General features: G+C 35.1%; 1 protein-coding gene across 1 annotated transcript; it reads right to left on the reverse strand.

Annotated features, from left to right (window-relative positions):
- Positions 1 to 24998: 24998 nt before the first annotated feature.
- On the reverse strand, positions 24999 to 59461 carry LOC129753780 (uncharacterized). The gene is made up of 8 exons (XM_055749627.1): positions 59427 to 59461; positions 58634 to 59206; positions 48776 to 49062; positions 48579 to 48690; positions 48336 to 48518; positions 48017 to 48088; positions 43178 to 43264; positions 24999 to 25151 (listed from the first exon to the last, which is right to left on the reverse strand). The coding sequence occupies exons 2-8, from the start codon at positions 59051 to 59053 to the stop codon at positions 25032 to 25034; spliced, it is 1281 nt and encodes a 426-aa protein (XP_055605602.1). The 5' UTR covers positions 59054 to 59206; positions 59427 to 59461; the 3' UTR covers positions 24999 to 25031.
- Between the last annotated feature and the right edge of the window lie 12628 nt (positions 59462 to 72089).

The following is a 72089-nucleotide window of genomic DNA, read 5'->3' on the forward strand; positions in this document are numbered from 1 at the left end:
AATAACGAAGTAAAGAGAAATATTTTTTTTTTATTGAAAAGATTTTTTAAGACACTTACCTACCAGATTTATTAAATCCTTTCCAAAATCAAGAAGTATGAGGTAAAAATCAACTAAAATTTATTTAGTCGAAAATTTTAATCTTGAAAAATTTTGCTCCTGACTACTGGAAGAATTTTAAAAATTCATGAAATCAAGCGAACGAGTCTTCAGAATTTTATGCTTCTGAAAAATTAAAAAATCTCATTCCATGTCATATGTGATTTTTTCGTATAGTGTGTCCAATTCTATGAAAAATACAATTTGATACACTGTATATTATTCATCAATGCTTGTCAAAGCTTAGTTTGATGGAGTAAAGTGTTGATTGACCCGTATAAATTTCTAAAAATGAAATTATGTAGCCTTCATGTAAAAACCGTGACAAATCAAAAAGAAACAGTATACTTGAACTGGCAAAAATCAGTTTTAATCAATATTTTTAAAGTTTAAAAAAAATAATGAAAATAAATCAACGATGATTAACTCTCAATTGCAAATGGAAAAAATATCCGTTACTGCAAATTTGTTCAAAATTTGTGTGCTTTTTGTGCATATTAGCTGCACGCATCACACTAAAAATTTCAAATATTTATGTTCAAAGACTCGAAGGTTTACATTTTTTTTTTTCAATACATACTACCTATTAAATTATTTAAAAAAAACTGTTACAGGGCGAAAATATCAATTCGGTTATTGGAAACAAATATTTAACCTGTGGTGAAATTTTCAAATAGTTTTTCCGAATTGTAATTACTATTTATTCTCAATGATGATTCGAGTTTGAAAAGTTGACAAACTTTAATTTCTTATTCTCAATTCTTAGTTTTGGATTTTTGTATTTCAATTTCATGTAAATATCTATTATCTTTGTTTAATCCGTTATTTATTGAACAGGCTTTCTAGAACTTTTCTGTAAGTATCCAGACCGGGCAAATCCGGGCATTGGGTTTCTAAATTTAAAACTCAAAACTGGTTAATATCCGGGCAAATCCAGCCAAGCCCAACGTATTAATCGAAAAAGACATGAAAAAGCTGAATAATAAACACACGAAAAATGATTTTCTCTATCAAGGCACATAAGAGGCGTTCAAATCTTATTTAACAATTTTAAAAAATTGCATGCGAATTTGTTTTGTAAAATTAGTGGAAAATTTGGAATTTCATTTAAAAAAAATGTGAATAATCCTGGAAAAACCGGGCCTTTTTCCTCGATAAACGGCAACCAGACCGGGCCTGGCATAATCAATTTTTTTCTTTGAAAATCTGGGCCAGCCCCGGATGAAGCGGTAAATTCAAATTTACGGCAAAATTTACGGCTAATATTAGAAACCGTTCTGAGTATTTATTTTGCTTAAAGATTAAAAATTCTTGAACTTAATTCTTATGCTAAATTCAGGTATATCCAGATTCACAAGTCGGATGAAAAAAACAATCTATAATTAAAGATTCATGCTTGAGGGCTCTTGAATATATTTCACATCTTGGTTCATTTTTTTGATTCTGAATTTGAATTAGGATTTAGAAAGCATAGGTATTGAAATTCGGAAACAGATTCAAAATTAAATTTTTGAATGCAGGTTCAAAATTTAGATTTAGAAATAATATTAAAAATTCAATTTCCGATTTAGATAGTAAATTGAGTTTTATAACGTTGATTGGGAACGTAATTTTAAAATTTCAGCTGAAGATCACAAATATAAAGCAAAACTTGATTATATTTGGAAGTGAAAATGAAAATGAATGAAAATAAAAACTGATTTATATTCATGAAAAATCATCCACAAGATTTTTGCTTTGGAATGGATTTGGAAATGAAGAATGTTTGCTGATAAAGAAACATGTAATCTTCACGAGGAAAAATCTGCAGTTTCATATTCCCTCGAAGTTTTGATTCGTTTTTCAAATTTTCAAATAGCTTTTTAGATAGTAAAATTTCGAACTCAAATATTGAATTTAGATTTGTAAGAATCAGACATGAAAAGCAAAGTTTTTATATTTTACTTTAGCTTTAAATTTTTTATATTTTTTTCATCGATAATTAAGTCGAAATGGTTGATACATTCTTATAAAATTCTGGAAATTTCAACTGATCAATTTCCATAGAGAGCCAAAAGTAATAATGAGTGCTTGAAATATAAAAAGAAGATGATGATAATTTAATTCTGTTGTTTTAAAATAACAGTTATTCTTTGCATTTACAGTTAATGGTAAACTTATTCTTGATTTCTATGCTGATGCTTTAAAAACAGTAAAAAGCAAATAAATTGTAAAATTAGGCTTTTAAAAATGCTATTTTGTCATTTGGTCCTTTCCGCTTGTTACTACAGCGGATGCAATTTTAAAATTCTTCTCTGAACCTATGAAAATTCGTGTGCCAGGTCATAAGACTTACGATCAGCACGATCTTATACACATTTTATTCAAAAATATATATAATATAAGCGCAGTAAACTAAAGAGCCGCAGGCTGACTTTGCATTGATCTATACAATGATACATGGATGGATCGAAGCACGTGTTTTTCGTATCCTGATCGTAGTTAAGTTCTTTCGTTGGCACAAATCCGCTTGAAAATGACTTTAAATTTGGTTTTACATTTTGTTCAAAGAAATACATAACTCAAACAAAGAGTAATCATTGAAGCCCAAAACATCCGAATTATTGTTATTGATTCATGATTGGGGGCTCCGAAACTGATTTCAATTCTTGGCTCATATTTCTAAATTCAGAAACCGTTTTTATGTACATTTTAGAAAACGTATTGAATTTCGGAACAGCTTGAAAATTCAATTTTTTAATTCAAGTTTAAAATTCAGATCCACAATCAGCTCGTAAATGGGTTCCACCATCAAAATAAAACTATCAAGATGACTATTTCGATAAGGATTTAAATTGCAAGAAATTGCAGGATGATAATTCTTAGAACTTGAACAAAGTCAGTTCGTTTGCACAATTCAACTTAAAATGACAAAAATTTAGTAGGACTAAAGATCATTTAGCGAACAAAAATCCATCCACGGGAATTGATATTTATTGAATTAATTGATTATTAACACTAAACATACCGACACTTTGTATATACCTATTCATACCGCGAGCGGTCAAATGACGGCAAACACCGTTTTCGCTAAAACTCCCTTGTTTCTCAACCGATTTCTACCAAGTTTATAGTTTTGAAAAGCTTATAACTCGACTCAAATATGTTTCTCAGACAATTTTCAGCTACAATCAATAACTTTAAAGTTATTTACAGTACAAGAAAAATTTTATGAAAAAACATGCTTCAGGACAAAGGTTGTAAATCAGTTATTAAGTGCTCGAAAAAAATTTCACTTAGTGCCTGAGAAAGCTGAAGTTAGAAGCTATATGTTGCACATATGGAAATTTTTTTTGAAAATTTCCTAAGATCATGGCCACAAAAAATGTAAAAAAGTTGTGTGAAACCCATACTTTTCAATCAATCAACTGCCAAAGCTGTTCCTGTAACAGTAGAAAATTTTGAAAAAGTGAATTGAAAAGCAGACGTAATTTGTCACATTTTGGCATCTTTAGATTTTTAAAATACTAAATACATAATTTTTGACGGCTTTTCAAAGGTAGTTGTTTTGCGAACTTTTTATGAATCTGGATTTTCTGAGACAATCCCTACACCCAAATTCAGCTTTGCACTGGATTTTGAGTACGTTAACGTATAGTTTAGGCAATAAAACTATATGCAAAAGAAAGCAAATTTCATGCCGGTTCTAGTGATGTAACTGCATTGGCGGTGCAATGCTTTACAAAAATATAATAAATATATTTCTGAAAGTAAAACCAGAAAATTTGAGCGAATGCTCGTTTGTTTTTTCGTTTCCTTTCACCCGTCTTCGTGTGCAAAATAGCTTTGAGATATTACCACCCACTGCGCCCGTCTGCCAAGCAAGAATTTGTGCTGACTTCTCAAAATTCAGAAACTAGTTCACTGTTTTATTTATCATATTTTTGCCAAGCATTGCACCGCCAATGCAGTTACACCACTAGAACCGGTATGAAATAAGCTTTCTTTTGCATATAGTTTTATTGCCTAAACCTTACGTTAACGTACTCAAAATCCAGTGCAAAGCTGAGCTTAGATGTAGAAATTGTCTCAGAAAATCCAAATTGATAAAAAGTTCGAAAAACAGCTACCTTTGAAAAGTCTTCATAAATTATGTACTTCGTATTTCAAAAAATCTAAAGATGCCAAAATGTGACAAATTACGTCTACTTTTCAATTCACTTTTTCAAAATTTTCTACTGTAACAGGAACAGCTTTGGCGGTTGATTGATTGAAAAGTACGGGTTTTACACAACTTTTTTACATTTTTTGTGGCCATGATCTTAGGAAATTTTCAAAAAAAATTTCCATATGTGCAACATATAGCTTCTAACTTCAGCTTTCTCAGGCACTAAGTAAAATTTTTTTCGAGCACTTAATAACTGATTTACAACCTTTTTCCTGAAGCATGTTTTTTCATAAAATTTTTCTTGTACTGTAAATAACTTTAAAGTTATTGATTGTAGCTGAAAATTGTCTGAGAAACATATTTGAGTCGAGTTATAAGCTTTTCAAAACTATAAACTTGGTAGAAATCGGTTGAGAAACAAGGGAGTTTTAGCGAAAACGGTGTTTGCCGTCATTTGACCGCTCGCGGTATGAATAGGTATACCACATACGTTATTCGAAAACCGTAACACTTAAAAAAAATTTAAAAACGCAAAAATACTTGCATTTCAAAAACAAAAATAGTCCTGTCGTTAAATTTGCGAAAAAACAATTATATAAGGCGTAATCATCGTTTAAAGTTCAAAAACCGTCATTTGACCGCCTCCGGTACGTTTAGTGTTAAGAAAAATGTATCTTTTTTTCAAGAAATTGTAGGAAATTCTATTTGTTTCGACGTATTGTTCAACATTAATCATATTGCAGTATTTTCAAGGATCAACTTTCAAACTAAAATCTTTTACAAAAATCGAGTTTGCATAAATCCGATTTGTACTGCAAAGTTTTAATCTTTAAGTTTTGCCTTTGAAAATGGGATTTATTTCTTAAATTTTCATTCGAAATTGAAGGCTTTCTTAAAAAAAACTTATTTCAAATTCAATTCAAATAAGCAAAATTAAGCTGGTCAGATAACCCAGTTTTACCTGAACTTACCCGGATATTTTATTTTAAAAAAAATAGGGAAAGGTTCAGCCGCCCAAATTTTGTTGAATAAAAAAACCTATTTTTGGGAAACTAAAATACGATACAAAATCTGGTTGTGTTCTTCGACGAATAAAGATAAATTTTTAATTTTTTTTCCTTAATTTTTGTGAAAAGTTCTTGGATTTTTGTCAAATTTACCCAAAAATTGACCCGATTTTGGTTTGAAAATTTTCCTGTTTTTTTTATAAAATAGCCCGGATTTGCCCGTCCGGAGAACTTCTGACAATCTAAAGCTAAGTTTACCCGATTTTGATGCAAACTTTAGATTTCAACCATCGATGAATGTAGGTTTTCGTTTTTGGTGCTAGAGGATTTTTTATACAAATCTTAATCATCATTTCAATGATTTAAGGATGTATTTTCAAAAGTTTCTATTCAACACGAAAAACTAGTTTCCTTTTAACTAGTAAAACCAACTTAAAAATGAAGAATCATATAGATAGTATTTAAAAATTATAGGTATTTTTGATTTTTCTAATTCATGCATTGTTTGAGCCAAAATGTCATGATAAAAATAGGTCACCAAAACCCCTCCCATGAGTCAGCTCTTCCTACAGCCCTGCTTGGAGCACATCACTAAGCACAACGCGGCCTCTAACACAATAGTTTTCGCGAGGGATAAATCATCCTAAAAGGATGAAAATCCTTATAAAAAATAACAAAACAAATAAATAAATAAATAATAGCTTTCTCGCACTTTATTATCCCAAGGCTTTAAAGAAACGCTCAATTCAAACGCGCTGCCGCCCGTGGCGTAGAGGACAGCCTTCAAGTCTTCTAAGCCAGGGGGTGTGAGATCGAAACCCGGTCACGGCATACATAGTGCACTTTCGGTGGGTTGGTGGTTTTAGCATTTGTAAGATGCTAGCCATCATATCCTCGAAAGACGTACGCTTAGAGTTAAAAAAAAAGGAATCTCTTCGAGGAAACATCATGTTTCATTGAGATCGTGTATGTGTTTGTGTTCGATCATGGTTTTGGCCAAGAGAACCTTATTTTAAGTTTTCTTTCAAAAAAATGTTTTCCGCAACTGTCTAGCATTTACGATAAAACTCATATGTCTTGTAATTTCGGAAGCTTATAACGGTTCTCGTTAAAAAATGCTAGTGCTTTTCAATATTACTGCGAAATTTATCTACCAAGATCAATTAATGAATAACTTAATCGAGCGTGATTTGATTCCATAAGTGATGATAACAAAATTTTATTGTAATGTCTATTGTCTCAAAATGATGTACAAAACTGTTTGTCTGGGTAAACTTCCTTAAAACATCCTTTCCCTTTTTCAGTGACATCTACATGATTCTTGTATCGTTATATTTTTTAATTTATTATTACTCTTGGTTTTCTGGTAACTCTAGGCTACCAAAACAAAGCTTCAGTTTTTCTCCATTTGAGATCAATTAATCAGTGAATGATACATCACTTTGGCTCCGATTTAAATCAAAAGGTCCCTTGGTATAAGTATGTATTACTCTTTTGGGTGGTGTATCTCTGGGGAACCATTTCTTCAATCTAAGCGTTGTTTTTATCGAGACAACAATAAAGTTTTATGTCATGATCTGACTTATTTGCTTGATATCGCATGAATTATGTTGAAGGTGATATAAATATATAACAAAGTTTTAAAGTTGATCAAATAAAATTACCTTTTGCCCATTTTCATCCCCTTTCATCTCATTCTAATCATTTATCGGTTTGTAATCATGGAAACTCTTGGAATATTCTTTTTCAATCAAAATATTTAACATTTCTCTTATAAATTCTATAAAATAATTAAAAACAAAAAAAAAAATATCTTTATTGATTAATAATCAGTGATTTACTTTTCGTTTATTTTAATTTTATCTCTAGCAAAGCACAGTAGATAAAATTATTGTGTAGTAGATTAGTACCATTACAAGCCATTAGTACCACTTAGGTGAATTTGATTCTAAATTCTTGATTATTTAACTATCAAATGTTTTATTTTCAAAGACCATTTTAAACCAAATCCTTATCACTAAATATTTGAATATTTTTAAACTGCTATTACCAACAAACCGACATAAGCAATTCCAAATATTTAACTGCTCATTGATGAAGGAATTTGTCAGCTTCGCACAGAATCGTTAATTCACCCCATTCTCATTAATTAGGAACGTGTGCTTCTGATGAGTCTCTTTTGTACCCTGCAAGCTGCAGGAGGCGCGTGGTGGCTCCATTAACAGGTGCTATTTGTGAACTTTCTCTGAAGTAGAAGAACGCGCGAGAAAACGAGAAAGAGCTCAACCACACACGTTAGTTGAATTACAATCAGGTTAGCGGGCGCATTGCATCTTTTGCACTTTTACTGTTCGGGTCCCAGGAAGTTGGTGGAAAACTATATGAGCGTCGTCATGGAAGTAACTTCTGCAGCAGCAGTCCGGAGTTGGAGGCAAGGTTTTCGCTCCACTGCCGCCGTTGGCATTTCCGGTTTCCGGTACAGAGACGTCACACACAAAAATACTGACAGTGTTTACAACTAGTATTTTGTTATTTTTCTATGACTTTTGAGTTCGGAGATATTCCATTTTGAAAATGATGATTTTTTTTAAAATAGTGAAAAAATGAGAGAGGGTTCAGAGACGAGGAGTGGAAGGGTCATTTTTAAAATTTCAGCATTTGTATTGTCTTTAGACCATAGCAAGTCTGTTGGCCAAGTTTAGCTAATTTCGGATAAAAGTTGTTTTTTTCGTTGTTCACACATGACATGGAATGACCCAAGTATACAATATGGACAATAAAAAAAAGCTGAAATCTACTGAAATTATTTTTTGTGTGCGTCAAAACACATCGCAAATTGCATAGGGATTGGAATGTTTGATCAAAGTTTCAAGAAAGTTTGAAAATAGGGGCCTTTTTCATTAATGAATCTTAAACGATACTTAATCAGTATTTGTGATTTTTAAAGAAAATTTAATTTATAACGAAAAAAATTGTCCAGCAGGGTAGGGACATGATAAAAATTACTTCTCAGAACATCAATTCAAACGTCTCCATTGCACTGCATATAATCTTTGCTGTTCGAATGGATGGTCTCATTAACAATATTTTTTTTAATTTTGATATCTTCATAAACTTTTTTATAGCTTATAAATAGCTTAAAATTTGTTCTGTCAATCCTACAGCTTAATTTGGCAGATGAAAGAAATTGCCTTCAAAATAAGATTAAGACTGTACGATTTTTCGAATAATAAAGTTATCTTTTCCATACTTATTCCAGTACAAACTTTGATATTTTTCTGTTATAGCTGATACTGAGTTCTAGATCCAACATTTTAAGCCGGCGGGCCAAATCTAGAAATGAGAAAGGTCTGCAGGCCACAAAATTTCTAAGCCTTTTTTCTATTAATTTTTGTTAATATTTATGTTGGTACCAATTAAAAACCTAAACGAAAAGATCTTTGTTATGAAAACATAAAATTCTGAACCGTTCATTTTGTAGTCACCTTAATAGACCCTACTCACAATAGAATTTGCTTAAAGTAAAGCTCTGAGTAAAACTCTCAAATTGTGTACCTTTGTTCAAGGTACAACAGAAATGTACAAAGTTCAATAAACGAGTCTATAGTAAGAACCTTATTCTGCTCGGTTGCGCGTTTATTTGCCCGCTAAAGACGAATCGTAAAATCCACCCATAGAGGTTTTAAAACCTATTTAATATCGTCGAAACCCATTGATTTATCTGAAAATAATCACATTTTCGTAGGTGATGGAAAGAGTTAGAGAAACATGAGGTATCGAAGAACGAAAGAACATAAGTCGTAAATATCATGAATATTTCGAAAAAGATAGAACGGCTCACCGGCAGGACGAGCAATCGAGCTCTGCCGATGAACTGCTGTACCTTCTATCGAAACACCATGTATATCCCGCATGTGATCTTTCCTACATGGTGTTTCGATAGAAGGTCCAGCACTTGATCGGTAGAGCTCGATTGCTTGTGGTGGCTGATTTCATCATGTTCACCGTGGTGAAATTGGCTAACGTGCCGTTGTACTGAAGCGGAGATTGCAGGTTCAAGTCCTGCCGGTGAGCCGTTGTATCTTTTTCGAATAATCTATATATATAAAAATGAATGTTTGTCTGTCTGTCTGTTCCCTATAGACTCGGAAACTACTGAACCGATCATCGTCAAAACTGGCATCTGAGGGTTTTTGGGGCCGGCGGTGGTTTCTATAATAGTTACAACCCCATCCGACTTAAGGGAGGGGTGGCTCCCATACAAAATTTGTAGTTTTTCGAATCAAATTAAAGTCATGACATCCATTTTCTCGAGTGTTTTTTTCCATTGGGTGGTTTGTTTTTAGTCTCCATGGTCGAGGCGTCGCGCGCCAACGTCGCGAGAGGCATGGCTAACCATGGCATAGCATACTGATCAGTGGGAATATTTTGGCGCGTATTTCTCAACCAAGCATATTTTCAATGCAAGGCGTGGCGATATGAAAACCTTGATGTGATTTTTTTTTTCTACTTGATTCCTAGCTCATTTGTACAGCACATGGTTATGAATGACGCCTAGATGTGACCCAGATTGACATTTTGCCGATCGAATAAAAACATTTACATTTTTTTTGCAAAAACCTGGAATTGAAAGTCATGGCATCCATTTTTGGAGATTTTCTTTTCTTCGAGGGTTTGTTTTTCGTCTCTATGGTCGTGTTAGGGATCCCAGAGGATGAAAATCCCGTATATAAAAATAGTGCCTATGGTCAAGCAAATGTCGTCGCAAGTGGATAGTAACCGAAGCATAGTAGCATACCAAAGCATGTTCATTGATCGCTGGGAAAATTTGACAATTAGGCGTCTGTTTCTCAACCAAGTACCTATATTTCTTATGCACGTGGGGGCGATATGCAACCTAGATGTGTACACAGCACGTGGAAATAAATGACGGCTAGATGTGACACGGATTGGTATTTTATCAATCGAGTCAAAACCAATTGAAAGATTTCCAAAAATTCTTCCATATTTGGTTCGTGTTTATGTAGGTAGCATTCAAGGAACACTAGAGCATGTTCAAACGTTCAACTTTTCTCTGCAACCAAAAAAATTAAAAAATATGTTTTCTTATAGAAATTGTTACTTCGGCCCAAATACACAACTGAAACGAATTTAGAAATGAAAATGGGAGCTTTTTATCTATATATATAAAAATGAATGTTTGTCTGTCTGTCTGTTCCCTATAGACTCGGAAACTACTGAACCGATCATCGTCAAAACTGGTATCTGAGGGTTTTTGGGGCCGGCGGTGGTTTCTATAATAGTTACAACCCCATCCGACTTAAGGGAGGGGTGGCTCCCATACAAAATTTGTAGTTTTTCGAATCAAATTAAAGTCATGACATCCATTTTCTCGAGTGTTTTTTTCCATTGGGTGGTTTGTTTTTAGTCTCCATGGTCGAGGCGTCGCGCGCCAACGTCGCGAGAGGCATGGCTAACCATGGCATAGCATACTGATCAGTGGGAATATTTTGGCGCGTATTTCTCAACCAAGCATATTTTCAATGCAAGGCGTGGCGATATGAAAACCTTGATGTGATTTTTTTTTCTACTTGATTCCTAGCTCATTTGTACAGCACATGGTTATGAATGACGCCTAGATGTGACCCAGATTGACATTTTGCCGATCGAATAAAAACATTTACATTTTTTTTGCCAAAATCTGGAATTGAAAGTCATGGCATCCATTTTTGGAGATTTTCTTTTCTTCGAGGGTTTGTTTTTCGTCTCTATGGTCGTGTTAGGGATCCCAGAGGATGAAAATCCCGTATATAAAAATAGTGCCTATGGTCAAGCAAATGTCGTCGCAAGTGGATAGTAACCGAAGCATAGTAGCATACCAAAGCATGTTCATCGATCGCTGGGAAAATTTGACAATTAGGCGTCTGTTTCTCAACCAAGTACCTATATTTCTTATGCACGTGGGGGCGATATGCAACCTAGATGTGTACACAGCACGTGGAAATAAATGACGGCTAGATGTGACACGGATTGGTATTTTACCAATCGAGTCAAAACCAATTGAAAGATTTCCAAAAATTCTTCCATATTTGGTTCGTGTTTATGTAGGTAGCATTCAAGGAACACTAGAGCATGTTCAAACGTTCAACTTTTCTCTGCAACCAAAAAAATTAAAAAATATGTTTTCTTATAGAAATTGTTACTTCGGCCCAAATACACAACTGAAACGAATTTAGAAATGAAAATGGGAGCTTTTTATTTTAAATAATTCTGAAAACAAAATCGTACTTCTTGCTTACATAACAAATCAAGTACGTACTTAACATGAAAAGTGTTTTTGTGTTACATGGCTGCATAAAAGAGACTTTTGATCCGCTTCTTTTTTAAAAAGTGAGACTTTAGAACTGAAATTCAACTGGAAGCAAAATTTTTATGAGAAATTTTTGTATATCCTTAAAGTGTTAAATACGATATTTTCTCCTGTCAACTTACACGGTGGGGCAAGGGCAAACGTCAAACTTTTAAGAAATTCATCTTCAAAATGGTTCGATATGTTGGAAAGACCAGAAGGGGTATTCCGAATGTTGAAATTGAAGCGGATGTTCAAAATTCTTAAATGTCTTTGAAAATGAAGGTCATTTGCTTTGAACAGCATTCGTTAAAAGTGGAGTAACAAACATAAATTTATACTGCTGGAATACTGCAGATATATCAATGAAACTTGATAAAAAAAAAAACAGAACTACTCTGACGCATCTGAAAATAAGCTTTGCCTTAACACTTGCACCAATATACGGGACAAATATCAACTTAGAAATTTGTTTTTGCCAACATTTTTGAATATTTGACTTTGAAAGGGAAAATAGAAAACGCTGAGAATTTATTTAGTAATGCAACTGATAGTTTTTTTTAAATATTTATATTTTTTGCTTTTATAAATTTATTTTAAAAAAGAAATTTGCACTGTATAAAATCGATAATTTTCATACAATGATGAGTGCTGTTTGGGAAAACTTCAAGCTTTAATGTCTCATTTCCACGAGTTTGGCATGTGGCAAGACATTTTTCAAAATAATTTTGGCGCAAAAAATAGATATTCAAACTGCTTCGAAGGGCGAGGATTGTGAAAAAAGCTGTTTGAAAATGGTTATTAAAAATTCTTTTCATCGTTTTTTTTTTCAAATTTCTATAGCTTATTTTTTCAACTCCAAAAAATACACCATCTAAAGCTTATCAGGAGCTGGAAGTGCTCATAATACAGAATATTAGGAATATACTCAGAAAACTGCCCCGATTCACGCTATTGATCGGTTTTCAAAATTCTATCTCCATAAAGTACTTACTTACTTACTTACTTAATGATCCCGCGCCGATCCTCCGGTGCATAGGGCCGTGGTAAAAGACCTCCACTGTTGACGATCCGGAGCCAGCGACTTCACCTGGTCCCAGTCAAGATTCTCGTCGACAGTTCGGATTTCAGCGGCTAGGCTTCGCCGCCACGAGTTTCTGGGCCTGCCTCTTCTTCGATGACCTTCTGGATTCCAGTCAAGCGCCTCTCTGCAAATCTCGTTTTCATCTTTTCGCAGCGTGTGCCCAATCCATCTCCACTTACGTTCCCGAATCTCGATTTCTAGCGCCCTTTGATGACACCGGCGATGTAGTTCCTCATTCGAGATCCAGTTGCCAGGCCACCAAGCGCGGATGATGTTCCGCAGACAGCGGTTTACAAATACTTGCAGTTTTCGCGTCGTCACCGCATATGTGCACCAAGTTTCGCACCCGTACAGCAATACGGATTTGACGTTTGAGTTGAAGATTCGGATTTTTGTTCGTAGAGAGATCTGGCGTGACCGCCAGATGTTTCGGAGACTCGCAAACGCAAATCGGGCCTTTCTGATCCGGGTTTCGATGTCTTTCCTGGTACCACCATCAGGCGTTATCTGGCTACCAAGATACTGGAAGCACTCCACTTTCTCAACTTGTTGCCCAGCTACCATGAAACTGGAGGGATTTCCTGTGTTGATCTCCATTGACTTGGTCTTTCCGACATTGACTTTGAGACCTGCTGCCTTGGAACTTTCGGTGAGGTCGTCGAGTTTGCTCTGCATGTCCGGTTGTGTTTGGGCGAGCAAAACAATATCGTCAGCCAGGTCAAGGTCGTTCAGTTGCTCCATTGTTAAAGGATTCCACGGCAATCCTCGGTTCGGTGCACAGTCGATCGATCCAGTCAGAATCTCATCCATTACGATGAGGAAAAGTAGCGGTGATAAGATACATCCTTGTCTCACTCCAGCAGTTACCGGGATTGGTTCGGACAAGACACCATCGTGCAAGACCTTGCACGAAAATGCCTCGTATTGTGCTTCGATGAGATGGACTAGTTTCTCTGGGACCCCTCGTCGCCTTAGAGCCGCCCAGATGTTTTCATGATTAAGTCGGTCGAATGCTTTTTCGAAATCAACGAAGACCAGCAGAAGAGAGTCCTGGAATTCGTTGATTTGTTCCAGTATGATTCGTAGCGTTGTGATGTGGTCCACACATGATCGTCCGGATCGGAATCCAGCTTGTTGCCGTCGGAGTGTAGCGTCGATTTTCTCCTGGATCCTGTTCAGGATCACTTTGCAGAGTACTTTGAGGGTTGTACAGATCAACGTTATGCCTCGCCAGTTACCGCACTCTGTCAGGTCTCCTTTCTTCGGGACCTTTACAAGGATACCCTGCATCCAGTCGGCCGGGAATGTTGCAGTATCCCAGATGTCAGCGAAAAGACGGTGCAACATTTGTGCTGACAGGGCAGGGTCGGCTTTCAGCATTTCAGCAGGGATGCAATCGATCCCAGGTGCTTTGTTGGATTTCATGTTTTTGATTGCCGCTTCTATTTCAGCCAGCGAAGGCGCTTCCGAGTTGACGCCATTTATGCGACTTACTGTTGGCGCTTCAAGCTGCGGGTTCTGTTGGCCATCGCTATTCGTGACTCGGAAGAGTTGTTCGAAGTGCTCAGTCCATCGTTTGAGCTGATCTGTTCGATCGGTCAATAACTGACCTGCTCGGTCTTTCAGCGGCATTCTTGCATTAGTCCTTGCACCACTGAGGCGGCGAGAAATGTCATAAAGTAATCGGATATCTCCATTGGCGGCGGCTCTTTCCCCCTCTTCGGCTAGGGAGTTTGTCCAGGCTCTCTTGTCTCGTCTACAAGCTCGTTTAACTGCCTTTTCCAGCTCCGCATATCGTAAGCGGGCGGCTGCTTTGGCTGACCCGGTACATGCCTGCTCAATTCCGACTTTCGCCTTTCTCCGATCATCGACCATCCTCCAAGTTTCATCCGACATCCAGTCACTTCTTCTTCCACAAACTTTACCGAGAGTACCATGGCTCGTCGTGATAAAGGCATTCTTGATTCCATACCACTGTTCTTCGACTGTTCCGTCTGTCGGCAGCTCCGAGGCTCGGGATTCTAGCTGTTCAACGTATGCCCTTTTCACCTCTGGATTCTCCAACCGGCGGACGTCGTATCGACACCCGACTTTCTCCTCACGCCGTTGGACACGCGCAACTCTCAGTCGTATCTCGCCAAGGACGAGGTGATGGTCAGATGCAATGTCTGCGCTTCGCTTGTTGCGGACATCAAGAAGGCTCCTTCTCCATTTTCGGCTGATGCAGATGTGGTCAATTTGATTTTCTGTTCGGCCATCTCGGGATACCCAAGTGACCTTATGTGCTGGTCGATGGGGGAAGAGCGATCCACCGATCACCATGTTGTTGTTGCCACAAAATTCTACAAACAGCTCTCCGTTTTCGCTCATCTGTCCTAGGCCATGGCGCCCCATGATGCGCTCAAGGTCTTGATTGTCGGAGCCAATCTTTGCGTTGAAGTCGCCCAAATGGATTTGAATGTCACCCTTCGGAATTCTCTCTACCACGCTGTTCAGTTGACTGTAAAACTGCTCTTTCTCCTGCAAATCGGCAACGTCAGTTGGCGCATAACACTGGACCATTGTAAGGTTTCTAACCCGTGTTCTAAATCTGGCTACGATTATTCTTTCGTTTATCGGTTCCCATCTAATGAGGGCCGCGTAGGCCTGCGGGCTTAACAGGAAACCAACTCCTCGTTCCCGAGTAGCATGTTCTCCTCGTATGCCAGAGTAAAGCAGGACTTGCCCGGATTGTGTCTTGTGTTCTCCAGTATTAGGCCAACGGACTTCGCTCAGTCCCAGAATTTCAAGCTTGAGGCGGCTAGCCTCTCTAGCAAGTTGTTCCAGTTTGCCTTGTTGGGCAAGGGTTAAAACATTCCAAGTTCCAATTCGTGTCCGTGTTTTCATGCTAAAAGTCGTCGCCAAAGTTCCAGATCGGTCATTTCTTTCGGATTCCGTAACAAGTTATGAATCGGGAGCAGTAGGTTGTTAGCCTAAAGTCCCTATCCCGCGATGGGGCTGCCATCTTGGACTTAGCTGGCGGGAGCCGCATTTCATAAATTCAGCCGCTTGCTGCAAGACAGACGCTGTTTGAGCCGCCCCTGACCTGGAGAACAGACGCTCGGTTGTTGTTGCACGCCGCCCCTGACCTGGGGAACAGACGCGTGCGGCCACCTTCTCAGTCTGCATGCGACCAAAGCATCCACCGGGGTTGGGTACCCGATCTCCGCTTAGGTTACTCGCACCCCAGCCGGCACCGCGGGGAGGTAGAGATAGGAGTTGTGAATAAGAGGTGATATGACCACTATGGGGTCTCGTGTTGCACATTATCCACCGTTTACCAGCCTCCATAAAGTACAATATGCATTAATTCCAATATGCAAATTTTTTTCTTTGAATTAGAAATTTATGTAAACTCGAACCGAGTAGCCTACCTTCTTCAAGCAGTGGGGGACAAAATTGGAAAAGATGGGGGAGCTCCCATGTAAGTTTAACATAAAGAGCTTTTCAAAGAAGGGACCATATTTCAAAAGAGGGTTTTTTGCGTACGGATATTTGGCATAACTCAAAAATTGATGTGACAAATGTTTTTATGGAAGTTCGTAACTTCCCACTTTGGGAAAAAGGGTGGAGTATCCATAAATTTTGACATTTGATTTGAGTCATTATGAAGCTTTAAAAACAGAGTACAAATTTCAGATCTTGAAAACAAGTTTAGAGATCAAGTTTCAGTAAATAATGTATACCATCTTTGAATTGCAATTCGGAACTCCTGCTGCAGCTCTCATTTCAAAGTTGCTGGTTCTGAACTATGATGAGGTTTGATTTAAAAAAATTCTTACAAAATTTTAATTTGAATAAATTTTTACTAATTACATTTATTTTTGGAAGCTGTAGCAAAGCACACCGGGTCAGCTAGTTCATGATATTTGCGGCTTATGTTTTTTCGTTCTTTGATACCTTATGTTTCTCTAACTCTTTCCATCACCTACGAAAACAAATTTTTTTTGACTGATTGTTTGAATTGGAAACTTTGATATAATCTACAGTTTAGCTTGCACTTAAATCTACCAAAGATAACATACCATATCTTATGTCGCCTAACAGGATTACAAGCGATCCGGGAGTAGAACTGGCAAGAATTAATTTTATTTGGAAATCGAAATCCGCAAACGTCTTATTGGAAAGCCACGCAAATTCATTAACGGGTAACCACGTCTGTTCCCGAGGTCAGGGCGGCGAGCAACAACAAACGACCGTCTGTTCTCCAGGTCAGGGGCGGCTAAAACAGCATCTGTCTCGCAGCGACTGGCTGAATTTATGAAATGCGGCTCCCGTCAGCTAAGTCCAAGATGGCAGCCTCATCGCGGGATAGGGACTTAAGGCTAACAACCTACTGTACCCGATTCATAAAATTGTTACGGAATCCGAAAGTAATGATCGACCTGGAACTTTGGCGACGACTTTTAGCATGAAAACACGGACACGAATTGGAACTTGGAATATTTTGACCCTTGCCCAGCCAAGTAAGCTGGCTCAACTTGCTAAAGAAGCTTGCCGCCTCAAGCTAGAGATATTGGGACTGAGTGAAGTCTGTTGGCCTAACACTCGAGAACATACACGCAGCGAAAAGTAGTACCATTGATATAAAAAAAATACATCTTTGATTCAAAAACCTTGTGTACATTGAAACAAAATCCTATTTCCTTGATTTAAGTAAATTTTATATTGAACCGAACTATTTTTCCTTTAATCAAATGTTCCAAGTTTTTAAATCAAAGTATTGAATTTAAATTTAAAGAATTTATTTTTTGACGCAGAATCAATGTAGAAATTCATTGATTTAGATGAATGTTTTTTTTGAATCAAAGTATTTTTTTGTCAAATAGTTGACACATCTTCATTAGCTTCTGTTTGGTGAACGGGTCGGAGAAAAGCTTTTTCGATAACCAGTCAGACTTATTTATATCAGCGGAATCTTCCTGCCGTGCAACCCCAGACAGCATCGGATTCAAGAGATCCGGCGTCGGAAAATTCCGACAGCTATGAGAGGGCAAACGATAGTGGACTCCAAGGTAGGTCTTTTAAAATCAATTCAATTTTAAATAAACTGTCAACATGTCAAAATTTTTTAGGGCCATTCATCCAACCAATTTGAAGAGGTAACTGTACTGACTGTTCCAATCCTCCGACTATAAGCGATTGCAATCGGTTCCGATCCGGTCCAGGGATACAACGGCTGACGCCAAAACCCTTTTGGCAACTGGCTACCAACAAATATCGTTCAGTAAGTACAAGTTCAGTATGTAAAAAAAAAATATGTTAGAATTATTTTGCCTAATGTCGTAATTGTAATAAATTTGTATTATGTGCGCTATGTAAAAATTCATGTGTACATTTTGTTCTACTCTTTATTTACAGATGAACCGCGGTTTAAAAATTCAATATAAGGGAAAATCGATGATGTGAAGTGGTAAAAGATAGAACATCTACTTACAGAGAAATAAAATGTTTCAAACCATGATTTATTTCTTTTTATTTCCAATAGGACGAAAATTAATATGTAGTACTAGAATTTTTAGGAATAAAACATAAAATTGAAGAACAAATGCTTTAAAATTGAAATCCAAATACCGTTGAAATAAAGGAATATTATTTAAAATCAAACGAAAAGGTTTTTGAATCAAAAGCATTTTGTTTTTTGAAACAAAGAAAAAGTTTTGATTCAAAGGAAAGCATTTCTTTGAAACAAAAGAAAATGCAGTTGAATCAAAGGAATTTTTTTTTGTCCCAAAATCAAAGGAAAAAATCCTTTGTTTTTGCGGCACTTTCCTTTGAAACTAAATTTCATTTTTCTGCGTGTAAGACACAGTCCGGGCAAGTACTGCTTTACTCTGGCAGACGAGAAGAACACGCTACTCGGGAACGAGGAGTTGGATTCCCATTAAGCTCGCAGGCCCATGCGACCCTCATAAGATGGGAACCGGTAAACGATAAAATAATCGTAGCCAGATTCAGAACACGGATTAGAAACCTCACAATGGTCCAGTGTTATGCGTCAACTGACGTAGCCGATTTGCAGGAAAATGAGCAGTTTACAGTCAATTGAACAGTGTGATTGATAAAATTCCGAAGGGTGACATTCAAATCCATTTGGGCGACATCAACGCGAAAATTGGCTCCGACAATCAGGACCTTAAGTGAATCATGAGGCGCCGTGGCCTAGGACAGATGAGCGAAAACCAGAGAACTGTTTGAAGAATTGTGTGGCAACAACAACATGGTGATCTTTGGATCGCTCTCCCCTCATCGACCAGCACATTAGGTCACTTGGGTATCCCGAGATGGCCGAACAGAAAATCAAATTGACCACATCTGCATCAGTCGAAAACAGAGAAGGAGCCTTCTTGATGTCCACAACAAACGAAGCGCAGACATTGAATCTGACCATCACCTCGTCCTTGGTGAGATACGACTGAGAGTCACGCGTGTCCAACGGCGAGAGGAGAGCCTCGGAACTGCCGACAGACGGAACAGTCGAATAACAGTGGTGTGGAATCAAGAATGCCTTTATCTCGACGAGCCATGGTACTCTTGGTAAAGTTTGTGGAAGACGAAGTGAATGGATGTCGGATGAAACTTGGAGGATGGTCGATGATTGGAGAAAGGTGAAAGTCGGAATTGAGCAGGCAAAGCAGTCGCGCGCTTACGATATGCGGAGCTGGAAAAGGCAGTTAAACGAGCTTGTAGACGAGACAAGAGAGCCTGGACAAACTTCCTGGCCAAAGAGGGAGAAAGAGCCGCCGCTATTGGAGATATCCGATTACTATATGATATTTCTCGCCGCCTCTATGGTGCAAGGACTAATGCAAGAATGCCGCTGAAAAACCGAACAGGTCAGCTGCTGACAGATCGAACAGATCAGCTCAAGCGGTGGACTGAGCATTTTGAACAACTTTTCCGAGTCACAAATAGCGATGGCCATCAGAACCCGCAGCTCGATGCGCCAGCAGTTATATGTCATATGGAAAGCTCCCTCGCTGGCTGAAATAGAAGCGGGAATCAAAAACATAAAATCCAAAATCGATTTCATTCCTGCTGAAATGCTCAAAGCCGACCCTGCCTTGTCAGCAAAAATGTTGCACCGTCTTTTCGCTGACATCTGGGATACTGCAACATTCCCGGCCAACTGGATGCAGGGTATCCTTGTAAAGGTCCCGAAGAAAAGAGAACTGACCGAATGCAGTAACTGGCGCGGCATAACTTTGATCTAAACAACCCTCAAAGTGATCCTGAACAGGATCCAGGAGAAAATCGACGCTACACTCCGACGGCAATAAACTGGATTCCGATATCATGAGTCGATGGGGTGCTCCGTTTCTTAGCCACATCCCGTGTTGATGCCGAATGATGTCGTTTGTAGTAATTCTTGTTTTTCTTATCCATTGTAGAGTCAGCAGAACCGGGTTTCGTACTGCGTCTCGGGGAATCTACGAAGGTACACTGTTCTTCATACTTTTTCAATGCAGTTTGATCTGCTCCGACACTCACACCAGCCCCATTTGTGCATAATCCGTTTGTTTTTTTTCGGGAGTAAGGCTACGCATTTTCGCTACGCGTCTGTTCTCCATGTCAGGGGCGGCGTGCGGAGTGCAACAACGTCCTGGTGGTGTTCGGGTCCCAAAACAGCAACATCACGACGGTCCTCCTGCGAGATAGTGGGGTTAGCTACGGGCCTTGCGAGCCCGTGACTACAAAAAAAAAACATAAGCAACGGACAACGAATATAATATTTCGGATGGAAATGATGGTCGTGCCATCTACCAGAGCTGCGGCACGAGCTTGGAACAGCTTTTATAGTGATGGGAAAGATGCAAAAGCGCGTGATCGGGTGGTGGCCGATCAACTCACGAATGTGCCGGTTGAGAATCAAGGGCCGGCTCTTCAACATCAGCATCATCAACGTGCACAGCCCTCACCTCGGAAGTACCGGTGACGACAAAGACGAATTTTACGCGCAGCTGGAGCGTGAATACGACCGTTGCCCAAAACATGATATCGTTATCTTATTTTGATCGCCGCTGGGATATATTCTTATCTAAGTTTGTGGCATATCGGCAAATTGAAAATCTAATTAGAGAGCAATTATGATAGACATGAAAATTGATAGGTGGAAAGGTCAAAGCTAGAGCGCTTTGGGTAGAAGAAACGAATAGATGGTGAAACTGTGAGCTTAGGGCATTGTTTTTATCGACAGCATGAAACTACTTGTGTGATTCTTTACCGCGCACCTGCTGGCTGTTTGTAGTAAGTGACGAAGAAGCCACATTGCTACCCACAACCAGCCCAGATGGGTCGAACACATGATATTGCGTCCGACCGGGTCGGACGCAATATCATGTGTTCGACCCATCTGGGCTGGTTGTGGGTAGCAATGTGGCTTCTTCGTCACTTACTACAAACAGCCAGCAGGTGCGCGGTAAAGAATCACACAAGTAGTTTCATGCTGTCGATAAAAACAATGCCCTAAGCTCACAGTTTCACCATCTATTCGTTTCTTCTACCCAAAGCGCTCTAGCTTTGACCTTTCCACCTATCAATTTTCATGTCTATCATAATTGCTCTCTAATTAGATTTTCAATTTGCCGATATGCCACAAACTTAGATAAGAAAACATGATATCAAGATCGTCATCGGGGATTTCAATGCTCAGGTCGGCCAGGAGGAGGAATTCAAACCGACAATTGGAAGGTTCAGTGCGCACCAGCTGACCAACGAAAACGGCCTCAGACTTATCGATTTCGCCGCCTCCAAACGAATGGCCGTACGTAGTACCTTTTTCCAGCACCGCCTCCCACACAAGTACACCTGGAGATCACCGTACCAAACGCAATCACAGATCGACCACGTTTTGATTGACAGCCGGCACTTCTCGGACATCATCGACGTCAGATCCTGTCGAGGCGCCAACATCGAGTCAGACCACTATCTGGTGATGGTGAAGATGCGCCCAAAACTCTCCGTACTGAACAACACACGAAACCGGCGCCCGCCTCGGTTAAATATCGCACGACTGAAGCAACCTGACGTCGCGGGAGACTACGCGCAATCGGTCGAAGCAGCGCTGCCGGCAGAGGACGAGCTTGACGAAGCCCCTCTCGAGGACTGTTGGGATACCATCAAGACAGCCATCAACAGTGCTGCGGAGAACGTCATCGGTTATGTGGAGCGAACTCGACGGAACGACTGGTTCGACGAGGAGTGTAGGAGGGTGATGGACGAAGAGAATGCCGCGCGGGTGGCAGTAGTGCAAAGAGGCACCCGTCAAAATGTGGAAAATCACCTACAGCGGAAGAGGCAGCGAGTCCGAATTTTCTAGGAGAAAAAGCGCCGCCTGGAGGAGAAGGAGCTCGAGGAGCTGTAGCAGCTGCATCGTTTCCAAGAAACACGAAAGTTCTATCAGAAACTCAACGCATCCCGCAAAGGCTTCGTGCCGCAAGCCGAAATATGCCGGGATAAGGACGGAGGCATCCAGACGGACAATCATGAGGTGATCAAAAGGTGGAAGCAGCACTTCGATGAACACCTGAACGGCGCACATGCAGGAGATCAAGACGGTGGGGGAAGGTACATCGCCAGCGTAGAAAACGACGTAGAGGAGCCACTCCCAACGATGAGTGAAGTTAAGGAAGCCATTCGCCTACTGAATAGAAACAAGTCGGCTGGGAAGGATGGTATCGCAGCTGAACTCATCAAAATGAGCCCAAACAAGTTGGTCGATTGCCTACACCGGTTGATAGTCCGGATCTGGGACATAGAACAGCTACCGGAGGAGTGGAAGGACAAGAAGGGCGATAATGGACTGTGAGAACTACCGAGCGATCACTGTCCTCAATGCCGCCTACAAAGGGTTGTCCCGAATCCTACTCCACCGCCAAACGCCACAAGCAAACAGATTCGTGGGAAGTCATCAGGCCGACTTCATGGAGGGACGGTCAACGACGGACCAGATATTCACATTAAGGCAAATCCTTCAAAAATGCCGGAAACACCAAGTCTCTACGCACCATCTATTCATCGACTTCAAAGCCGCATACGACACGATCGACCGTAACGAGCTATGGAAAATCATGGACGAGAACGGCTTTTCCGGGAAGCTGATCAGACTGATCAAGGCGACGATGGTAGGAACGCAGTGCTGTGTGCGGATTTCGGGTAAATTGTCGAGATCTTTCGAATCGCGCAGGGGGCTTCGACAAGGTGATGGTCTATCCTTCATGATGTTCAACGTGGCGCTAGAAGGTGTTATTCGACGAGCGGTGGGCGAAATGCGGGGCACGATTTTCAACAGATCCAGTCAACTTATCTGCTTTGCCGATGACATTGATATAGTCGGCAGATCATCTGCGGCGGTGGATCTGCGGACATCTACCGCAAACTGAAACGCGAAGCAGGAAGGATTGGGTTGATGATTAATACGTCCAAGACGAAGTACATGCTGGCCTGCGGATCCGAGACCGACCGAACCCGCTTGTCCAGTAATAACAAGGTCACGATCGACGGCGACGAGCTGGAGATAGTCGAAGACTTTGTCTATCTCGGCTCACTGGTGACCGCAAACAATGACACCAACAGTGAGATCCGGAGGCGAATTATCAGCGGAAGTCGTACCTACTATGGACTCCACAAGCAACTGCGGTCGAGAAGACTTAGCCCTTGCACGAAGTGTAACCTGTATATGACGCTCATTAGACTGGTTGTTCTCTACGGGCACGAGACATGGATATTGCTCGAGGAGGACCTGCGTACACTCGGAGTATTCGAGCGACAAGTGTTAAGAACCATCTTCGGCGGCGTATAGGAGGACGGAGTGTGGAGGCCACGGATGAACCACGAACTCGCGTAACTCTACGGTGAACTCAGTATCCAGAAGGTGGTGAAGGCTTGCCGGATACACTGGGCGGGACATGTTGCGAGAATGCCGGACGACTGTCTTGCAAAACAGGTGTTCGCTACGAATCCAGTAGGAACAAGACGAACGGGGGCGCAACGAGCGAGGTGGTTAGACCAAGTGGAGCGTGATCTGGCGAACGTGGGGTGCCTGAGAAATTGGAGAACGGTTTCCATGGACCGAGTGAATTTTAGGAATTATGTTCGTCAAGTTATGTCGTGAGACGGAATACTACGTAAATAAAATAATAGCTACGCATTTTCAGATCTCTTCGTGAAAAACGACATACAATGACTACGCTTACTTGACTTGGACGTAAACAACAGTACACAGCCAAAATTTTGTTGAACGCTTTTCAATGTTTGAAATGCCTGTTATTTTATAGTGTATTTAAAATTATCGGAACAGTCTAAATGAGAATACAATTTTGTATATTTTACATCGATTTTGAGATTTTAATAGTACCCTGCTTGTGCCACTGCCGTTCGAAGAATTTTCAAATTTCAAACTAGTGACGCTAAAAATTATCTTCCCCTGGCACCACCGCATATGTAGAAGCATTTGAAAAAAAAAAAAGATACCACCAGCTCGTGTTTCTTCCTTTCATCTAATGATATATATTGTCGATGACGGTGTAATTAAGTATGATGCACTATCACCCACTAACCCTACTTCTCTTTTGGAGGCAACGGTTCAGTCACAGTTGAAGGTAGGTATCGGTTCCAGGAACTACCGGAACAGTTCCAGTCGCCGGATGTCGTCGAAGGTAGTTCCTGTTCTGCCAGCACGCGGCACCGAGGGTGTCACGTAGAATGTTTCCGCGTTCGCTCTTCCCACTCGATGATGATGCTGCAGATGCATCTTGCAAACCACCATGCAAACCTTCGCTTGCTTGCTTGAATTTGTTCGAATTTGTCTTCTTTGTCACACGACGAGTTCGTTGTTAAAATAGTAAGGGCTAGAACAGTAATAGGACTATGGCACAAGCATGACTCAGGCCTGGTTTGGGAGCGATAAAGAACGCACGTGATGAAATTTCATCAACCAACTCTAACTGTAGAATGTTGGTATGGTTGTATGAACGAAAAGGTACAGATACAGGACACCCTCGATTGTCGAGGTGTGAATTTTGAGTTAACCTCTTTTCTGGGGCAAAGGTAAAGTTTTGTGGTGGGATGCTATTTTGAAAGTTGTGGTTAAACTTTCCCAGGCAGGTGTTAAGTTTTGGGGGCAGGACATGTCATCTAGAGTTTGGGAGCTGGCTCTTGTTTTGAAGTTTATTGTTTAATAAATGTTTTTGGCACCTGGTTGCAGTTGCAACAAGCGAACGAAAGTTTCGCATAGAAATTACATCCACAAGCTAAGCATTTTATGTACGCCCTTTTCTCCTGATTAGTGCTGTTTATTGAAAAGTTCTAATCTAAACCGCTCGTATCGTTTCGAAGTTTCTCGACCAAACCACCGATGAAAAATTTGGGCACTGCCAGCTCAAATTGAACCATTATCATTGTATAGGTAGCTGCCGATGATATAACCTGAAAATAAAAATGGAAAAAATGCAAACTTTGGTTTTAGGAACACATGGCTAATTCAACTATATTAATGATTGAGTCCAGAACCGATCAATTAGCATTACAATCTGTTACGAATTGATTGGCAACCATTTTCCCTGTAACCATTAGCTACTAACGCGTCTATCCATAAAATCAAATCCCTCCCGCATTCCCACGCAAGCAACACTATTTGGCTCCCTAAAATGTTTCGATTGCTCACATTTGGGAATGCTGTTAGTTTGTTTTTTCGCCCCCCGATGCAGCACACTTTTCGTTATGTTGCAGCAAGGTTATAAAATAATCGTCCTAAGTGGGTCCTTTATTGGCCATCGTAACGTTGAGTGCTCTGGCTTGGTTTGCGTTGGTTTGGTTTGGTTGGGGAGCACATCGAAATGGCAACAACCAAAAAGAAGCAAAATCAAATAGAAAAAATAACAGCATAAAAATTGGGAATAAAACACACAGCATAAAAGAAAGAGGTTGGTTGCAAAAGCAATTTCCAAAGATGGTAAAGTTTCATTGCACCGAAAAACACACAACTGGCTGGAAACAACTGCTTCAGGGGTAAACTATGTTTGTGTACAAACGATCATCCGATAGTTTTCGCAAGACACAGTTGACTATTGAAGGAAATTTTCAATGTTTGAGAAAAAAAAATTAAGACACAAAAAAATATTCTTAAAATTACCCAGTTTTAAATTGAGAAATAGGCTCATAACTCATTCCTTAAAAAATTCCAACAAAGCTGAGAAAATAAAAAATAAAATTAGAAAAATGACAAAAACGACAAAAATGACAAAAATGACGAAAATGACAAAAATGACAAAAAATGACGAAAATGACAAAAATGACAAAAATGACAAAAATGACAAAAATGACAAAAATGACAAAAATGACAAAAATGACAAAAATGACAAAAATGACAAAAATGACAAAAATGACAAAAATGACAAAAATGACAAAAATGACAAAAATGACAAAAATGACAAAAATGACAAAAATGACAAAAATGACAAAAATGACAAAAATGACAAAAATGACAAAAATGACAAAAATGACAAAAATGACAAAAATGACAAAAATGACAAAAATGACAAAAATGACAAAAATGACAAAAATGACAAAAATGACAAAAATGACAAAAATGACAAAAATGACAAAAATGACAAAAATGACAGAAATGACAAAAATGACAAAAATGACAAAAATGACAAAAATGACAAAAATGACAAAAATGACAAAAATGACAAAAATGACAAAAACGACAAAAATGACAAAAATGACAAAAATGACAAAAATGACAAAAATGACAAAAATGACAAAAATGACAAAAATGACAAAAATGACAAAAATGACAAAAATGACAAAAATGACAAAAATTACAAAAATGACAAAAATGACAAAATTGACAAAAATGACAAAAATGACAAAAATGACAAAAATGACAAAAATGACAAAAATGACAAAAATGACAAAAATGACAAAAATGACAAAAATGACAAAAATGACAAAAATGACAAAAATGACAAAAATTACAAAAATGACAAAAATGACAAAAATGACAAAAATGACAAACATGACAAAAATGACAAAAATGACAAAAATAACAAAAATGACAAAAATGACAAAAATGACAAAAATGACAAAAATGACAAAAATGACAAAAATGACAAAAATGACAAAAATGACAAAAATGACAAAAATGACAAAAATGACAAAAATGACAAAAATGACAAAAATGACAAAAATGACAAAAATGACAAAAATGACAAAAATGACAAAAATGACAAAAATGACAAAAATGACAAAAATGACAAAAATGACAAAAATGACAAAAATGACAAAAATGACAAAAATTACAAAAATGACAAAAATGACAAAATAGACAAAAATGACAAAAATGACAAAAATGACAAAAATGACAAAAATGACAAAAATGACAAAAATGACAAAAATGACAAAAATGACAAAAATGACAAAAATGACAAAAATGACAAAAATGACAAAAATGACAAAAATGACAAAAATGACAAAAATGACAAAAATGACAAAAATGACAAAAATGACAAAAATTACAAAAATGACAAAAATGACAAAAATGACAAAAATGACAAAAATGACAAAAATGACAAAAATAACAAAAATGACAAAAATGACAAAAATGACAAAAATGACAAAAATGACAAAAATGACAAAAATGACAAAAATGACAAAAATGACAAAAATGACAAAAATGACAAAAATGACAAAAATGACAAAAATGACAAAAATGACAAAAATGACAAAAATGACAAAAATGACAAAAATGACAAAAATGACAAAAATGACAAAAATGACAAAAATGACAAAAATGACAAAAATGACAAAAATGACAAAAATGACAAAAATGACAAAAATGACAAAAATGACAAAAATGACAAAAATGACAAAAATGACAAAAATGACAAAAATGACAAAAATGACAAAAATGACAAAAATGACAAAAATGACAAAAATGACAAAAATGACAAAAATGACAAAAATGACAAAAATGACAAAAATGACAAAAATGACAAAAATGACATAAATGACATAAATGACAAAAATGACAAAAATGACAAAAATGACAAAAATGACAAAAACGACAAACATGACAAAAATGACAAATATTACAAAAATGACAAAAATGACAAATATTACAAAAATTAAAAAAATTACAAAAATTACAAAAATTACAAAAATTACAAAAATTACAAAAATTACAAAAATTACAAAAATTACAAAAATTACAAAAATTACAAAAATTACAAAAATTACAAAAATTACAAAAATTACAAAAATTACAAAAATTACAAAAATTACAAAAATTACAAAAATTACAAAAATTACAAAAATTACAAAAATTACAAAAATTACAAAAATTACAAAAATTACAAAAATTACCAAAATTACAAAAATTACAAAAATTACAAAAATTACAAAAATTACAAAAATTACAAAAATTACAAAAATTACAAAAATTACAAAAATTACAAAAATTACAAAATTTACAAAAATTACAAAAATTACAAAAATTACAAAAATTACAAAAATTACAAAAATTACAAAAATGACAAAAATTACAAAAATTACAAAAATTACAAAAATGACAAAAATTACAAAAATTACAAAAATTACAAAAATTACAAAAATTACAAAAATTACAAAAATTACAAAAATTACAAAAATTACAAAAATTACAAAAATTACAAAAATTATAAAAATTACAAAAATTACAAAAATTACAAAAATTACAAAAATTACAGAAATGGCAAAATGATTAAAGTTTTACGCCTTGAAAAATCTGTTAAATCTTAAAAACTTATATAACTTGTAAAATTCAGAAGAAAGAATTGGAAACTTTAATGTCCAAATGATAATTTTTGGTTCTCAATACTTTTTCGATTCAACAATGTTGAAATTTGCTCACTGTCCTCCACAATCACACGATTGAAAAGAGAGCAAAATACCAAAAGTGACACCGAGACGGTTAAAAGCAACACCACTATTTGGAAGCGTTCCCGAAATCGGTTACCAATTGTTGAGGATTGGTTCGTGATGCCACGACAGGACGACAGGACATGGCGGAATGGTCGATAGTTTGGAAAGAAAAACAGAACGAAGGTAGAGGTGCCTTCCAAGAGTAGGATTGAGAAAAAAAAATACAATCGTTCCAAACCAAATGCCATTATAGATCCCGGAGCAGAGCCTCTTAAAAGCATGTGTTCCCGGTCGACGTCCGTTGTTGTCCGGAAATCAAACGCGTGTGGATACTTTGCTGAGCGAACGTGCTGTGCCATTCCGGCCAGGTTTTGTTTGACATCCGGAACCCTCCGGTTACGGTTTCCGGGAATTGAAACTTGAAAAAAGGAGTGTTCATGAAATGCGCTCTATTTGCGTTCTTTTTCGAATCAAAAAGATCTCAAATAATCTAAGGCTATTTTTATTTCTTATCATGTCAGATGCAAACGCTTGTATTTTAAAAACACTTCGTTTTATCGAATAATCTTCTTTGAAGATGTTAATATGATATTTAATGAAAAAATATAAAAATTGGATTTTATTGATGACTAGCTGATTCCATACGAACCCCGTTTCGCATTAAACTTGGAATATGTTATGAACAGTATGTATGAAAGTAAATTACCAAGCATTTTCCAGATGCACTTTTGAATAGATTGTTAAGTAATAATAGCAAAAATAATAGACGATCACTTTTCTGACGTCTGCTACTTAATTTGAAATCATGAATCAATTGACCGTGGCGAAAACCCCCGTGTAGATATTTCGACTCGATCGTTGCATAACAACGCAATTATTACCAAAAAAAAAAAATAAACCCCTTTTGGTGACCTCATATACAATCGTTGGTATCTGAAATCGATTACCCTTCCCTCAAAACTCCCGTGTGCAAATTTCCTAAGAAATCCATTGCATAATATCGTCAATATTGCCAAAATCAGTGGAAATTTAATTAATGTGGACGTACCCTTTCGTCGACCATGGCAAAACATTTGACATCTAAAATCGATTGCCCGTCCCTGAAAACTACCGTGTGCAAATTTTCATCCCAATCCTATGTATAATAACGACGATATTGCAAAAATATGGAAAGGTTTATATGGACGACCCCCTTTGCCGGCTCCTTACTTCGAATTTAATACCTGAAATCCAGTGGTCGTCCCTCAAAACTCTCGTGTACCAATTTTCATCTGAATCCGTTGTATAATAACTACTATATCGCATTAACAGTGAATAGTTAATATGGACGACCCCTTTGGACGACCCCTGACTCCGCATTTAGCATCTCGAATTGATTGTTCGTCATTCAAAACTACTGTGTACAAAGTTTCATCTCAATCTGGTGTATAATAACGCCAATGTCGCAAAAACAATAAACAGTTGATATGGACGACCCCTTTTGCCGACCCCTGACTCAAAATGCAATGCCTAAAATCGATTGGCCATCTCTCAAAACCCTCATGTGCAAATTTTTTCATCACAATCCGACGAAAAATAACGTCAATATCGCGAAAGCAATATTTGTCATGTATGGACTACCCCCTTCAGAAGGGGTCATCCGAAAATCCGGAAACATTTTTCATCATTCCTGATCCTAATGAACATAGATGCAAAATTTCAGCTCTCTAGCTCTTAAGACGGCTGAGTCTATAGAGGACAAACAAACAAACCCACAAAAATTGCTTTTTATATATATATGACCCATTCCAGCGTGACGTCACAACGTTTGCAAAACAATTTTTTGGTATATTGTATGTAAGTTTTACAGGTCATATCGCACACTGTTAAAAATTGTACATTATTGGGTCAAAATTTAATTCTCTACAATTTGAAACCAAAAGTATTTGTATAGAATGATTAGTTAACAAAATATAAGCAAAAGGAATCGTGACGTCACAACGCGCCTCTTTTTCCAATTTTCAGTTTTTTTTACAACGCCGCATTTTTCTGCTCTTCTATTTGATCAAATTTTATGAAAATTTCAGGAAAGTATCGATTCATTACAACCAACAAATCGCTGTTTTTGATTTTTTCAAATTTTGATTTCAATTTATTTTAGAGCGATTCAGTTTCGTGACGTCACAACGCACCATTTTTTTAAAGCAGGGTTTTGCAAAGCGTTGTGACGTCACGAAATTTTATGGTTAGCTACATGAAATAAATCAATGTATAATCTTTGAATGAATGCTTAATTTACTTAAAATGCTTAAAAACTTAATAAATAATGTGATTTGGTGATGAAATCGATCCATTTATTTCCAAAAATTAAAAGGAATTCAATCTCAAAGGCCCATATAAGCAGATAAGGTTTGCAACACTGCTCACATCAATTTTATTCGAAGTTTTTTTGTGCGATCATGTGAATATAATTTAGGACAAAACTAAAACTAGGAAATATTTATTCGTAAAAGCGTTGAAATGTGTTTCTGAATCTTTTTAATCTTTAATTGCAAAGGAAAGGAAAAATAAATGATAATTTTAAAGCCTTCTAACTTTTCAAAGATAGTTAATCGACACCAGAGTGCCTAAATCAGCCATCTAATGAAAATCTTATAAGTTTCAAGCTAAAATAGATCCTAGGCCTAACACAAAGTCCAGTGCCAAATTTGGGGATTGGCCCAAGGAAATAGAGGGCACAATGAATCTAAAATTTGTATGGAATTATGAGAAATTGGGTTTGGAAGGACATGAAAACCAAGTTATACACCAATTTCTGAAGTCCCTATCGGCTGATTTGTTTTAATTATAGGTAGTCATTCACAAAACTTTCATTATGACAAATAGTTTATTTCAAGATCCCATTTCGACAATGGTTTAGTTAAAAAGGGTTTTGAGTTTCAAAAATTAGCTTCTGATGGGTCAAATACATAAAAATACCTGAATGATCGTTAATCGACGCTAATTTTGACTCTGTTTTGACGCTTTTTTATGATAACTCTAATCAAAACGCGTTCCTAAGATAAAATATTGTCAGAATCAAAGCTTTAAAATACTCAAATTAAAAGAAAAATTGGTTGATAAAGATCTAAATTATTGACGAAAAACGGTTTTTTCAACATGCCGAACAAAATCTACATAATTCCATACAAACTTCAGGTGCGTTGCGCAACCCCTTTTTTTAGAAAAATCTGACCCAAATTTTGCCTGAGACCTTGTGCTAGTACATATTTGAATTTATTTAATTTTGTAATTCAGTTCAAAATCTTTTTTGTGATATTTTATGTGGACACGGGGTTCGATTTGGATTTTCTATTGACATTCTTTGAGGTGGAAATTTCAAAAAGGGCAGTTTTTTATTAAAATAATTTAAATAATTTTATTAATTTATTTTCTATGAAAATCTTATGAATTTTTTAATAAAAAAGTTAATCTATTAAGTTTACCATGTTCAAAGATTTTTTGAATCTCATTACATTTATTCCATGGAATTTATTTTGTTTGAACAAAGCCAGAAAGAAATAGAAGCTACTAGCGGTGTTTTTCATTCTAACATAGATATATGAAAAACTTGATCTTTTGCAAGATTTTTGTTCAAATCACAGATAACTACCTGCTTTATGATTCACAAATATCCTTTTACAAAATCGATGAGGATTTCATTTGTTTGATAGTTTGTTTATTCTTGAATCATGCGTTTTTAAGCGCTGTTTTATATGTTTTATAAGAAATGTCTAAAAACAACTGAGTTAATGCAAAAAAAAATATTTTAGTTTCTTCAAAAATTTGATAATAGAATTCGTTTATTGAAGCACATTGTTGTGTTGAACTTCTATTGAAGAAATACTATCATAGTGTTGAAGTAAAAAGTCTTGAACATTTTCGAAAAAAAGTAAATAAATTTTCGTGACGTCACAACGCATTTTTTACCCGGGTGCAACTCACAGCCTTCTAAACCGATTTTCAATCTAAAAATTGCATTAAATTCCACTCAAAAAGTTTGAAGAGACCTCCAATTTTCGACAATATGTGAAATTTCAGTAAATCATAAATTTAAAAACAGTAGAATTTTCGTGACTTCACAACGCTTAAAAATAGATACCTTTATCAGCGATTCTAGAGCGTAAACTTGCAGTGACTGTTATTTATCTTATATAATGCTTAAAAAATGGATTTTCTACCATCATTTTGCAGTAATTTTTTTTGACATAGCTAGATTTTTGACAAAGTAATGTTATAAATAAAGAATATTTGCAAAAATCAATTTAATTTCATACTAAAATTTTTAAATTTTAACGTTAACATACCCAATTCAAAAAAAAAAGGTAGCTGAAAATCTTTTAATGGAAAATGACACTCAAGAAATAACCTTTCTAACGCTATGTAATTTATTTTTGGATAATGAAAAATAAAAATCGGTTCTCCAGTTGAGGGGTGCTTGGAATGGGTCATATATAGATTTTAAGAAGTACTCTTGTTTTATCATGAAATCTCTCTTGATTCTTCGCGCACAGATGCAGAACTTTTTCAAAATCATGATTTTTTCACGCATTCACCAACACTCAGACCAATTATTATCATATTTTTCATAAGATACGTCTTATGAACCGGATGTTAGAATTCAAAATCTGATGGCATTAGAGTCTTTTGAATTTCACTCAATATTCGTAGGAAGATCTTATAACTAACCAAGGAATTTGTGAATTGTAAAATTGTGAAAAAATAATGAACACGTTCATTCCATCAGTCATTTTTAAAGCGCCATAGGAAGTTGTGGAGTTAGTTTTGCTTTTCTAATTGGCAGTGTTCGGCATCGCTAATTGAAAAATTAGCGGCGCTAATTAAATCGCTAACTCATTCAAATTTAGCGATCGCTAATTAAAACCGCTAAATGAGCGGAAAAAGTTATCGCTTCGAGCTTAAATCGCTAATTGAAACTGTTGATAAACAATAACGTAAACAGGATGGCAGCATGGATTATGGTTACATGTGATCAGTGGTTACATCTCAATTCGTTTGCTCAAATACTTTACAAACATAGTGCAGATTGTTTATTGTGCCCAGTCTGTTGAAAAATCTTTAACCAGGTTTCACTTTATTCAAACTTTCAAAATAGTAATGCAAAATTCTCATGATAGGAGCATTGCCAAACGTGTATCTATAAAACTAAATGAAATAAAAATGCAAATTCATTCTATGGTGATACTATCTAATTTTACCTGATTTGAAATACTTGTAAAAACTGATTTGTGAAAAGTAAAATATGTAAAATATTGATCAAGTAGGCCGTTTACTTTACTTTTGCAAGCAAAAAACAGTAAGTATTTAAAAATTGACCTTCTAGCTTTGAATTATATAAATGATGTTTAAAATGTTTAACAAAATTTATTGAATTATTTGTCTGAGAATGTTGAGAAAAGAAGTACTTAAAGAGAAAAAAAGTTAATCTGTATGAGGCACTTCTGCCCTGACACCATTCGAAGTGACTATTTTCACTTGGAGCGCATATTGGTGTAAAAATGATGCCCGATGTCTCCTTTACTTGCCAAATGACAAAAAGTCTACTTCTATCAATAATAATTTGTGAATTTAAAACAAGTCAATGGAAGTTAGCTTTCTTCATTTAACGGAACCAAAAAATAGCGGAACTTTTAAATTCGCTAGCTCAATCAAAATTTAACGGCAAAATTAAACCGTTAACAAAAAGTTATCGGACTAACTAGCGATTAGCGAATTAGCGTTTTTGTGCCGAACACTGCTAATTGGTAAGTTTGAAGTTAAGTTTTTTGAGTGCTGAAAAACAAATTCAACAAATGTTCTAGAGTTGTCAAGTCGACAATGAAGAATTTCCGAGGTTATTGTGCAAATTTTTTTTTCCATTGAATCAAAGCAATCGGATTATTCAACCAAGTATGCTCACAACACATAATAGCGATTTTTAGCATCCCCTTTTACTTCGCAAATGTATCAAAAAACACGCAAACTTAAACATCTGAAAGACCGAAATGAAGTGTCCGGAAGCTAAACGAGCATAGTTTCATTTCATAGCTTTGAAAATGAATTTCTGTCAACTCTATCTTTTTTGCCAATTTTAAAAACCAGTACATTTGATTAATTATAATTCTTTTAAAGTCTCTACATTATTAAAATATTCATTAAAAAAATGTTTCAAAATTTGAAAAACTGAAAATCTGAAAATCTAAAAATCTTAGAATCTGAGAAATCGAAAATCTGAGGATCGGAGTACCTGAGAATTCAAATATCTGAGATTCAAAAAATATGCGAAAATAAGAATCTGATTTGAATCTAATTTTTAGAATCTGATAGTCTAAGAATATGAGACTCTGAGAATAAAAAAAAACTGAAAGGCCGAGCATTCGAGCTATGGAGAATTCAAGAATGTTTTGATATGAGAAAATGATAAGCAAAAAATCAAATAATCTTAGAATCGACCCTGAAATTTTTAATACAGGAGAATTTAGGTATTGGAGAATATGGAAATCAGGGTATTTAAAAATCTGAAAAATTATAAATTATTAATTTTGAGCAATTGAGAATCTGGAAATCTAAAAAATCTTGAAATCTTAAAATCTGATGTTTTGAGATATCGTGAAACTGAGAATTCTATGTTGAAAGAATTTAAGAAACTGAAAATTTGTTGATATGAGAATCTTATGATACAAAACCAAAGGATTTTTAATTACGAGAATCTAAGAACAACAAAATATCAGAATTAAGGGATTAAAAAATCTGAAGATCTGAAAATTGAAGGATCTGAGAATTTGAGTGAATTAAATTCAAAAAATTTCAGAGTCTAAGAATCAAAGAATTAGAGAATGTTTAAGAGAATCTGAGAATTTTTGAAACTGAGAATTTGAATATCTGAGATTCTGAGAATTTCAAAATCTGGGAATCAGAGAATTAAATGATTCAAAAACCTGAACATCCGAAACTTGGAAAATCTGAAAATCTTAGAAACTGAAGATCCAAGAATCCGGAAATATGAAAATCTGATAAGCTGACAATCTGAGAATCTGAAATCTAAATATCTGAGTATCTAAAAATCTAATAATCTGAGAAACTAAGAAACTGAGAAATTGAGTTCCTGAGGATCTGAGACTCTGAGATTCAAGTAATTTGAAAATAGATTTATTTTATTCTAAAGTTTAGTGTCCAAGAATCAACGAATTTGAGAATCCGAGAATCTGAAAAACTGATATTCTATATTACTAAGCTGTGAATTGGTGTTTCTAAAAATCTAAGGATTTTAGAATCTGAGAATCTTAGATTTTGTAAATCTATTAATCCTTTTTTCAACTTAAGAATTTGAGTATCGAGGGACCTGAGAATTTGAATTTGAGAATCTGAGATTCAAAGTATTTAGTAGTCTTAGAATCTGAGAATATGAAAATCTGAAAATCTGAGAATCTTCGAAATTAAGAATATGATATTCTGAAAATTTGAGAATCTAAGAACCTGAGAATCTGAGAATCTAAGAATCTTAGATCTTGAAAACCTAGGAATCTGAGAATCTGGGAAATCTTCAAATCTGAGAAATCTTCACATCTGAAAAGCTGAGATTCTGATAATCTGAGTATTTTCATTTGAGAATCAGAGAATTTGAAAATTTAAAAATTCAAACATCTAAGGATCTAAGAATCTGAGAAGTCCAATTCTGAAGAATTCTAGAATATAAGGATAAAAGAATCTCCGGATCAGATAATTCAGAAATCTAAGAATCTGAGAATCAGAAAATATTTTAAATTGAAAAATATGAGAAATCAGAGCAGCTAAGAATCAAAATATCAAATAATCTGAGAATCTTAGAATTTCAAAATTTGATCATCAGAAAATCTGTTTAGCCGATTGGAAAGTTGGATATTCTGAGAATGTTCAAATACGAGATTCTAATAATTTGATGTTCTAAGAATCTATGTATTTTATAATCTGAGAAAATATGAATCTGATAGTCTGGAATATGAGATTCTCAGATCCTTAGAATAAAAACAAAACCTGAGAATTTGAAAATACGGATACTTTCAGATATAAGAGAATCTGAGAACCCAAGAATCAGATAATTTGAAATTTTAAGAATCTGTTAATCAGCTTATTTGATAATTTTGAGCAAATTCGAGAATCTGAGGTACAAAGAATCCAAGAAACAGAGATCTTAGAATCTGATCACTAGATAATCTATAAATCTAAGAATCTTGGAATCAGATAATATGGAAATGTAAGAATATAGTTTCTGATAAAATTTTAAATTGATAATTTAAGAGTCTAAAAATTTGTGATTTTAGAAATTTTTGAGTCTGAAAATCTGTCAAAGAATCTTGGCAATTAAGAGACTGGGCATTTAACTATCTGAGGAAATGAGAATCCCAGAAATGGAGAATCTGCAAATAGTGGAATCTGAACATAAGAAAATCTATGAATCTTAGGTTTTAAATATCTTTGAATAAAAGAAATTAAAAATCTGAGAATCTGAGAATCTGAAAATCTGAGAATCTTAGAATCTGAGTATCTGAGAATCTGAGAATTTGAGAATCTGAACATTTGATTATCTGAGAATCTGAGAATCCGAAAATCTGATAGTTGAGTATCTGAGAATCAGAAAACCTGAGAATCTTTGAATCGTTTTTTAAATATGAGATTATGAAAATCGGAAAATCTGATAATTTGAGAATAGAGAAATTCTGAGAATTTGAAAATTAGAAATTCTGAGAATTTGAGAATCTAAGAATATGAGAATCTGAGTATCTAAGAATTTGACTCTCGGTTCGGATTTTTGCTTCGTCTAGTGAGTCCCCCAGTCAGTTGTTATCAGCGAAAAACACACCCCAATCGTTGGAAAAATTTTGGACTTTGTTAGAAAACTGTGAATTTTTTAGATGAAATTGAAAAGAAAGGAATCGTTTCGATAAATTAGAGGCCGAATAGAAAAGGCTTTAAGGGCTGTAGAAAAGCAGCAGGTATCATGTGTAGCTGTACAAAACAAAAACGACAAAATAGTCATTTGCACCAGTGATTCATTGTCTACTTGGATCAGGTAGGAAAATGAATAGGCAGGTGAAAATAAGCATCGGCCCTCTGGAAAATTTGGTTTCTTAGGACACTTGGTGAAGTCAATGTGTACTACACACTATTAAATTTTTGGTGTAAATTTAGGTCAAATAGGATGCACAAAATTGAAGCGTCATATTTGACATAAATTTACATCATAGACATAATAGATCGAAGCCAGAAACGCTTGAAGACCTAAATTTTGGATGACGAAGACATAAATTTGAACTGATTGAAATGTAAATTTATGTCAAATAAGATGCACAAAACCGAAGCATCACATTTGACACACATAAAATTACATTTTCAGTGATATAATTTTGTGTCATATTGAATGCACAAAAAAAGAAGCATCGTTTGTGACGTAAAATTAGGTTGTCTTAAAATTTACATTTTTGTTGTAAATGAGGCATGCGTTCTAGAAATAAATAATCAAATACTGTTACGAGATTTTATTAGCCAAAACCATACTCTTAAGATAAATGCTTGATATCACTTCGTAAGTATTTAAAGTATCTATCATAATTTACTTCTACTACACCAATTATACGCTTGTAATAAAAGTTACTTTGATATATGTTGTTTTTCTTTTTCGTGAATTTAACAAACTGAAACCAAATTTTCTTCTTGTGTTTAAAAATAATAAGTTAACAAAGTTGTAATTGTTCCAACGACTACCCTCAAAGAGTTTACAACTAATTTTTTAAAGCTAATGATTATAACGTTAGTCATGGAAAACCTCGAGAAATAATTTTCTGGACGTTAAGTTTTGACTCATCGAAGCAATTTTATTGACTAAAACCGTCAAACGAATAATTTTACGAATCGATTCGGTACTGTCTATTTTGAAACATATAGAGCACTTAACATTTTTAATTGTTTTTTATGTTATAAATAATTGCATCATGGTTGTTAATGAAATACTCTTACAAATATTGCTGTAGCTGCTGATGATATTTCGAAAATTAGTCCGTTTTTAAGTAGTTTTATTTTCTAAACATAACTACTAAATTTAATATGATTTTTCATGAAAAATAATAAATTGGACTCAGAACCCTTGGTAAATAGAATGACATAACTTGTATTCGAAATAAAATTGGGATCCTCAACTGGAACATTCATATCTGATGAAGCGATAAAATTTTAGACTATAAATATGATTAAGTGCCTAAACTAAAGGCACATTGAAAAATGATGGCAAAACTAATTTGAAAATTTAAAAGGCATTACTTTTAACATATCATTTAAATCAGCTTCAAATGTTAGCCTAGAATTTTTGCACCTATACGTATCCTATAAATTTAACTTGCTAAGATTTATTTTTGTTCAAAATATTACGTTCATGTATTTTTGTTTCTTTACTGTAGCTAAACATAATAAGTATGAATAATATTGTCTGCGAACTTACATAGGCTCAAAACAGATTTTCGCATGGTCTCTTGCCATATTAGTCCATCCCATTTTACGCAACGCTCCCAAACGTACTACAGTTTCATTCCTCAGATAAAGTGGATTTATTTTTGGACAGTTTGGATTACATGTGTGATCTATTTGGCTTGTTGATCCATCGTATAGCGTCTACCAGCTGATCCTTATTGAGTCTGAAATGAAACTTGCAATAACATATCGAAGGATTTACTGAATAATAACATTGATCTAAATGATATTGATTATAAAAAAAATTCTTTTCTGGTTCATAATCAAAAATATAAAATAAATTTTTTACCGTTGATTGTAGTGTTTTTCCATTGTTCAGTCGTGTGCAGGATACATTGTTCTGCATTTCCAGATTTGATGTTTTATAAAACGATACAGTTTACAAACTCCATCTTCTGCCAGGGAACTGCAGGGAACATATATTGGTCTCTTGGAAACCTCTGGTTGTTCGATGTTGGACTTCTTTCTCATCTAAAATTTAAAAAATATATATATCGTAATTATATAAGAAGGATTTTTATCTGCTTATCAAACACGTCCGTCACCAAGTGCAATTCGAATAAGTTAATTGTGCTAGGTTAAATTCAAAATTAATGGTTTACCACAAGGTCAAATAAAAGTGGGTTCACTAAATTAAATCAGTTAGGTATAACCATTTTATTTTTTGCGAGAATCAACATTATTTTTGGGTAAGGTTTAAAATTTATGAGCTCTATATTGAAATTTGGTAGCAAATATTTTTCGCCATTACCACTGTCCTGTAACCTATAAATCATCTATTTGTGCATTGATGATAGTTTGATTGATTCTAATATTAAATTCGAGCTAGGAAAGTTAATTCTTTTGTTAGCATACAGAATATTAGCAATGCACTTTTACTCGTTTTTTCAAAAACGCTTACTGAGCTACGAAGCGCCTTATGAAGTAAAACCATCACGGGTGCCGTGGCGACGAATGTGTAAAAAAAATTTTAAGCAAGACATTGAAGAAAAAATACTTACCTGGTTATTCTTTTAGAGTGATCAATTTTCACTTTACTGGCGCTGAAGGAGGAGGATGTAAAGTGATGTTGGTGGCCACTATTTACATCGGCAGCACATATGTTAATTTCCAAATGGAATCGCAAGTGTTCAAGCGACACCCGGATGGTGTGCACATCATCAACCTGGGTCACACGTGGGAGAAGCTGCTCCTTGGCTGCCCGGTGCATCGCCAGCATAGAGTAGCCCGGAGAGGTGTTCGCCATCTCGTCGCATCCATTCAGACAGCATGCGCTGCTGAAGTTCACCAATCAAATCCAGCCGGCCACTTTCAAAATCAAACACCAGCCCGTCATCGGAGGTTCGTACACCAACACTTGCTGCAACACCGATTCACTGCTGAAGTTCGTCAACATTGTGCAACACCAAGGCTCCGCACTTGATCGGTCTGATGCGGTGGCTGTGGGCCCGCGAAGTGCTGCGTCTGTGCGGAACGATCACCCAAGACCGATGGGACGTCAAGCCGGATCTATTCTTCTACCGTGATCCGGAGAAGGCCGAAAAGGAACAGGCTGCCCTGGAGACCGCTCCGACCGTCAAGGATCTGAAACCGCAGGAACCGTGTACTGGAGGACACCACCACTTGGGCCGGTGAGGAGGCTGTCGTTGCTCCGCTGTGATTGCCACCGACGATTGGAACAAGGATCCTTCCCGTTTCTTTTTCATCAAGCTGTTAAAATTGGATACATTGAAAATTGTATACATTAGACAAAAGTGAATCATGAAAACATCGGACATTTAAATAAAACTCGTACGTACCTTATTTTTGCTAGAATATGCTTGAAAACAAAACAAACTAGCACTTCACTTTTCTTGGATTTTGACGTTTCCATTATGAATGTATTGGTGTGATTCACTTCGCTCAGGATATGGATTCTCACAAATATCAGCATAAATCGACCAGCAAAAATGATATTGACCTAATTTTAGGTTTTAAAAGCAAAAACTTACATCTTGAAAGATTTAAATGTAGATCTTTTGAATACACATTGCTCATGCTCAAGTCGCTGAGTGATTTAGAGTTTAACTGATGTAAAATTAAATCATTCCTCGATTAGATCAAAATAATATTAAGTCTCGAAGCGTTTCTGTCTCGTTTAATTTTATAAATTTTTTGGTGTGTAGAGTGCCCCAAATTTGTACGAGAAATTTAAAACCTGGGTCATTCCATACCAAGTGACTATGAAAATGCAACGACCCTCTTCGATTTCGCTCAAAATCAGTAGGGTGACATATTATAACGTTAATAAGAAAAATCCAAAGTTTTGGGTGAACCGGACCCCACCCCCGAATGGCAGCCCCTCCTTTCTAGAAAATTTGTCAATTTTTGCCAAAAAAGCTGTTTTTGTTTTTCAATATCTCAAAAACGGTAGAAGCCACAGATTAGGTAAGGCCCTCTCTATGAAGAACATGTTATTAGCTATCAAATGATCTGATAAAAAAAAATCAAATGATCTGATAAACAAAATTGTCTGAGAATTTGAGAATCTTAGAGTATAGAAAAATTTGTGAAGTTGTACAAGATTTTCTGGTTTCTCCCTTCCATTGCAAAACGTTTTGATTGCCTATTGCCAATGGCTGATGGTCGGTGTGTAACAACGGTTGCAGTTGTAATTTGCCGTTGTTGGTAAAAAATGCAACGGCAAATAGAAGGTTCGGTAGTAAAAAAACATCAGTACAGTACAGCAGCAGCCGGAAACAAAACAAATAGCGAAGCTGAAGTATGTGTGTGTATGAGTGTTCGAATATTTTCAGCTGTGGTTGTGTACGTACGTTTGCACATTATTGCTAGCGCCAGCACAAATTTTCTGGTCCCCCTCAAAGTTTGGCGACAGTAATTCCATTGAAAGATCCCCGGAAAAGTGTCGGGAACTCAATGAAAGTTGGGGTGTTTGTGCTGCCAGTCAGAGAATGAGCAGCCGCATGTGTGAGCTTAGGAAAAAAAAGGGCGAAAAAGAAAGGCACGTCCTGCAATCTTTGCTCGGTTCTAGATGCTGCTGGCATGAGCATTAGACTGAGTCGATTTGGGGTCATTTTGGAATTTCTCAAACCCTGGGGTCTAAAAAACTTCGTCTTGGTCCAAAACTAATCCATGATTTTTTGCTAAATTTTTAAGTAACGTTTACATGAGTAAATTTGAACTTTTAGGTTTGTATGGGAAAATTTAATATTTTGTACTGAAAAATCAACATAATTTTTGTTTCGTCTGTGGAACCGAGCCAGCTGATGGTTTTTGTGCCAATTTATAAAATTCCTAAAGGAAATTTTCCACTGAACAACTTTGTCGAAGACCGTAACTTCGTATTTTATTAGACAAAAAAGTTATTAGTTGTCTAATAGGGGTATGTCTTTTCGCACTGATAAAAAACAAATTCAATTGACATCCTTGCAGGGTGCCTAGCAAGGTATTGCGTGACTACTTTCCATGCAACATTTCGCGAGGCTGAAGCAGTGATGTCAATAGAATTTACTATCGATCATTGCGAAAAGATATACCCCTGTTAAACAGCTAATAACTTTTTTTCCTAATAGAATACGAAGTTACAGTCTTCGACAAAGTTGTTCAGTGGAAAATTTCCTTTAGGAATTTTATAAATTGGCACAAAAACCATTAGCTGGCTCGGTTCCACAGACGGAACAAAAATGATGTCGATTTTTCAGTACAAAATATTAAATTTTCCTATACAAACCTAATAGTTCAAATTTACTCATGTAAACGTTACTTTAAAATTGAGCAAAAAATCATGGATTAGTTTTGGAACAAGACGAAGCTTTTTAGACCCCAGGGTTTGAGAAATTTCAAAATGACCCCAAATCGACTCAGTCTAATGAGCATGTCGGTTATGTGCCCAAGCTGCTGCTTCTGATTCTGCTGTTGTTGTTGTAGCTTGTCGTTGTTTTTACTTCGCTGCTGCCTGTTCTAGTCTACCAACTACTTTTATGTGTTTGTTTGTAGGTGTTTTTCCCCTCTGTATGTGTGTGTGTACTTACCGAAAAGCAAAGTGTCCAATCGAAAGAAAACATGCCACAGGAAACGACCGGCTGCTGGTGTTGTAGCTGTCGGGAAAATGTCCGAAGCTGCGTGTCCAAGATGATGACGGTGTTTTGGTGTTTGATTTTTCCACCGAGCGACCATCCGGCGGCCATCATTGGACCAAAAGACCAGACCAGAACAACCGACAGACCGATAACCGGTGAGAAGATTTTTTCCCTCCGTTTTTGGTGCCATGTTGTTGGGACGAAGTTTGTTTTGGCACCATCGAGATGTTTCCGGATCCAGGAGGGTTTCCGATTGTGTGGTGGTAGCAGCAGCAGAATTCCGGAAATGATATTGACAGTTTAGGGCAACAGTATTTTTAGTGGAAATTCGAAAGAGTTTCAAGTTTATTTTAACTACTTAAGCTGATCTCGATAGAAAAGAGAAGGAGAATATTAAGCTATGGATTGAAATGTGCCTATTTGGATACTGCCTTATAACGGTCTTTGATGCCTTTGTGAATTGATTTGATTTTTTTCTTCTACATCCTAATCGTATTTAAACAATTCATTTTTAAAGAATATGAGTTGACTTTTTTCACCAGACTGCCCATGGAACACTGAAGACTTGATGGATTTTATAGAGTCCTGCTTATTCAAAAGGTATACCCATAAGACTGTGTCCATTTGGGGTCATTTTTTAATTGTTCAAACCCTGGAGTCTGAAAAGCTTTGTTTTGGTTCAAAACTTATCAATGATTTTCTGCAGAATTTTTAAGTAGAGTTGACAAGAGTAAATTTGGACTTTAGGTTAGTATGGGAAAATTGAATATTTGGCACTAAAAATTTCTTCTCTGGAGCCGAAGCTTTTAGACTTTGGGTTTGAGAAATTTAAAAATGAAAAAAAAAACATCAACTCGACTCAGTCTTACCATGTAGGACTAGGAAAGGAAATCTGTAATATTTATGTTTGGCCTCGTATGATTATTGTTGTAAACTTTGATCTTTTATTAACTCTCTTCCGTATTTTAGTTCAGTAAGTATCTGATAAGCTACTTAATGAAGTACAGTGAGCGATATAAAAATAGTACCACTATGTGTTTTGCTTGTTAAAATATGCTTGATTGAAAATCACAAAAATGTTCTTCTTCAATTTGTTTTGAATTGTTTAACGGATAAATCAAACATAAGTTTAATTTTTTTGGATGTACCAGAAATATGAAAAAAGGGTGCGAAATAAAAATAGTATTAGTTGTGTTTTTCAACAAAAACAAGATTATTTCTAAATGTTTAGTACAAAGTGCTTCTACAAATTATTTAAATAGATAACTAAATTTTAGGGAGTTTTCTAGAATTCCAAAGGTTTTCAAAGATTTTAAAAGGGGGTTTTAAAAGATGCTCCTTTAGCGTTAAGGAATTTGATATTTGACCTATAATACTTCATTAAACTGTTCGATTTCTTCATTAACATTCATTAGTTTGATGCAAAATGTTGAAACGTAGATTTGAGGCTGAATTTGAATCCAAAAAAACAGGCTTCAAATTAAAAAATACTAATGTTTTTAAATAGTAAAACACTATTTCTCTAATTTTAAGTCAGAGATGGCAGCACTTTCTTGAAATTAAACCAAATTGATGCCAATTTTCGAGTTTTCGGGATAAATTCATGTAAGTAGTATGATTTTGGTCAAGGAATGAGTACTTGGTCCCATGTGAACGCCTTGGAAATTCTAAGATCGCTGAATCAAAAAAGTAGAACTGCATCGAATTCAATAAAAGTGAATTTCTTGGACCGATAATCAGAATAATGTTGCGCTTTTCGATGGAGCTTGATGGTTAGCAGTATAATTGGTATGATTTTCAATTGAATCGGGAATTTAGATAAGCAGGAAATTTGGCGGTTGAACAAAACTGTGTTGGAAAACTACTCCGAAATGATGAATCTGGGCCTAAATAAACCTGGAAAATCAATATTGAGACTTAATTTGGTTTTAACTGCAAGATAGTGGTGCCACCTACAACTTGAAATTGGAAAAAGTGTCGTTTACTTTAAAAAATACTAAGTTTATGAATTCCAACCTGTGTTTTCCTGATTCAAAACGAATCCAGAATGTGTGTATCATCATTTCACGTCATTTTAGGAAAGTAAGTAGTTTGGTAAAGAATTACTACTCAAATTTCAATTTCCTAAGTAAACCCGGCTTTTAAAACGTTTGAAAACCTTTGAAATTCTATAAAACTCCTCAAAATGCAGTTGAAAATAATGCAAAATAAATCGTCGAAGCTTTATTATTCAAGTTTACACAATAAATTTTTAGAAATAATCTTGTTTTTGTTGAAAAACACAAGTGGTACTGTTTCTATTTCGCACCGTTTTTTTTCATTTTTTGATGATCAATCCTCAATTTTGTCAATTTTGTCAATTTTGTGAATTTTGTCAATTTTGTCAATTTTGTCAATTTTGTGAATTTTGTCAATATTGTCAATTTTGTCAATTTTGTCAATTTTGTCAATTTTGTCAATTTTGTCAATTTTGTCAATTTTGTCAATTTTGTCAATTTTGTCAATTTTGTCAATTTTGTCAATTTTGTCAATTTTGTCAATTTTGTCAATTTTGTAAATTTTGTAAATTTTGTAAATTTTGTCAATTTTGTCAATTTTGTCAATTTTGTCAATTTTGTCAATTTTGTCAATTTTGTCAATTTTGTCAATTTTGTCAATTTTGTCAATTTTGTCAATTTTGTCAATTTTGTCAATTTTGTCAATTTTGTCAATTTTGTCAATTTTGTCAATTTTGTCAATTTTGTCAATTTTGTCAATTTTGTCAATTTTGTCAATTTTGTCAATTTTGTCAATTTTGTCAATTTTGTCAATTTTGTCAATTTTGTCAATTTTGTCAATTTTGTCAATTTTGTCAATTTTGTCAATTTTGTCAATTTTGTCAATTTTGTCAATTTTGTCAATTTTGTCAATTTTGTCAATTTTGTCAATTTTGTCAATTTTGTCAATTTTGTCAATTTTGTCAATTTTGTCAATTTTGTCAATTTTGTCAATTTTGTCAATTTTGTCAATTTTGTCAATTTTGTCAATTTTGTCAATTTTGTCAATTTTGTCAATTTTGTCAATTTTGTCAATTTTGTCAATTTTGTCAATTTTGTCAATTTTGTCAATTTTGTCAATTTTGTCAATTTTGTCAATTTTGTCAATTTTGTCAATTTTGTCAATTTTGTCAATTTTGTCAATTTTGTCAATTTTGTCAATTTTGTCAATTTTGTCAATTTTGTCAATTTTGTCAATTTTGTCAATTTTGTCAATTTTGTCAATTTTGTCAATTTTGTCAATTTTGTCAATTTTGTCAATTTTGTCCATTTTGTCAATTTTGTCAATTTTGTCAATTTTGTCAATTTTGTCAATTTTGTCAATTTTGTCAATTTTGTCAATTTTGTCAATTTTGTCAATTTTGTCAATTTTGTCAATTTTGTCAATTTTGTCAATTTTGTCAATTTTGTCAATTTTGTCAATTTTGTCAATTTTGTCAATTTTGTCAATTTTGTCAATTTTGTCAATTTTGTCAATTTTGTCAATTTTGTCAATTTTGTCAATTTTGTCAATTTTGTCAATTTTGTCAATTTTGTCAATTTTGTCAATTTTGTCAATTTTGTCAATTTTGTCAATTTTGTCAATTTTGTCAATTTTGTCAATTTTGTCAATTTTGTCAATTTTGTCAATATTGTCAATTTTGTCAATTTTGTCAATTTTGTCAATTTTGTCAATTTTGTCAATTTTGTCAATTTTGTCAATTTTGTCAATTTTGTCAATTTTGTCAATTTTGTCAATTTTGTCAATTTTGTCAATTTTGTCAATTTTGTCAATTTTGTCAATTTTGTCAATTTTGTCAATTTTGTCAATTTTGTCAATTTTGTCCATTTTGTCCATTTTGTCAATTTTGTCAATTTTGTCAATTTTGTCAATTTTGTCAATTTTGTCAATTTTGTCAATTTTGTCAATTTTGTCGATTTTGTCAATTTTGTCAATTTTGTCAATTTTGTCAATTTTGTCAATTTTGTCAATTTTGTCAATTTTGTCAATTTTGTCAATTTTGTCAATTTTGTCAATTTTGTCAATTTTGTCAATTTTGTCAATTTTGTCAATTTTGTCAATTTTGTCAATTTTGTCAATTTTGTCAATTTTGTCAATTTTGTCAATTTTGTCAATTTTGTCAATTTTGTCAATTTTGTCAATTTTGTCAATTTTGTCAATTTTGTCAATTTTGTCAATTTTGTCAATGTTGTCAATTTTGTCAATTTTGTCATATTTGTCAATTTTTGTCAATTTTTGTCAATTTTGTCAATTTTGTCAATTTTGTCAATTTTGTCAATTTTGTCAATTTTGTCAATTTTGTCAATTTTGTCAATTTTGTCAATTTTGTCAATTTTGTCATTTTAGTCATTTTGTCAATTTTTTTGGGTTTGGGGGAAGTAAAATGACACGAATTAGACGATGGCCCTAAGAAAAATTTTTGAATTGTTAGTTTATTTTCCAAACAGATGTATATTGTCTGTGTTTTCCAATGTATCAATTAAATTATTTTTGGATAAAAATTATCGAATATTTTCTAGCCATTTGTTTTGGAAAAAACCTTAAAATATATTTTAAATAATTGATTCACTAAGTATTGATAAATGGATTTAAGGTACTTAAAAATTATACAATTAAAACAACTTCTTGCAGAATTCCCCAATTTTCGTTCCTAACGACTCGCTGCAGTTAAACAAAAATCTTCCAAAAAACAATCGACAGCATCAGTTATGTTTATGATGGATTCCCGATAGCCAGAAAAGGCATATTTCTCACCCGATCGATGGAACCAGTCGTCAGGGACGATTGATTAATGGCCCTGTGAACCAGCACGGCCATTCGTTTGCCCTGGAGCATTGCAGAGTGGGGGAGACATCAGATTTCAAAAAGGCAGAAATTTTCGGCCATCATTGCCGTGTCCCAGGCAGGCGACGATCCGTGACAGGCAGCAGCCAATTGACAAATGTCCCGACCCGATCCGAGCAGATAAATGCAGTACGTAGGTATTAGTAAATCATTCAACATAGTTCAACGTTCAGTCGGATCATGTAAACGGGATTAACGAATTTTTGCCTATGAAATATGCGTATGTTACCTCGTTTTGAATGTCGTTACCAATCTTGAAAATTGGCACCATGAACATGGTGTAATGGATGGTTGATATTCCGTAGAACAGAGCCAGCAACATCACTACCGGAATTTGGTTTGCCACCCAGGAGCCAATGCTGAACAGAGTGAAGATGGCAAAAATTATGTAGCCCATCATCTCAAACGCGAGCTGTTGGGGGGAGAATTTTGATTGAGATGTTAGTGTTTCAAAAAATTAAAATTGACTTACCTGATAGCTGAAAACATCATTGTACGCCTGAAGAGTCTCAACCAGTACGTCGTAAGTTGATGAAATAAATCTTATTTCGTGTTCTTTGTCTGTCGTATGAATTGTGCCACATTTTTTTGATTTTGTAAACTGGGATCTGTTGAAAATGAAACAAATTTCAACCTTAATACCCATTAGAAATGCTACTATGAAATTACCGAAATAGGTCAGTGAGCATTCGAAATCTGCTACGGAAGCCAAGAAGAGCTATTATGGATATCACTAGAAAAGAAAACTCAGCCAACCGGATCGCGTAGTAGAAGATCGCCATCCGTAGTTTAGCCATTTGGACATAGTTGCGATCTACTGTGTCCCAAAAAAGAAATCCTGCTGTAATTTCAGCAACTATTACAAACATCGTGATCACTAGGCTTCCCAAAATGATTGCCACCAGCCAAAGATGTTGCTTGCGGTAGTTTGGATCTTTTCCGGTTTTTTGCAGCAGCTGTTGAAGAAACAGAAGAGTTTTTAGGCATTAGACGGATGCTTCCTACTACCACAGAGAATAAACGTACAAACTCGAACAAAAAATCATCAAAATTTATGTAAAGTTTCAGATCCTATTATAAAAAAAAAGGTTAAAATTTGGCTTGAAACTGTGCCATTAATCTAATGCCAGCTGAAATGAATTGATAAAATCAGTTATAATAAGAGTCACTTTGGAATTTTTTTTCGCATCGTTTATTTTTGCACTACTAAGATAGTCACAATAACATACAGCTTTAGAATAAGTTGTTGCATTTCTTGAATGGTTATCGAAGTCAGAGGACGCATCGGCTATGTTCAGTCAAATAGGAAAAAATCTTGACAATCAGTCTCACTTAGCGGATTAGAGACATCTCAAGGCGGATCGCTTTCAAGAATAACTTTGCCAATTTTAATATTAATATGATTTTAATCGCCGTAATCTGTATGATTATAATTTTAATGGCATGTGCGGCGGAATGAAAACTAGAGAGAATTTTATTTTATAGAATTTGAAAGAAAGGTGGATAGGCAGGCATTAGTGCGCCAATAGGAGAAAGCTTGATAGGTGTTGAAATTTTAGGCTAGAGGGCATGTTGATGAAAAGCTCCCATGAATTGCTCCCGCCTTTGCTCTGCATTAGCTAACTATACATGAGAAATCCAGAAAGAGAATTCCCATGTATAGCGAGCCCAATGGTTTGAGAGCGTGTTTTTAGTTAGCTAATGCAGTATGTTGTATAGTTAGCTAATGCAGAGCAAAGGCGGGAGCAATTCACGGGAGCTTTTCATCAACATGCCCTCTAGCCTAAAATTTCAACACTTATCAAGCTTTCTCCTATTGGCGCACTAATGCCTGTCTATCCACCTTTCTTTCAAATTCTATAAAATAAAATTCTCTCTAGTTTTCATTCCGCCGCACATGCCATTAAAATTATAATCATACAGATTACGGCGATTAAAATCATATTACAAACAATCATTGGCAAAAGAAAAAAAAAAATACAACAAGAAAAATACGGTTCAAAAATTGACACTTGGCCAAAAAGTTAGAACGCGGAATAGATAAAATGTGAAATGCGAAAAAATCGACAAGTAGCAACTATTCGCTGCGAATCTGAAATAATGGCAACGTCGATAGAACTGTTTCTCGCATAAGGAAAGCTCAGTAGGCCCATGGGTTGCTACCAGTGTTCGGCATCGCTAACTGTAAAATTAGCGCCGCTAATTACATCGCTAACTCATACAAAGTTAGCGATCACTAATTAAATACGCTAAATGTGCCGAAAAAGTTATCGCTTTAAGCTTAAAGCGCTAATCGCTAACTGTTGACCAACATTAAGGCCAGAACAAATATCAAATTCTTTTTTAGTCACGCCCTTTACATTTTTACAACTCCGCAAGGGGAAATAAATAAAATTTCAAATATTTTATTAAAAATTAGATAAATTTATCGAATTTTCATAAAATTATATTAGCAAAACTAAAACTGTCAAAGATAGGAATGTTAAACAAATCTCTGTGTTCTACAAATAAAAACAACCAAATTTTCGAACAATTATAAGAGCAAACGAACAGAATGTGGAAGATGGGAGTTATTTTTTTCAATTTAAATTTTGGATAAAAATTTACTCGATTTATCGGTTTTGTGCAAAGTAGATAGTATGCAATTTAGCAGCAAACAATTTGTTGTGTAATTCATTCCATTTTGTTGTTTTTGGCATTATTTTATACTATCCTCATTTAAAATCTTCAACCTGTTTTCCCCTTTTTCAAACTTGCAGGAGCATTGTCAAACGTGAACATTTATACAATTTCTATTCGAATTTTAACCGAAGTCTACAATGGTGATTTTATCTTATTTTTATATGAACTGATCTATAAATCTTTACAAAAATGAATTGTGAAAAGTAAATATCTCAGCCACTTGAAAACAAATGCTGATGAGGAGATGTTAAAATAGTTTTATACTGTTTAACACCGTTTATTGTTATCTTCTTCTGTAAATGATGCGAAAAGAAAGTGCTAAAAGAGAGAAAAATGACACTAAATACATCTTTTCTCGAGTACGCGTTCTTCCAATCAATCCAATTAAGCAATCGGAATGCTGTCCAATGTCACCTTAACTTGATTAATGAAAAAAAGTTTATTCTATCACTAATAATTTGAGAGATTGATACAAATATATGGGAGTTAGCGATCTTCATTTAGCGGAACCAAATAATAGCGAAACTTTTTAATTCGCTAAAACAATCAAAACTTAGCGGCAAAATCAAACCGCTAACGAAAAGTTAGCGGACTAACTAGCGAATAACGGATTAGCGCTTTTTTGCCGAACACTGGTTGCTACGTTTTTTGCTCGTTTGAAGTGTGCGTAAAAACACGCTCTCAAACCATTGGGCTCGCTATACATGGGAATTCTCTTTCTGGGTTTCTCATGTATAGTTAGCTAATGCAGAGCAAAGGCGGGAGCAATTCATGGGAGCTTTTCATCAACATGCCCTCTAGCCTAAAATTTCAACACCTATCAAGCTTTCTCCTATTGGCGCACTAATGCCTGTCTATCCACCTTTCTTTCAAATTCTATAAAATAAAATTCTCTCTAGTTTTCATTCCGCCGCACATGCCATTAAAATTATAATCAATTTTAATATTAAGTGCTTCTAGCATGATTGAAGGAAATAACGAATAAGTTTAAAGATATGTTTTCACTATGCAAAATGACGAATGTGCTACGGAACATCAACAGCAGTTTTCTTGAAACATGCAAATTACATCAGACGACCTGTTCTAAACTGACTGAAGTTTTGTTAATTTTTGTTTTGACAGTTCTGTTTGTTTTTTTTGTAACAGTAGTGATCTCATGGTACAGGCAAAAAAAAAATTCAAAATGGTCATTGGAATCGTGGGACAGGTTGTACGTCTGTTCTCTGTGATTCTAGAGCAGCGGTCGGGTAAGCGAGCTAAGGTAATTTCATATTTTGAAAGTTATATTAAAACTTTTATGAGTTAAGAGTTATTCTGCGAGTCACGTGACGTGACACATTAAATTCTTCATTTTACTCCTGACTTCAGTAAGCATTCCAGGTTAATCTTAGTTCATTAAGAATTGGTACACTATCATTTACAAGTAATAGGACATTCATAATTTTGACAGAATTTGTTGCCTGTAAAAAAACTTTTCATCCTTTTATTCAATTTTTAACATTAACGTGTTTTCTAGATAATAAAATCCGTGAAAAACTTACAGTCTTCTTCATCATTATTAGTTTACCGGACAACAAATAAGGCTTTGAATTTGACAATATCTAAAACTATCCTTTTTGCGGGAATCAAGCTTTTCGAAATAATATTTAATATTTATCCAATAAAATGATCGTTTTTGGACAGATCGTGAGATTCCCAAAAACGGGTAAATTTTTTGCCTTTAAGGGGTAGCCAAAAGTTAGCAAATTGCAGTGACATAGTTTTTGAAGAGATTTTTCACCGGATTTTTTGTGTTGTATAATTTATTGGCGAGAGTTACGTCCTTTTTGTAAGGACATCTTAAGTGTTTGAAATTTTATAGAGGGATAGAAAGCTACAAAAAAACGAAAGATGGTGAAAATGAGCGTGTAGAATTTATTTAAAGCATTATCATTAACTCTTATCTGTAACCAACGGTTCCCCAAACTGCTCAGCCGAGCAAGAACCCTCCCTCTAAGCCTCAGGGTCGGCACACTCGATTAGTTTCGGAACAAGGAAACACCTTAATGTGCTTAGTTAAAGTGCCACCTTTATTTTCCCGATAACACCTTAGTTCACTTTGGCACAATATTCCCCTTATGTGGTTTTTGTCCTACCTTTTGGTCGCTTGGTACAAACGGCAGGCCGGGCAGCAAACGAGCCGACGATGCGGGTTAGGACCAGGCTTGGTCCTGATGAGGTTACGGGATAGCGGTCTCCGGAAGGTCAACGGCTTAGACCCACGTGGCGACGGAATCGGCTTTGCTCTCACGCACTAGCACGGTTGGTCCGGGCTGGACTCCGAAGTGTCGGAGTCGGAATTGGCCACGGCGCAATCCTTAACACACGAGGGAGAATTGCGGGGCACTCGAACGACGCACGTTTTTGTTGGGCGGTCGTATCCGGTACCAGCACGAGGTTCAGTGTCGCCTAGGTCGACCAGCACGGGTTGACGAACGCTGGCAATGTTGATGGATGGTCGGTTTTTCAAACCAAAACTCGGGGTCCTGTAGAGGGACATGATGGGAGAAGGAATTGCGAAAGCTGTTAGTGGCTAGCCTGTACGGGGTCCAACACGGTTGCTACCTGGATGCTCGATATGGATCACTCAAACTTCAGCTGTTGGCATTCACAGGAACGTGTTGTTTGTTCGAACTCTTTCATCCAAATGAAGCGGAACAAGTATGAGGTTTTTGACCCCGTACAAAGGTCAAAGGCGTTGTAGTCCATCCATAAATTCCTCCCATCATGCCCTGTTGTCCTTGTTGGCGGGATAATGCTGCTAATAATGACTCACAGCACCATCTGTTGCCAAATTGAGTCCAGTTGGCCTAATCGCGTTGGGTGATGATGCTCTCGGGAACTTCTTCCTTACCCAGTAAGGCGCCTCCTTGCCATAAAACGCGGATTTAAAAAATGATTCTCACTAAACCAAGCAGTAAAGGTTATGCTGGTTAAAAATCTCTACCTCCCAGTGGTGCCGGCTGGGATGCGAGTAACCTAAGCGGAGATCGGGTACCCAACCCCGGTGGATGCTTTGGTCGCATGCAGACTGAGAAGGTGGCCGCACGTCTGTTCCCCAGGTCAGGGGCGGCGTGCAACAACAACCGAGCGTCTGTTCTTCAGGTCAGGGGCGGCTCAAGCAGCGTCTGTCTCGCAGCGAGCGGCTGAATCTATGAAATGCGGCTCCCGCCAGCTAAGTCCAAGATGGCAGCCCTATCACGGGATAGGGACTTTAGGTTAACAACCCACTGCTCCTGATATCTTGTATTGTTACGGAAACTGAGAGAAGAAAAAACCGAATTGGAACTTTGGCAACGACTTTTAGCATGGAAACACGGACACGAATTGGAACTTGGAACGTTTTAACCCTTGCCCAGCCAGGTGAGATGGCTCAACTTGCTAGAGAAGCTAGCCGCCTCAAGATAGAGATATTGAGACTGAGCGAAGTCCGTTGGCCTAACACTGGAGAACACAATACACAGTCCGGGCAAGTACTGCTTTACTCTGGCATACGAGGAGAACACGCTACTTGGGAACGAGGAGTTGGTTTCCTATTAAGCCCGCAGGCCCATGCGGCCCTCATAAGATGTGAACCGATTCAGAACACGGGTTAGAAACCTAACAATGGTCCAGTATTATGCGCCAAGTGACGTTGCCGATTTTCAGGAGAAAGAGCTGTTTTACAGTCAATTGAACAGCGTGGTTGAGAGAATTCCAAAGGGTGACATTCAAATCCACTTAGGTGACTTCAACGCAAAGATTGGCTCCGATATTCCGGACTTTGAGCGCATAAGGACAGATGAGCGAAAACGGAGAGCTGTTTGTAGAATTTTTTGGCAACAACAACATGGTGATCACTTGTTAGATCATTACACAAATTAGCATACATAAACATTACCATACCAAATAGCTTAGCTTCATCAATTTACATCCATGCATTTGAAATTGTTTCACAAAAGAAAGTATCGCATTTTTTTCGAATACACTCCTTATTCCTCTTTTAATATTGGTATCTCCCTTCACTAAACGCACACTTTTTCATTCATTGCATTACTCAAATTTTCCTTCCAATACCTCGTATAATCAATAGATAAGTGACTACAGCCTTTCTGTTCAATTCCCACTCTATTAAATCCAATATTTCGTTTTTGAGAAGAACGGGGGTGGGGTTGGTGGATTTGGCTGCTTCGGATTTAAGTGGATTTGATTATTTTTGTGCCACTGAAAACGTTCTCGCGGGGATGTTAACTGAGCTGACAAAACCTGATCAAAACATTATTAGATCATCCTCAAATTAAAAAAAAAAACAAAAAATCGGTAAGTTCAGACCGTAGAATGCTAAATGAACAAAACAGGAATACTCTTTTAAGGGTTTCGAAACATAATTTTTTGTCACGAAATCTCTGGCTTTCTAACCAGGTTTCGAAAATACAAATTTTTAACAATATTCATGGCTACATTTCAACCATTTTCACCACCATAAGTAACGATTATTTTCGGTTAAAACAACAGTTTTGTTACATTTTTAAATTGATAAATGAATGGTTTTGAAGGAAATTGTACACAATTTTTATGAGGTTCTTTTCGTGAATCGTCAATATTTCGGAAACGCGTAAATTTTGAATTCCGAAAAAAAAAACAGAATAATGCTTTCTACAATCAACATAACACTGACAATTTGTTTATGACCAGGAACGTAGCTATAACCAAAAGAATGTGTTCCATTTCTAAAGAATTAAGCCTTTATTTAAATTGATGACTTTTTCTGTTTAGAAATTTGAATTTTTATTGCTTTCGTGTTGTAAATGTTGTTTTTAAGATGCTTTCAAAAATTAGGGAGTTAATTGTTTCAATTCAGAGAATTATTTTTTTTTTTTTCAAAACATGATATGTAATACTAAATTTTCAACATAAAAAGTCTTCAAGTTACATATTTATATGAGGTTGTGCATCTCGATGGGTATATAAAAGACTGAAGTGAAAATTTTGCGACGAAGCTTTCGTTGAATGAGGGCATAGTGATAGAAATAATAGAGTTGTTTTTTAAATTTCTCACGCACATTAACTGACTTCTAACTGGCGTGTATGTACGAGAACGGGGAAAATTAACCTCCGAAAATTTCAGTGCGTAAATCGGGCAGATGGTTGTTTTTGTGGTTAATGTTCCCAAAATTAAAAAGTGTTATTGGAATGCCCTGACTATTTCCCTATTAGAGGAAAAAACTGCAGTAATATTTTCTCATAGCAATAGTCTTTGAGAAAATAGTACTGCAGTATTGGAGGATTGTCTTTCAAGATCATTTGTTAAATCTATAGGTATATATAAAAAGTAATTTCCGTTTGTTAGTTTGTTTGTTTGTTCGTTTGTCTGTTTGTCTTCAATAGGCTCAGCCGCCTTAAGAGCTAGAGAGCTGAAATTTGGCATGGGTGCTAATTAGGACCTGGAATATGAAAAATGTTTTTAGATTTTCGGATGACCCATTTTGAAGGGGGTCGTCCATACAACACAAATGTTGTTTTAGCAATATTGACGTCATTATACATCGGATTGAGATGAAAATTTACACATGGGTGTTTTGAGGGACAAGCAATCGATTCTAGGTATCAAAGTTTGGAACAGCGGTCGGCCAAAGGGGTCGCCCATATCAACTGTTTAATGTTTTTGCGGTATTGGCGTTATTATGCAATGGATTGTGATGACAATAAGCACATGAGTGTTCTGAGGGACGAGCAATCAATTCAAGGTTTCAAATTTAAGACCAGTGGTCGGCCAAAGGGGTCGTCCATTTCAACCTTTTAATGTTTTTTTTTTCAATATTGACGTTATTCTACATTGGAATGAGATGAAAATTTCCACAAAGGAGTTTTGAAGGATGCTCTATGCATAGGATTGTAATGAAAATGTGCACATGGAAGTCTTACAGTAAAGGTTATTGATTACAGGCATGTTTCCGAAAATCAATCATTTTCACTGAGCCATGCTTGACTACATTCAGAGCCAAAAAATCAAAGCAGTCAAATTTTCCTTCTTCAACAAATTCATACAAACAATCATGCATGACAACGACGCTTCTGTATTTGAAACACTTTTGCGATACATGATGAGGTAAAAAAGGACGCAGACTATCAGCAACGAACGTCTCGATGCTGATTTCCTTCCCCTAACGACTTTCAACCTTTAGGATCATAACTGATATGTATCAGTTCTGAGCGATCTATGTAGGCTATCAGATGATTTTTTATTTTTCGTTTTGCCTAGAAGGACAAAATCATGACTAGGTAACCGCAATGAACTGTCCAGCATGTGCTACAGCTTTTTTGAACATGTGGTCCTGGTATTTATTCAGATTTTTCCTTTTGAAACATTAATGATCGTCTATCAATAACGAGCATTATCAACAATGATGAGAGGATAGACGTTCGGGAATGATTGAGGGAGCGACGTTCAAAATGTATCACCAAGTATGTCGATCTCCGTCGATTTGCCACGTGACGAATAGCAACGGTAGCCTCCGGTGGGGCATGGTATATCTTCTTGTATCAAGTTAGTGTTGATTTTCGACATATATTCAATGGGTACTTTTACCACGTGCGTATCACAGCACTCGGAGGTAGCATCATTCTAGCTAGAAACCATTCCTGATTGCTTTTCTTGAGCGATTTTCCGACCATTGATTACAGGTATCAAGTTTTGGATCGTGGTCAAAAAAAGGGGTCGTCCATGTTAGTTGTACTCTGATTTCGCGATATTGTCGTTATTATGCGTCAGATTGAGATGAAAATATGCACATGTGTGTTTCGAAGAACCAGCAGTTGATTTAAATTATCTAATTTTAAGTAAAGGTTCGACCAAAGGGGTCGTCCATAAGAATTTTTCACTTTCTTTGCGATATTGAGGCTAATACAGATTGGATGGAGAGGGAAATTTGAACATAGAAGTTTTGAGGGACGAGTAATTGATTTCAGGTGTAAAATTTTGGATCGGGGATCGGCAGAGGGGGTCGTTCATAATAATTGTTTACTGTTTTTGCTATATTGTAGTGATTACAGTTCAGATTGAGATCAAATTTGTGCACGGGAGGTTTGAAAGACGTGCAATTGATTTCAGGTCTCCAATTTCGGATCAGGGATTGGAAAAAGGGGTCATCCGTATAAAATATGTACTGTTATCGCAATATTGTCATGATTATACATCGGATTTCGATGAAAACAAGTACTTGGGAGTTTTAGAGAATTTGACTTCAGAATTCTAATTTTGGGCCGGGCTCAGAAAAAAGGGTCGTTCCCATTAATTATTCAATGGTATGGCAATAATTACCTTACTATGCATCGAATTGAGACGGAAATTCATACACGCAAGCTTAAAGAACAATCGATTCCTGGTTTCAAATTGAATGAATCAAAGGACAGAAAAAGAACGTCCATATAAATTGCTTGAATTTTTTTGCAGTTATTTAATTATTATGCATTATGCGATTGAATTTGGATTTCATATTGACTGTTTTTATATTTTTGCAACAATTGCATGATTATGCATCCGAACAAGCTAAAAAAATTCGTGCCCGGATGTTTGAAAGACAATCAAAAAAGTCTTTTAAAAATACTGTTCAATATGTTATGCAATATTGTATTGAAAATGTATCTTAGTTTCCATTAACACACTCATTACATATTTGAAATTAAAACAAAACGAGATCGTACGCGATCAGCTAGTTTTTTTTATAAAAATGTAGGAAAATCTAAAGCAATATCAATAAACCGAGTTTTTGTTTTTTTCTCGATCGACCAATAGTTAAGTATATTACGTAATTTAAAATCACTTACCATGTCATCGACTAATTGCACCTTCCGAAGGATGTCTTCGATCTTCGGTCTGCAATAGGCAATCCAGAGCTGAATGCAGACCACCTGCAGTGATGCCGTTCCGTACGTGAGTATGGTAAAATAAATCATAATTTTCGACATCGGTATCTGATGCAGGTCCTGGGTCCAATCATCCCAGAGCATAAACAAAATGTAGCATTGCCAAAAGAGCAGCAGCAGCACATCCAGGGGTCGCATTGCCAACAGCCGGGGACAGCGGGAAACTTCCGGCGCTGAATCCGCTGCAGGCGAAGGGAGCTTCCGGTTTTCCTGGACCAACGAAAAAGGCAGGGAGCCAAACCATTTCATGCAACGACAGATCGGGCCAATTGTTTGGTAAATGTTTTCGATATTAAACCAATATTTTAGCAAAAATGACATTTTGAATTGAATCGAATTTCGCTGCTTTTCGGTACAGCCCGGGTGATTGTCGAGTGCTTCGTGCTGTTCTAGATAGTTATTTGACCTTTTTATGAGTGCGATGCGATGGTCCGCTTTTTAAAATGTCATGTTTGTTTTTCCACGTGCAATTGGCTGTTGACAATGAAAAAAAAATTATATACATTTAAATGAAAACCCCAATGTCAAATGTTTGTTTTTATTTATTTATTGATTTCAACATTCAACATTGTTTGGCATACATGTAAATATTTTCAATTTATGGTTTGTCATAAATTTCATAATATGTAATGTAACCTTCACTTTTCTGTAATTATTGAAAACAATAAATAAAACAAAAATAACTCATAGTTACCTCACGTCCATTCGTAAATCTTCAACGATGCAAGGAAAGTTTTCAACTGCTCTAGAAAGCATAAACCACGAGATGCTAGATGAATCACCAGTCACACTCCAGCTGTTGTTTACCGAATCGATTAATAAGAAATTCACCTACAAACGAACAGCGGAAGGATTGAATGACCACCACCTCTTAAATGGAATGAATACGGTGGACTGTCCAGAGGATTTGGCTAGTTTGTTGAACCTCATCATAGATTGTTCAGCTGTCTGGCAATTTTGGCTCGCCGAAAAAGGTGGTGAGAACAATTTGAGTGGTGTTTTCGCCTTGAGAGATCATTTTATTATTTAGCGATGAAGTCCCTTAGCGTGATATGTAGATTCTTGTTTTGTTGGTTTAAATTTTTTTAACGAACTTTAGCTGTAAAACGAAGCATATTCCATGGTTCAAGTACTACTCAAATACAATGTTGATAAAATTTATTTTTGTATGACCACATCGTTCAAACCATAGTGATCAAAGTTACCCCGAAACATGAAATCTTATATTGTTACAAACATTTAGTTATAGCCACTAATTTTGATTCAATATTCTGCTATCAGTAATCATGCTTTCTACTTCTTATCTCTGAAAGTATTTAAAATTTTTATATGTAACAAAAAAGCAACCCCTTGAAAAATATTGGAAAATGATTAAAAAAGTGATAAACGTTCCCCCAGTTTACGGTATTCAATTTTTTAATGATTGTTATACACTTGATGCAAATGTTGAACGTTAATAACTAAAATTTAGACAGTTACCAAATATTACAATACAAGCAAAATTATCAAAATAACCAGAATTATCAATTTTATCAAAATCATCAGTATTACTTTTGAGTGCAAAGTGCACGTTTCTTTTTATTTAAAAAAAATTAATGGTTCAGTGAAATAATACCTTAAGAATTACCGAACTGAACAGTTCGAAGCCGGTAGTTTGACTCTTATTAAAGAATAAGCTTCTCAATGTTTGAAAATGTTTTATTTGTTTATTTATTTCAATACGATTTTGCAATTTTTTTAAATATTGTGCAGGCGCCGGAAGATGTTTGCAATCGATTGATATTCAAAAATTCATAAGATCTGAAGAAATAAAAGCAATAAAAAAACTGGATGTTTTTCAATTGGTTGCATATCTTCAATATGTCACACATGAATTAAACATCGTTAAATCGTTGAAAAAAAAAACTGTTTTGAGCAGTATGTCAGAAAGCCGTTGGACTTATGAGTGTTTACTAAATTTAAAATTCTAGTAGGTTGAGTTTGTCTTTTTAAATCCCCTCAAATTTCACATCTCCCATTCTAGTCATATGGCAAAACAATATTAAGTTTTAACATAATTTTTCTGTTTAAATCACGCGTAAGCTTGACGTGCTCGCCTGTCCCTCATTTCCCCTGTAACTCGAAAATATCCACGCGTTGTACTAAAATATAGACCCCGTTCGATTTTGGCAACATGCCTGAACATTATGTGTTGCCAAAATCGAATGTTGCAAAATCGAACGGTTTTTTTTTCTTAAATTATTTTTTTTCATTTTTACAAAATAACTATTTTTATTATCGTTAATGTTATTTTTAGTAAATTTCCAACAATTTTTAGTAATTTTTTACATTTTTTCTCATGTTTTGTTGCAGTTTGCACTACTCTTGTTTTGTTTTTAATCTTGGTTGTTTTTGTCATATTTGCTGTTTTTGTAATTTTTCATTATTTTTTAGTTGGTTTTTGTCATTTTTAGTAATTTGTTTGTATTTGTTTTTTAATTTTATTAATTTATAATTTTTTTGTCATTTTTGAGTACTTTATAATTTAAAAAAAAACTTTGTTTTTCTTGTTGTATTTTATCATCATTTCGGAACATGAGAACATATTTATGGTATTTGTTTCAATTATATTGGTCCTGTTATAGAGAAAACTAAAAGGTAATTTTGCTTTTTAAAACGATGTTGCCAAAATCGAATGTTGCCAAAAACGAACGGGGTCTGTATAACACTATTTTGAAATGAGTTCATTATCAAATAGAGATGTACCGAACGGCCGAATACCGAATAGTGACCTTTTCAACTATTCGGCCAAACGAATATTCGGCCGAATATTCGGTCAAATATTCTAATGAGTTTTTAATGAAAAAACATAAGCGATTATTTAAATTTACTTCTATTCCTTCGATTTTAATGCCTCTCATGTTTTTGAGTCGATTAACTTCAACCAGATAATATTTCCAGATAATGTAATAAGAGGTCTTTCTCAAGTAGGGGTTTCTGATTTTCAAAATTTTACTGAGTCATCTGTTTAACTGAAAGGACATCAGATGACTTGTCGCTTCTTAGGCGGTTATCATCAAATAGATTGGGTTCCTGTGAAATGTTGGACAAAATATGTCGAAACAGGTGCAAATTAACTTGAAATTGCTTATTTGATATCGAAATAGATGAATTTGATGCGTCTTCAAAACAGTTGTTAAAAACAACGATCATCTTCAACCTTACGCATACCATATTTTCTACCACATGCATCCACACGGTCGGGCAATTCCGGATAATTTTTGAATAAAATTGTAAAAAAGGGGGGGGGGGGGGGATCTGAACAAAATCTAAGTATTATTTAAAACATGCAAGGTAATAAAATCACATAAATGGTATAGCTTTCATTGAATCACAGCAGCGTTAAAATTGTGTTTAAGGATTCAACGAAAATTTATGTTAATTTTAAAGTCGTTCTTGAACAACAAATTTTAAAATTTTCTAAGAAAAATTTGAGTTTTTTATTTGATTTAGAACCCGGATATAGTCCGAGTACCTTTTAACAATACCTTGGCATCACGTCCAGGCAAGTCTGTATATATCAAGAAAATCCGTAACAAACGATGACCAAAGGATGAAGTGATACTTCTTCTGAACGATCTACAGTGAAAAATAACCGGATACAATAAAAATATTTTACTGAAACCATGAGTTTTTGATGATTATGTAGATTTTTTAATATTACTTCGGAATATTTTGTTAATTATCCAAATTCATTTAAAAAAAAATTGACAAATCTGTTGTAGCATAAATTTTAAAAATAAATATTCGGCCTATTCGGCCGAATACTTAGCTCAACTATTCGGTGAGCCGAATATTCGGCTTAACGGTTTTTAGGCGGTATTCGGCGCCGAATATTCGGCCGACCGAATATTCGATACATCTCTATTATCAAAGTTATCAAAATTACAAAAAAAACTTGTATTTACAAAACAATAAAAAATTCCACTTAGTACAAAACTAACGAAGTGCAAAATTGTTTAAAATTGACAAAAAAAACCCAAATTACTAAATATTGTCTATCTTTTCAAAAGAACCAAAATTGAGAAAAATTCAAAATTACTAAAATTGTCTAACTTTTCAAAAGAACCATAATTTTCAGAGGTATGTGAAAAAAGTTTTTTTTATCTCATCTTCAAATACTTTCAAGTTTCAAAAATTGCCTAAATGGCTCGAAATGGAAAAATTCAATTTACCATATGACAAAAGCCTATGGAAGCATAAATATTTCCTCAATTTTTTGTTTGTTTTAAAAACGAAATTTTTAATTATAATAATACCACTTTTTTATTTCAAACTTATGTGATTCTCAGTCAAACGGGCTAATAATCTCAAATTCAATTTTTTTTCAAATTTTCAAAAATCTTGACTTTTTTGTTTTGGTGATTTTTCTGTTGTGTAAGATCATGCTTAAATGATAATTTTATCACTACTGAGTAACTTAACTCGGTGATTACGAAGAAAATAAAAAAGAAAAACTTGGATTTAAATCTATTTCATATTGATGCTTTTGATTTTTATTTAATTCGTGGTTTTTTCGTAAAAAATTGTCGGGAACAAAATACTAAATTTTTTTTTAAGTTAAAAAATTACCATTATAATCAGGGTTCGAAAATCAGATACAAGTTGTCAATAATTTTGATAAAAAACATTAGAAAAGATTTCAAGTATGTTGTTTGGTTAGAAATGAGCAAAAAAATTACATAAGCTGTTTTTGAAAAACGATTTTAAAAATTTGTAATACTGAATTTAGGTCTCTGGAAGAAAAATTTTATTTTTCAAAAACTAGCATCGCTCATTTTGGCACCATTAGAAAGCTGTGATTCTCCCTTTTTATTTGAGCTAAAGTTTGGCATAATCCATTGGGAGGTCTGAAACATTTTATTTTTTTGAAAATTGTTTAACATTATCAATGGTCTAATGCTTATCAAATTCAAAATCAAACTTATCACCGTTAAAACACTTGTCATACCTTCTGCAATATTCCAACATCACATGTTTATGACATGCTCCATTAGGAAAATGTCCTGGCTAAGACCTTGTGCAAGATATCAAAGTGATAGAATTTGAAAGAAAAGAGTCGCAAACAAGTAATTTTTATTTCATTTGAGAAATCTTCTCATTATAAAAAAAAGTTTATATATAATAATACCGTGCTCTTAACTTAAGAAAATCCAGATCAAATTTATACAAAAGATTGATTTTAACCATCCAGAACATTTCAATATTTTTCAATCAATAACTAACTCGTCAGGATACTATTTCAGGTTCAGGTATAATTAGCGAAGACATGTTTTATAAAATTTTTATAATAAAATATTTATCACTCTGTTTGCTACATTACAACTCTTTCTTTCAATTTGATTCACTTTCATGCCTTCGACAAAATTGCAGCACTGTTATTAACAAATGGAGTTGGAATATTTTTTAACAGGGATTAGTATGGCTTTTGAATAATCCAGATAAAAAAAATAAAAAAAATGATTTAGACTTCCACCCCCTGGATTATTCCAAATTTGGGCTCAAATGAATGGGGAAAGTCTAAGCTTTTGAATGGTGCAAAAATAAGCGATGCTTATTCCTGAAAAATAAAGTTGTTTTTAGAGACACCGTGAATAGACTAAAAGTTTCAAATAACTCAGTTTTCTAGCGCGGCTTTATTTCATACGATTTTCTGTCTTAAGGACAATTTTTCACATGGTTCTTGCAAATTAAGAAGTTTTTGTTTAGAAAAACATATTGGGGATTTTATATCACTTTAAAAATCTTGGTGTAAAGAAGAAAAAGAAAACAAATCAAATTGCATCCGTTACTTTCAATCTTCAAGTCTCTTTAATTTCAAAATGATCTCAAACATCGTGTTCTTGTAAATATCAAATTTATCTACAAATTTGATGAAATCAACAAAATAAAAAGAGTATTAAAAGCAAGATTGCCGAAATCACAGAGAAATCTTTTATTTCACATAATTAAGAGCAAATTTTTCTCACAGAATCTGAGTCACAGAACGCAGAATTTAGAAAAATTTCATAGATTTCACAGAATTTTTGAATTTTGAATGGATTTCCAAAATTATAATTTAACTGACCAATTTAAAATTTAGATTTTTTATTTTGAATTCATAAAAGTATTATAAGATTGGTGATTTAAATTAATTTCACCCAACTAAAATGTTCAAAAGTCCCAATTTATCATAAATTTTCAATAAAATTAAAGAAATTAGCATCACAGGATTTTTGAGTGAAATTATAGAACGTCAGTTTGTTTTTCCCTCAAAACACAAATTTTTTTCGGCAACCTTGCATGAAAGTATAAAAAAGTGGCAAAAATGTTCAGCTAGCGTTTTTGACACTCTTTTTTTTCTCGATATGTATAATACAACGTCTTCAATCAATAAGTTTTTTCTCCTACGATTAATTTCCTTGACCTCAAAAAAATTTTTCTTGTTTCGTAAAGATTTTTCGAACAGTATATTGCTCATTCGTGTTCATTCACAAACCGAATTGCCCATTTGACCGCTGCGAAAAACTACCTTTTGCTCCCATATATTTTTTCGATGTCTTTTGGGTCCCCAAGCAGTTCCCAATTTGAGATGATTTGGTTGATTCCTGAGTTAGCGCATAGCGTTTCGATTTTGTATGAAAATTTGTATGGATAAAGAAATTGGTGCACATACAGGAAATTTAAATCCGCTTGAAATGAAGTTGGTCTTTTAATTTTCGTGTTAACCTATTCTCAAGCTTAATTTTTTGCTAACATTACAAGCAGCTAAGCATTTCGCGAAAAAAGTTATAACCTTTTGTAAATAAAAAAATCTGAATCCATTGAACAGTGTTTGAAAATGGCAGACTTTGCTTGTTAGAGCAGCTATTCATGAAATGATTTTGCAATGATTATTTAAATCAATAGATTCCCTGGCTTTGCAAAGCAGATTTTTTAATTCTTGTTGCACGGTTACACAGATTTCAAATAGGCAGTCAACAGCGCTTAAATAAAAAAAAAAAATTTTAAACATTTGTATTACATCGAATATCTTTTCTGGGGTACAAGTTAGGTTTGTACTTTTTTCACATGAACTGTACTGTAAGAATCAAGGAATATTTTTCATACAAAATGAAACATTTTGGAACTTTCAGTACATCTCTGGTGAGATTTTTGAATGAAATATTTAGTTTCTCCAAACAAATTTCCATATAAAATTAAAACTCGTTGCGCTTATTCAGGATTGGAGATATCGCTTCAAATTTGTTATTGCTATTCTTGACAGCAAGATAATAACAACAAAATTTGGAAGGTGTTAAAATTTGAAAATTTGAAATCTCCATACAAAGCTTTCAGCGGTCTATTGCCCATTATCCTTTAACCATCTATTCATGAAAAACGGGGAATCGGATGAAATGAGGCTTTCAGAGTAATCTGATCTAAACACGGATTTGTTAATTTGAATTCTAATTTTTTTTACATAAGAAATTAACGGTTTTCGAGAATTTAACACACGCGGGGTGCTTGAAAATTAAAAAGGTTTCTTTTTCGTTCGAAAATCCCCAGTGTGCAATGCTGGAAACAATTTTTAAGCATAGTTTGTGAGCGGTCTCATCTAAGCTATTTCTGTAACTATTTAGATTCTTTTTAGTGGTTTTGGTTCAGCACAACTTCCAATTTTATTTTTTGGGCATACTTTTCAACTTAAATCGAAAAAAAATGGCAAATTCAGTTTAAACCCAGATAAAAAACAAGGGAAAAAAATAAAAAAAAATTCATAAAAACTTTTAGACAGATCTAAAATCGTATTTTAGGCTTTTTAAAAAAAATCATTACCTATTATCAAGGGGGGGGGGGGGGGGTGGGGTAGGGTCTAACACTTTCAAAAAATCGATTTTTTTATTTTTTTATTTTCTTATTGTAAAACATTTCAAGAATGTTGTGTCAAATTTTCAAGTCAATTGAATCAAAACTGAAGAAATTATAGGCCTTTATCTCCTCCTATCTAACACTGCAAGAAAGCAAGAGCAGAAACTTCAAACGCGTTTTTCTCGAACGCACATTTTTAAAGTCCGTGGACATCGTCATTTGAAAACTACTTATCCGATTCTTTTCAAATTTGGAACATATTTTCTACATATAAAATACCAGACCCCAAAGTTTTTCTTTTTTGTTTTTTTTTACTTTGGGGAGAATTTACAGATGAAAAATGGCGGATTTTTTCGTGAAAAATCGTAGTTTTTAATTCAAACAGCCACAAAAATTTCATAAAAATTTTTTTAAGTTAAATAAAAACGTTGGGGTCCAGAAAAACATCTATTAAAAATATTTTGTTCTGATTTTTTGACTTCAGATGATTCTGTGCTGAGATACAGTGTCCACCGCAAATCCTGTTTTCTAAAAGGCATCTTCGAACGTGCTCCGTCACCGGCTCATTTTTCAATATTTTTCTACGAAAAAATTGCTAAATGTTCTTTTAACAATGCTTTGTGTAATGCAAAAAATTTGAATACATTTGTTTGAACGATAGCTCTAGAAAAAAATCGTGAAAATGGTGTTTTTTTTATACCCGTTAGACCCTACCCCCCCCCCCCCCTTAATTTCGCAGAACTTGCTCAAAAACTTTCGTTTTGAATTTATTGAATCAATTTAAAAAAAACTAATAACACAATTTATTATTTTTGTTTGAATTGCCAAATAAAGAGAATAAATTGATAAAAATCCGGGCATTTTTCAACCCTCTAAAGCTGATCGGGTCAATACGACCCAATGCGCACATTTCAAACATCTTTATCATCATTCCAAAATACTGAAGAACTGGAAAGTTTGACAGACCAAGTATGAGCAATGAAAATAATGATTCAATTAACGGCAGAAAATTTAAACTTGAGTTTAAAAAAACGATTTATTGTGAAATGAAATACAGCTAAGCAAAGCCAAAATAGAATGTCGTTTTTTTTAAAAGTAAGTTTTTTTTAATGAAATCCGGGCAACTGGACCAGGCTGGACTATTCCTAAATCTTGTATCAAATATCCGAACGAACCAGGATAAATCCGAGCAATCTGACAACTTTAGGATGATATACAAGGCCGGATTAAAGGGGGGGTAAAAGGGACAATTGCCCCGGGCCCCCCGGCTCAGGGGGGCCCCCAGAGAATTTTTTTTTAACATAACTTTAATTTTAATTATTAATCATACTACTACAAATCCATGAAAAGAAATCAAAACTCTAAAATCGGAATAATATAAATATAATATAATAATATAAAAAATCAAAGGGCCCCCATGAATTGATATCTAGATTAGTTTTGTCTAAAAAATGTTAGGGAGCACCCTAGAGTAACAGGTGAAGGAGCTCTCCCAAATTTTGCGAGCTGAGAATATCAAAATCATCTGGACAATACCAAATTCGAAAAAAAAATTAAGAAGAATATGAGGCACCTCAAATTTTTTTTGATCGAAACATATCAGTTACGATATTCTGTACAGAACAGGTTAAAATAAAAAAAAAAACATCTTCTCATTTTCTTTACATTCAAACGTCTTGCACAACAATATTGTTTGTTGTTACGTTAAGTTTCCAAGTTATGGTTTACTGCACTAAAATAGCAGCTAATTTCGCTTCATGATAAACATTTCAGAATTTAACCCGTGCAGTATTATAATAACTTCTCACCTTTCTATCTTTATTATTGAAATTTTCATTGGTTTATAAATTCCAAACCCTTTTCCCTCCCTATTTTTGAAAGAAAAATCTTTAAAAAAAACTGTAGTTGCTTAAATTGGACCAATCGACAGTACAGGATTTCTTTATTGAATTTCCATCCCAATTTCTGTTTTAGACTTGAAATTTGCATTGGAACATTTTCAACTGATTTAACCAAAATTTTATCATCTACTGAAATGAATATCCTGAAATCAGCATATCATTTTCCAAATGATCATTCTCAAATTATCATAAAAACGATCTGATAGTTGACTGGCTAGTATCATTGAATGATTTGCTCGATATGATTATTTTTATGATCTTTGTCTTATCTTTTTTCAGGTTCAATTCATTGGGATTTTCAAGTCTTGCAATGTTTCTACAGTTGCTGAGGTTCAGTTTCATAATTTTTCTGAATTTTGAAAATTCAGGATCTTTATTGAAAATACTAAACTCATTTGGATTCCTTATCTGATAACAGATTCTGTGTTTGCAACATTTATTCTTTATTCTGATTTTTTTTCAACCGACCATTTTTCCACTAATACCCCTTTGGCTTTGTGGGCATCGAATGAAACTTTTGTCACATTTAGAATAACAATTTGATAAAATAAACTTTTATCTGATGAGAATCAAATTCAAAAACAAAGGTTTTTTTGTGTTTCAAAGACATAGAATTGAATTCACATTTGGTGCAATTTCTGCTTTTGCTCTGATTGTAACTTTGTATATCTTTTATTCAATTAAATTCATACTTTGTTTCTCAAAACTTGATTTGAAATTATGATTTTATTTGAGACACTGAATTTTGGTTCTGAATATAACGTGATTTAAAGTTTTGAACTCTTATAACTGTATCTCTACGGAATGTGGATTTGAATATTTTGTTAAATTTGTACCAAACGATCAATGATGATATGAAAATCATTGAAAATATCTATCTGGTCATTTTTTAAATTAAAGTATTTTAGTTGGTGATAAGGGTTTAAAAAAAAGAGAATTATATTTTGCATTTTGCAGCTTAAATCAGAGCTTTCATTTCTAAGAAATTTTAAACACTTCCGCAATGTTTGCACGTAATTAATTAACAATTTTTATTTGAAGATACCAGAAACTATTTTCAACGCAGACAACATGACTATTTGAAGACAAGACTATTTAAAGAGCTATTTAAAGATAGTATACTGAACTCATTTCCAGTTTTTTACACGTTTAAAAGGTTTTAGATTTTCTGGGATAGCATTTGAAAAAAAAAAAAATGAATTATAGGGGCCCCCCGAGAAAAATTGCCCCGGGCCCCCCGATGGCTTAATCCGGCCCTGATGATATATTAACTATTTTTTCTCAAATTGATCCTCAGATTGAAAATACCCCTTTTTTATATAAAAAGATGAGGGGAAAACCATATTCATTATAGATCTTTCAAGATAACTGATTTTTGCAACTCCTCGCCACGGCTTGCTACTTGCAGTGATGCATCGCTTTTCATGTATGACCGGTAATCTGATTAAGATGCGGGGGTGTTACTATTGCGTAGAGTACGCTGCTGCTGCTGCTGGATCATTCTAAAGATTCCACGAATCAAATGATTGAAATCTCTTTAGCTGAATGAAAGAAAGAAAGACACTGCGGGCCCTGATAAAAGTTAGAAACCTAAGCGAAAATTATATTACCCGGGTGGATTGAAAGGCGAGAAAGAATGAAAGAAAGAAAGAAACGCTTCTAGACCGGACGTTGAGGTATGGTACGGTTGGCTAAAAGGTAAGGATGCTCGCTGGTTCGCTGATTGAAATGGCACAAGTTCAAAACCACGCCGGATCGGATAAGAGACTGAGCGAATCCCGCCCGGAAAGATAAGGGAAAACGGAAAAACCGAACCTCGAACAGATTACATCTCTTTTTGTGGATAAACCTGAACGTTGCCGCCAGCCATCAGCCCAGCAGATTGCCTCGAGTGCAGCAGAAGTAATAACGAGATCCTGTCCGTTTTTAGCTGATGAAAAGATAAAAAAAGCGAGAAATCTGGTACAAGTTATTCACCCGACTTGTGGAGCTTTTTTTTCTATTTTATATCCGGAATCATCTACACTTCGCTACACTGTCCAAGGATTTTATACGAACGTTACCTGTCATGATTATTGGAATGGCTTTTATTTCCGAGGTTGGAGATCGTCAGTTGATTGAGCAGACTTTTTTAGATTAAAATAAATTCAAGTTTATTTTCAGTTCATATTTTCATTAATAAAACTTCATTAATAAAACTATGTCAAATAGTTGAAATATCGTGACTCAACTGTTTTTTTTTTTAACATTATTCCACCCTATTGCATAAACCCATTTGTCAGAACTAATATGGGCCAATAGAAGGATCCCCTTTGGTAACATTCCTTCTTCTATAATCTGTTACGCCACCCAACACGAATCAGTTCATCTCATTTAAAACCCAATCATCTCAACCACAGATGACTATCTCGCATCTTCTAATCCAGGGCCCAGTAGCATTTTTTCTCGCCCTGCCTCAAACATCTTGTCAAGTATCACACGGTATGAAAAATGAAAACCGGCAATGTTTTGACACTTTGATTAGTCAGCAACCCCACCATCTTTCTTCCACCCACTACATATTGCCTTGAGCATTCCTCAAAATGGACCCTATTGCTTCTTGCTGTTGGCCGGCTAGGCTGAGAAATTCCAAGAAACGGGTTCGGGTTTATGATTTGCTATTTTTAAACACCTTTCCTATTGGTGCCTGTCAAGATTGGACCCGGACCGGCAAAACATTTCCTATCAGGCTGACATCTTGATTTTCGGACCCCAAGCTTCACGAATCAATTCTATTTCGATGGCTTTCCGACATAGCCTGCGGTGGAATGGAGATTTCATAAGGATAACTTTTTCTTCCTTCCGGATATGGGTTGGAAGATGTAATTAATTTAATGTAATCGTTTTTATTGCTTAACTAAAGAACATTTTCCTGAGGTTCAATATATTTAATGGCTAATTATGACAAATTTTGATGCGCTGATTCCAAATCATTGTTCAGTTTTTTTGATCTCCTCATGTTTAGTAAAAAGTTATTGCGGTTTTTTATGTTTATTTTTTCAGAGTCTGCACAAACCGAAAATTTTGACTAAATTTAAGAAAATTTTAACTAAATTGATTCTTTGATATTTTTAATACCATGTTTCAAATCGTTTCGCAATCTTCAACAAAGTTGTCAAATGAGCTATAATCATTAATTTCAGATATGATGTTGCTACGAATGTTTCCTAAAACACTCTGTATCGACTGGTATTATTTATCAAGAAGAATGAATGATACTCAGTGGTTGAAATCGTATATTTCTATAACTAAAATCTATTAAATCGTAGAACACATCATCGACACATCATCGCAACTTGGGAACCATTCATCATCATGCCTCCCTCTAGAGTTGGCAATAGCTCGTCAATGAATGGATTAAGGAATTCAGAAGCACTTTTTGGCTTAAAGAATGATACGGTTAAATTTTGGTCAAGGGAAAACGCGTGTAAATTGGTCAAATCGTTTATTTAAAACATAAAATTAAATTTCTTTTTCAAGCTTAATTAGTATAACATTCAGGAAAAATACTCAGTTAGGCTTCCGCTTTTCCAAATCCGAATTGCCGG

Source organism: Uranotaenia lowii, chromosome 3 (assembly GCF_029784155.1).
Source record: "Uranotaenia lowii strain MFRU-FL chromosome 3, ASM2978415v1, whole genome shotgun sequence".
Taxonomy (NCBI): Eukaryota; Metazoa; Arthropoda; class Insecta; order Diptera; family Culicidae; genus Uranotaenia; species Uranotaenia lowii.

Bases quoted from the DNA above. Each gene is read 5' to 3' on its own strand.
- LOC129753780 (XM_055749627.1), bottom strand. From the start codon at position 59,053: ATGTCATTTTTGCTAAAATATTGGTTTAATATCGAAAACATTTACCAA. The intron at 49,063-58,633 runs GTAAGTGATTTT...TTTCTTCAACAG, and splicing joins TGCAATTAGTCGATGACATG to CTGCTGCAAAAAACCGGAAA. The intron at 48,519-48,578 runs GTAAGTCAATTT...TCCCCCCAACAG, and splicing joins ATGATGTTTTCAGCTATCAG to CTCGCGTTTGAGATGATGGG.